General features: G+C 45.8%; 2 pseudogenes; one reads left to right on the top strand and one right to left on the bottom strand.

Moving 5' to 3' along the window:
* Positions 1–52,746: 52,746 nt before the first annotated feature.
* LOC134930017 (5S ribosomal RNA) lies at positions 52,747–52,865 on the bottom strand (annotated as a pseudogene).
* A 6,728-nt stretch (positions 52,866–59,593) lies between these two features.
* LOC134930015 (5S ribosomal RNA) lies at positions 59,594–59,712 on the top strand (annotated as a pseudogene).
* Positions 59,713–72,089: the final 12,377 nt, after the last annotated feature.

Here is a 72,089-nt window from a genome sequence, read left to right as displayed (position 1 = left end):
GACTTACTCCTAGCTTGAGATCACTTCAGACTGTTTAGTAGAGATGTGCACTTGAAATTTTTCGGGTTTTGTGTTTTGGTTTTGGGTTCGGTTCCGCGGACGTATTTTGGGTTCGACCGCGTTTTGGCAAAACCTCACCGAATTTTTTTTGTCGGATTCGGGTGTGTTTTGGATTCGGGTGTTTTTTTCAAAAAACACTAAAAAACAGCTTAAATCATAGAATTTGGGGGTCATTTTGATCCCAAAGTATTATTAACCTCAAAAACCATAATTTCCACTCATTTTCAGTCTATTCTGAATACCTCACACCTCACAATATTATTTTTAGTCCTAAAATTTGCACCGAGGTCGCTGGATGACTAAGCTAAGCGACCCTAGTGGCCGACACAAACACCTGGCCCATCTAGGAGTGGCACTGCAGTGTCACGCAGGATGGCCCTTCCAAAAAACCCTCCCCAAACAGCACATGATGCAAAGAAAAAAAGAGGCGCAATGAGGTAGCTGTGTGAGTAAGATAAGCGACCCTAGTGGCCGACACAAACACCTGGCCCATCTAGGAGTGGCACTGCAGTGTCACGCAGGATGGCCCTTCCAAAAAACCCTCCCCAAACAGCACATGACGCAAAGAAAAAAAGAGGCGCAATGAGGTAGCTGTGTGAGTAAGATAAGCGACCCTAGTGGCCGACACAAACACCTGGCCCATCTAGGAGTGGCACTGCAGTGTCACGCAGGATGTCCCTTCCAAAAAACCCTCCCCAAACAGCACATGACGCAAAGAAAAAAAGAGGCGCAATGAGGTAGCTGTGTGAGTAAGATAAGCGACCCTAGTGGCCGACACAAACACCGGGCCCATCTAGGAGTGGCACTGCAGTGTCACGCAGGATGTCCCTTCCAAAAAACCCTCCCCAAACAGCACATGACGCAAAGAAAAAAAGAGGCGCAATGAGGTAGCTGTGTGAGTAAGATAAGCGACCCTAGTGGCCGACACAAACACCGGGCCCATCTAGGAGTGGCACTGCAGTGTCACGCAGGATGTCCCTTCCAAAAAACCCTCCCCAAACAGCACATGACGCAAAGAAAAAAAGAGGCGCAATGAGGTAGCTGTGTGAGTAAGATAAACGACCCTAGTGGCCGACACAAACACTGGGCCCATCTAGGAGTGGCACTGCAGTGTCACGCAGGATGTCCCTTACAAAAAACCCTCCCCAAACAGCACATGACGCAAAGAAAAAAAGAGGCGTAATGAGGTAGCTGTGTGAGTAAGATAAGCGACCCTAGTGGCCGACACAAACACCGGGCCCATCTAGGAGTGGCACTGCAGTGTCACGCAGGATGTCCCTTCCAAAAAACCCTCCCCAAACAGCACATGACGCAAAGAAAAAAAGAGGCGCAATGAGGTAGCTGTGTGAGTAAGATAAGCGACCCTAGTGGCCGACACAAACACCGGGCCCATGTAGGAGTGGCACTGCAGTGTCACGCAGGATGGCCCTTCCAAAAAATACTCCCCAAACAGCACATGACGCAAAGAAAAAAAGAGGCGCAATGAGGTAGCTGTGTGAGTAAGATAAGCGACCCTAGTGGCCGACACAAACACCTGGCCCATCTAGGAGTGGCACTGCAGTGTCACGCAGGATGTCCCTTCCAAAAAACCCTCCCCAAACAGCACATGACGCAAAGAAAAAAAGAGGCGCAATGAGGTAGCTGTGTGAGTAAGATAAGCGACCCTTGTGGCCGACACAAACACCGGGCCCATCTAGGAGTGGCACTGCAGTGTCACGCAGGATGTCCCTTCCAAAAAACCCTCCCCAAACAGCACATGACGCAAAGAAAAAAAGAGGCGCAATGAGGTAGCTGTGTGAGTAAGATAAGCGACCCTAGTGGCCGACACAAACACCGGGCCCATCTAGGAGTGGCACTGCAGTGTCACGCAGGATGGCCCTTCCAAAAAACCCTCCCCAAACAGCACATGACGCAAAGAAAAAAAGAGGCGCAATGAGGTAGCTGTGTGAGTAAGATAAGCGACCCTAGTGGCCGACACAAACACCGGGCCCATCTAGGAGTGGCACTGCAGTGTCACGCAGGATGGCCCTTCCAAAAAAACCTCCCCAAACAGCACATGACGCAAAGAAAAAAAGAGGCGCAATGAGGTAGCTGTGTGAGTAAGATAAGCGACCCTAGTGGCCGACACAAACACCGGGCCCATCTAGGAGTGGCACTGCAGTGTCACGCAGGATGGCCCTTCCAAAAAATACTCCCCAAACAGCACATGACGCAAAGAAAAATTAAAGAAAAAAGAGGTGCAAGATGGAATTGTCCTTGGGCCCTCCCACCCACCCTTATGTTGTATAAACAGGACATGCACACTTTAACCAACCCATCATTTCAGTGACAGGGTCTGCCACACGACTGTGACTGAAATGACGGGTTGGTTTGGACCCCCACCAAAAAAGAAGCAATTAATCTCTCCTTGCACAAACTGGCTCTACAGAGGCAAGATGTCCACCTCATCATCATCCTCCGATATATCACCGTGTACATCCCCCTCCTCACAGATTATCAATTCGTCCCCACTGGAATCCACCATCTCAGCTCCCTGTGTACTTTGTGGAGGCAATTGCTGCTGGTCAATGTCTCCACGGAGGAATTGATTATAATTCATTTTAATGAACATCATCTTCTCCACATTTTCTGGATGTAACCTCGTACGCCGATTGCTGACAAGGTGAGCGGCGGCACTAAACACTCTTTCGGAGTACACACTTGTGGGAGGGCAACTTAGGTAGAATAAAGCCAGTTTGTGCAAGGGCCTCCAAATTGCCTCTTTTTCCTGCCAGTATAAGTACGGACTGTCTGACGTGCCTACTTGGATGCGGTCACTCATATAATCCTCCACCATTCTTTCAATGGTGAGAGAATCATATGCAGTGACAGTAGACGACATGTCCGTAATCGTTGTCAGGTCCTTCAGTCCGGACCAGATGTCAGCATCAGCAGTCGCTCCAGACTGCCCTGCATCACCGCCAGCGGGTGGGCTCGGAATTCTGAGCCTTTTCCTCGCACCCCCAGTTGCGGGAGAATGTGAAGGAGGAGATGTTGACAGGTCGCGTTCCGCTTGACTTGACAATTTTCTCACCAGCAGGTCTTTGAACCCCAGCAGACTTGTGTCTGCCGGAAAGAGAGATCCAAGGTAGGCTTTAAATCTAGGATCGAGCATGGTGGCCAAAATGTAGTGCTCTGATTTCAACAGATTGACCACCCGTGAATCCTTGTTAAGCGAATTAAGGGCTCCATCCACAAGTCCCACATGCCTAGCGGAATCGCTCCGTGTTAGCTCCTCCTTCAATGTCTCCAGCTTCTTCTGCAAAAGCCTGATGAGGGGAATGACCTGACTCAGGCTGGCAGTGTCTGAACTGACTTCACGTGTGGCAAGTTCAAAGGGCATCAGAACCTTGCACAATGTTGAAATCATTCTCCACTGCGCTTGAGACAGGTGCATTCCACCTCCTATATCGTGCTGAATTGTATAGGCTTGAATGGCCTTTTGCTGCTCCTCCAACCTCTGAAGCATATAGAGGGTTGAATTCCACCTCATTACCACTTCTTGCTTCAGATGATGGCAGGGCAGGTTCAGTTGTTTTTGGTGGTGCTCCAGTCTTCTGTACGTGGTGCCTGTACGCCGAAAGTGTCCCGCAATTCTTCTGGCCACCGACAGCATCTCTTGCACACCCCTGTCGTTTTTTAAAAAATTCTGCACCACCAAATTCAAGGTATGTGCAAAACATGGGACGTGCTGGAATTTGCCCAGATTTAATGCGCACACAATATTGCTGGCGTTGTCCGATGCCACAAATCCACAGGAGAGTCCAATTGGGGTAAGCCATTCCGCGATGATCTTCCTCAGTTGCCGTAAGAGGTTTACAGCTGTGTGCGTATTCTGGAAAGCGGTGATACAAAGCGTAGCCTGCCTAGGAAAGAGTTGGCGTTTGCGAGATGCTGCTACTGGTGCCGCCGCTGCTGTTCTTGCGGCGGGAGTCCATACATCTACCCAGTGGGCTGTCACAGTCATATAGTCCTGACCCTGCCCTGCTCCACTTGTCCACATGTCCGTGGTTAAGTGGACATTGGGTACAACTGCATTTTTTAGGACACTGGTGAGTCTTTTTCTGACGTCCGTGTACATTCTCGGTATCGCCTGCCTAGAGAAGTGGAACCTAGATGGTATTTGGTAACGGGGGCACACTACCTCAAGAAATTGTCTAGTTCCCTGTGAACTAACGGCGGATACCGGACGCACGTCTAACACCAACATAGTTGTCAAGGCCTCAGTTATCCGCTTTGCAGCAGGATGACTGCTGTGATATTTCATCTTCCTCGCAAAGGACTGTTGGACAGTCAATTGCTTACTGGAAGTAGTACAAGTGGGCTTACGACTTCCCCTCTGGGATGACGATCGACTCCCAGCAGCAACAACAGCAGCGCCAGCAGCAGTAGGCATTACACTCAAGGATGCATCGGAGGAATCCCAGGCAGGAGAGGACTCGTCAGAATTGCCAGTGACATGGCCTGCAGGACTATTGGCATTCCTGGGTAAGGAGGAAATTGACACTGAGGGAGTTGGTGGGGTGGTTTGCGTGAGCTTGGTTACAAGAGGAAGGGATTTACTGGTCAGTGGACTGCTTCCGCTGTCACCCAAAGTTTTTTAACTTGTCACTGACTTATTATGAATGCGCTGCAGGTGACGTATAAGGGAGGATGTTCCGAGGTGGTTAACGTCCTTACCCCTACTTATTACAGCTTGACAAAGGCAACACACGGCTTGACACCTGTTGTACGCATTTCTGTTGAAATACTTCCACACCGAAGAGCTGATTTTTTTGGTATTTTCACCAGGCATGTCAATGGCCATATTCCTCCCACGGACAACAGGTGTCTCCCCGGGTGCCTGACTTAAACAAACCACCTCACCATCAGAATCCTCCTGGTCAATTTCCTCCCCAGCGCCAGCAACACCCATATCCTCCTCATCCTGGTGTACTTCAACACTGACATCTTCAATCTGACTATCAGGAACTGGACTGCGGGTGCTCCTTCCAGCACTTGCAGGGGGCGTGCAAATGGTGGAAGGCGCATGCTCTTCACGTCCAGTGTTGGGAAGGTCAGGCATCGCAACCGACACAATTGGAGTCGGACTCTCCTTGTGGATTTGGGATTTCGAAGAACGCACAGTTCTTTGCGGTGCTACTGCTTTTGCCATCTTGAGTCATTTTTCTAGCGAGAGGCTGAGTGCTTCCATCCTCATGTGAAGCTGAACCACTAGCCATGAACATAGGCCAGGGCCTCAGCCGTTCCTTGCCACTCCGTGTGGTAAATGGCATATTGGCAAGTTTACGCTTCTCCTCCGACAATTTTATTTTAGGTTTTGGAGTCCTTTTTTTACTGATATTTGGTGTTTTGGATTTTACATGCTCTGTACTATGACATTGGGCATCGGCCTTGGCAGACGACGTTGCTGGCATTTCATCGTCTCGGCCATGACTAGTGGCAGCAGCTTCAGCACGAGGTGGAAGTGGATCTTGATCTTTCCCTAATTTTGGAACCTCAACATTTTTGTTCTCCATATTTTAATAGGCACAACTAAAAGGCACCTCAGGTAAACAATGGAGATGGATGGATACTAGTATACTTATGGATGGACTGCCGAGTGCCGACACAGAGGTAGCTACAGCCGTGGACTACCGTACTGTGTCTGCTGCTAATATAGACTGGATGATAATGAGATGAAATCAATATATATGTATATATAATATCACTAGTACTGCAGCCGGACAGGTATATATATTTATTATGTAATGACTGATGACGGACCTGCTGGACACTGTCAGCTCAGCAGCACCACAGACTGCTACAGTAAGCTACTATAGTAGTATGTATAAAGAAGAAAGAAAAAAAAACCACGGGTAGGTGGTATACAATTATGGATGGACTGCCGAGTGCCGACACAGAGGTAGCTACAGCCGTGGACTACCGTACTGTGTCTGCTGATAATATAGACTGGATGATAATGAGATGAAATCAATATATATGTATATATAATATCACTAGTACTGCAGCCGGACAGGTATATATATTTATTATGTAATGACTGATGACGGACCTGCTGGACACTGTCAGCTCAGCAGCACCGCAGACTGCTACAGTAAGCTACTATAGTAGTATGTATAAAGAAGAAAGAAAAAAAAAAACCACGGGTAGGTGGTATACAATTATGGATGGACTGCCGAGTGCCGACACAGAGGTAGCTACAGCCGTGGACTACCGTACTGTGTCTGCTGATAATATAGACTGGATGATAATGAGATGAAATCAATATATATGTATATATAATATCACTAGTACTGCAGCCGGACAGGTATATATATTTATTATGTAATGACTGATGACGGACCTGCTGGACACTGTCAGCTCAGCAGCACCGCAGACTGCTACAGTAAGCTACTATAGTAGTATGTATAAAGAAGAAAGAAAAAAAAAACCACGGGTAGGTGGTATACAATTATGGATGGACTGCCGAGTGCCGACACAGAGGTAGCTACAGCCGTGGACTACCGTACTGTGTCTGCTGCTAATATAGACTGGATGATAATGAGATGAAATCAATATATATGTATATATAATATCACTAGTACTGCAGCCGGACAGGTATATATATTTATTATGTAATGACTGATGACGGACCTGCTGGACACTGTCAGCTCAGCAGCACCGCAGACTGCTACAGTAAGCTACTATAGTAGTATGTATAAAGAAGAAAGAAAAAAAAAAAACACGGGTAGGTGGTATACAATTATGGATGGACTGCCGAGTGCCGACACAGAGGTAGCTACAGCCGTGGACTACCGTACAGTGTCTGCTGATAATATAGACTGGATGATAATGAGATGAAATCAATATATATGTATATATAATATCACTAGTACTGCAGCCGGACAGGTATATATATTTATTATGTAATGACTGATGACGGACCTGCTGGACACTGTCAGCTCAGCAGCACCGCAGACTGCTACAGTAAGCTACTATAGTAGTATGTATAAAGAAGAAAGAAAAAAAAAACCACGGGTAGGTGGTATACAATTATGGATGGACTGCCGAGTGCCGACACAGAGGTAGCTACAGCCGTGGACTACCGTACTGTGTCTGCTGATAATATAGACTGGATGATAATGAGATGAAATCAATATATATGTATATATAATATCACTAGTACTGCAGCCGGACAGGTATATATATTTATTATGTAATGACTGATGACGGACCTGCTGGACACTGTCAGCTCAGCAGCACCACAGACTGCTACAGTAAGCTACTATAGTAGTATGTATAAAGAAGAAAGAAAAAAAAACCACGGGTAGGTGGTATACAATTATGGATGGACTGCCGAGTGCCGACACAGAGGTAGCTACAGCCGTGGACTACCGTACTGTGTCTGCTGATAATATAGACTGGATGATAATGAGATGAAATCAATATATATGTATATATAATATCACTAGTACTGCAGCCGGACAGGTATATATATTTATTATGTAATGACTGATGACGGACCTGCTGGACACTGTCAGCTCAGCAGCACCGCAGACTGCTACAGTAAGCTACTATAGTAGTATGTATAAAGAAGAAAGAAAAAGAAAAAAACACGGGTAGGTGCTAGGTGGTATACAATATTATATATATATTATATACAATTATATATATATATATATATATTAAACTCATAAACTGGTGGTGATTATTAAACTGGTGGTCAGGTCACTGGTCACACTATCAGCAACTTGCAAGTAGTACTCCTGAGTCCTAAGCAGACAATCACAATATATATTATACTGGTGGTCAGTGTGGTCACAAACAATGGCAGTGTGGCTGGCACTCTGGCAGCAAAAGTGTGCACTGTACGTTATATGTACTCCTGAGTCCTGAGTCCTGCTCTCAGACTCTAACTGCTCCCCACTGTCAGTGTCTCCCCCACAAGTCAGATAATACAGTCACACTATCTCTCTCTATCACTTCAGCAAGTACTAGTAGTAGTAGTACTCCTCCTAATGCTCCCCAAAATTACTACTGTGTCTCTCTCTGTCTCACTCTCTTCTCGAATCTCTATAAACGGAGAGGACGCCAGCCACGTCCTCTCCCTATGAATCTCAATGCACGTGTGAAAATGGCGGCGACGCACGGCTCCTTATATAGAATCCGAGTCTCGCGATAGAATCCGAGCCTCGCGAGAATCCGACAGCGTGATGATGACGTTCGGGCGCGCTCGGGTTAACCGAGCAAGGCGGGAAGATCCGAGTCGCTCGGACCCGTGTAAAAAAAACTGAAGTTCGGGCGGGTTCGGATTCCGAGGAACCGAACCCGCTCATCTCTACTGTTTAGTTCCTGTTTTGACGTCACAAACACGCCCTGCGTTCGTCCAGCCACTCCCCCGTTTCCCCAGCCACTCCTGCGTTTTTATCTGGCACACCTGCGTTTTTCAGCACACTCCCCGAAAACGGTCAGTTACCTCCCAGAAACACCCACTTCCTGTCAATCACTCAACGATCAGCAGTGCGACTGAAAAGCATCGCTAGACCTTGTGTAAAACTGCATCAGCTTTTGTGAAAGTACGTTGCGCGTGCGCAGTGCGCACCATACGCATGCGCAGAAGTGACGATTTTTTGCCTGATCGCTGCGCTGCGAACAACGGCAGCTAGCGATCAACTCGGAATGACCCCCTTAAACTCTCACTGAATACCTGACCAAAAACTCTCTTATAAATAGTCCAGATTTTTTATTATAGTTTTGACAGAAGCATGCACAGATCAGTGAGGTCTATGCATGCTTCAGTGTAAAGGCTAACAAAAGGTTAAATAGTAGAAAAAAACAAACAAACAAACATGGAATTTTGAAATAATGGGGGTCACTCCGAGTTGATCGTAGCTGTGCTAAATTTAGCACAGCTACGATCATTCACACTGACATGCAAGGGGACGCCCAGCACAGGGCTAGTCCGCCCCGCATGTCAGTGCCCCCCCCCCCCCCCTGCAGAAGTCAAGAGTAGCTCCCGACCAGCGCAGCTTTAGCGTGCTGGCCAGGAGATACTTCACGCTCCCCGCAGCAGCTGCGTGTGATGTCACGCAGCCGCCGGGGCCCTTTCCCCCAACGGTCCGGCCACGCCTGCGTTGGCCAGACCGCGCCCCCTAAACGGCAGCTTAAAGCCGCCGTCCAGCCCCCTCCCGCCCAGCAATCGCCTCTGCCTCAGAGGCGATCGCTAGGCAACGACGGCTGACATGCGTCGGCGCACTGCGGCGCCGGCGCATGCGCAGTTCCGACCCGATCGCTGTGCTGCGAGAAACTGCAGCGAGCGATCTGGTCGGAAGGACCCCCTATATTGTCTTTTACAGGTGGAGCTACAGGTCCTAGCAATCGTCCACCACATGCTGGTATTTGGAGAACCACAAGTATTAGTATGCAGGGCTTTGAGGGCTGGTACTTGTTGTCTCCCCCTATAAAAAAAAGACAGGACAAACACCATAGATAGTGCAAGTTTATTAAACACTCTTGCACATTCACATACATCCTTACTCATACTTACCTACCTACATCCCCTATAGCCATTTGGTCCTTTTCTCCAGTAGTATCCACTGAGTCCTGTAAAAAGGAATACTAACCTATTCCAGTGTAGATTGGTCATCCTCATTCCAAAGCAGGCATGCAAAGGGTTAAAAAAAATAAAAATCCTGAACAACTAGACTGACAATGTGTATCTTTGTCCATATACACGGCTGAGCAGCACCCGGGTGACTCCTGGGTTAATTTGCTATGCATATACGGGATACGTTTATGTGACCGGCGGTCAAAATACCGACGCCGGGATCCCGGCATCTGACAATCCTGCCGGTTGGCATGCCGACCGTCAGGGACTATTCCCATAGAACCAGTGGTGGGATTCAAATAAATGAACAACCGGTTCTATGTCCTAATGACCATTTTAAGTATACCGAAAGGTAGTTTAATAATTCATGCACTTAATACTCAAATAACACCCATTATGCGTTATGCCACACACTGTAATGCCAATTACATATTATGATACACACAGTTATGGTCCTGCCACCATTTTATGCCCACACACAATAATGCCACTTACATTGCCTGGGGTCTCCTGTGTGTTGCCAGGGGTTTCATGCACGTTGCTAGGGGTCTCCTGTGCGTTGCCAGGGGTTTCATGCATGTTGCTAGGGGTCTCCTGTGCGTTGCCAGGGGTTTCATGCGCGTTGCTAGGGGTCTCCTGTGCGTTGTCAGGGGTTTCGTGCGTGTTGCCAGGTATCTCCTGGCCGCTGCCCCAGTAAAGTTAAGAAGGGTGGGTGTGGATTTCAGTGGTTACTGCTAGCCCCCGCAGCCCCCGCAGTAGATTGAGACGCGCTGGGGGCTGCGGAAGCGCTTCTGTACCATAGCAGTCACAGCAGTGTAACAAAAACACCCTCTTAAAATGCCCGCTGCCGAGGAGACAGGCGCTAGAGGTCAAATGTGACCTCTAGCATCTGTCTCCTCCTTGGCGGCGGCCATTTTTGGGTTGTTTTTTTTACATTGCTATGGTACAGAAGCACTTCCGCAGCCCCCAGCGCGTCTCAATCTACTGCGGGGGCAGCGGCGGCTAGCGCTACTGGGGCAGCGGCGGGTTCCATGGGTGCTCCTCGCGGTCCATGGGTGCTCGGGCCCGGGAGCACCCACGCAATTAGCAACCGGTTCTAAGAACCATACCTAACTTTAGGTATCGGTTCTGAAGAACCGGTGCGAACCGGCTGAATCCCACCACTGCATAGAACCACAGAGTGGGATTAGAACCTGTGGTGAGCGCATCAAGCCACCGAGCCTGCATGGGGCTTCATTACACTCGACCCCCCCCCGCCACTGGCCATCTAACTGCCGGGATACAAAACGCGTATATACCCAGAATAGTGAGTAGTACAGTATATACACCTGCTCATGCTGCAGAGTGCTGTATTGTGTGCAGGATGCCAGAGTGCAAATGGCGGAGAGTGATGAGAATGGTTATCTGCATGAGATTATCTGTTTGCTCCGCTGATGCTGATTGGCGATGTCATGCTGAATGAGGCAGATATTATGCTTTTGTTTATTTAAGCAAAACATTTTTTAACAGTATTTTATATTAAGGCGATGCTTCTTTGTGGTGATACTCACTAGTATTTATTTACTACCAGCCCATTTATTTTTTTGGGTCAAATGTTTAATTCTTAGAACTAGTTCCAGAAACAGGAAGAAGCAAATAAACTAATTTCAGAAAATTAGTGAAATAAGGATCTGCACACTTACCCAGAATGAGAAAGCAGTAGTGGCTCTTGCCACGGGCAAGCAGGCTTTTTGCCCAGGGCGCCGCTACTCCGAGGGCGTCGCCACCGCCGTGGCAAGAGCCGCTACTCCTGACCCCCTCTCCCCGGCTGCAGCAGGCGCCGTGGGCTGTGTAGGCACCCACTGCAGCCGGCGTCGCTGACTGACGCTAGAGGTCATAATTGACACCTAGGGGTATATTTACTAAGGTCCCGATTTTGACCGATTTGGTGTTTTTTCTTCAAAGTGTCATCTCGGGAATTTACTAAGCACAAATCTCGGCAGTGATCAGGGCATTCGTATTTTTATTACGGCTGTGTAGATAAAATGCGAATGAATACACCATCGGTCAAACGCGGCTGTTTAGGTATAGAACTCGGTCATTTACTAAGCATTCGTATTTGAAATCTCTTCCGTGAAAATGCATGTGCGGCCGTGAAAAAATACTAATCGTACAAAAAGCCTAAAAAAAAGTAGACCTGCTTTTGAGAAGTGTGTTTACATGTGTTGCCAATTCTACATTACTCACACCTGACTTTTTGGGCCTTTAAAAGGGGCCCAAACACATTTTTCTCCTCTCTCACTCTGAAATGGCTGCTACTGTGTGTAGTACTGCTTTCTTGTTTGCTGGGGGATACCTGACAGTGCTCCATGAGGCTACAATAAGCCAAGTCCAGGAAAATGAACATGGTCATCAGGTTGTACAGGTTCCGCGTAGGCTGGACATGCCTGGTTTTTTTAGTGGTCGTTTAAACTTTAACAAATTGTCTGATGACCAGGTTATACAGATGGTCCGACTAAATGTAAATAACCTTTTCCGTCTGTATGACCTTGTCAAACTGAACCTAGACCCTGAGCCAGCACGCTCTCGCTCTGGCTCAGGCCTGCACAAACTCCTGGCTGTGTTGCACTTTATGGCTACTGGCAGCTTCCAGTCTGCGACTGGCGATGTCATTATTATCTCACAGGCCACCTTTTCTAAATATTTAATTCAGGTGATTTAAAATATACATACACGTCTATGTCTAAGTTGTTTTTCTGTAATGTAATATAACACAGTATTGTATTGATTACAGGTCATGACACTCACCTTAAATTTAGGAATGTCCACTCAGGTTTTGGAAGTCTTGGATGGCCACATAGATGCCTCTCTCTGCTTCCCTACCCAGGAGTCGCAGTGGCATGCAGTCAGGGTAGCTTTCTGTGAGCTTGCGGCCATGCCCAATGTGCTGGGTGCCATAGATTACACACACGTTGAGCTGAGGCCACCTAGGGGCAGGCAATATATTTATACCAATACACGTCTGGGCCTAGACACTAATGTACAGGTGGTTTCTGTAGCTAATTAAACAAGACACATATTCCGTGTGAGCAATTTATTACCTACAACAAAGGCATTTTTGCCACAACAAATCAACATAATATAATTTTGGAAAAAATATTAGCTGCAGGCCAGATTCATTTTTTTTTTGTGTGTGCTGGGTGCCGAGGATTGTGCTGGCTCGTTGCTCCTGGTTCTACTGGAGCGTCTAACTGGAGATTGAACTGGGGTCTGGTTTGGTGTAGTTGTCCCTGAGCTAGAGCTGACTTGGTGTGATGCCAAAACATTAAGGCTTTGGCTGAGTATATTGAGGCTGGCAGTGAGTTGCGTATTAGCTGCAGTGTGGCTTGCTATTATTCGGGACATGTTGTCATTGATAATTTGGTTGTGTTGGATGATCTGAATTAGGGATTGTTGTTGTCGCTGTTGTTCATCCATGATGCGTACGAGATTTGCTTGCATTTGGCAGTTGTCTGCCCTCATCTGTTCCATTGAATTGGCTATTCTTCCCACTTGAACGATAAGTCTGCCTGAGTTTCGAGCCAGTCTAGGCAGATGATGGGGCAGACTTGCCAGGTATTGGCTGTGGGTGTTAAGGCACGCATAGTTTTGTGCCTGTTGTTTGGCCCAACCGCTCCAAAACTCAGGGCTCATTGGTGTCTGGGATGGTGTTGTGCTCAGTTGGGGGCTGTGGGATGTTTGGGGTGGTTGGGGTATGTCCTGCGGCGTGGTTGTCTGGGTATCATCTATGGGTTGCAGGTAAAGAGTGTATGTATCCTGCTGGTCACTTTCATGCTGGGCATCCTCGGGCATGATGGCTGGTTCTGTATGGGGTTGAAGACAGCCAGTATTTAGTAACTTTTTAGCATTGGTCTTACTATAGCTTTACGTCAACATGCATTACTTCTTAATATTCATGTTTGAATTGATAAATAGATTGTGGCATAAACTTAACTATGTTGTTCACCTTTTTGTATAAATATGTTGCTTCTAACCTTCACTACTCAGTTGTAAAAAGTTTGTTGGAATTGTTGGACTCTGAGCCATAATTAATGTGCGACCACGAAGAACTCGAACAAATACAAATTACTACATTTACATATTGGGTATGAAGCTTCCTTTGGAACAACACACACAATACAATAAATGTGTTTACCAATACACTCATATATTGTTCAAGGCAGTCAGTGGTCTGCCCAAAACGTTGTAAAAAATTTTGCTAGAAAATGTAAACATTAACAATGGGTGAAAAAGTCTTAAGGTGGCCTAAGTTTAGACCTGGTGATGTTGGCCCTGCAAAAATATTGGATGAGACTTAACATTTATGTTGGTGTTTTTCCAAAATATTCAAAATATACATATTTGTTGCTATGGCCAACATGACATCTGACAAATAACCATCTAAAAAAAACCTTACCACCATGTGCTTGCTGTTGGTGATTATTACAAGGATGACTGTTCACTTGTTTTTTATTTTTGCTGTGCACAAACAGTGGGGCAGATGTATTAACCTGGAGAAGGCATAAGGAAGTGATAAACCAGTGATATGTGCAAGGTGATAAAGGCACAAGGCAAACAGCTCCAATATGTAAATTAACAGTTATGATGTTTTTGTGCTGCTGCCTTTATCACCTTGCACATCTCACTGGTTTTTCACTTCCTTATGCCTTCTCCAGGTTAATACATCTACCCCACTGTTTTTATCCTTCCTTACAGGAAATTGTTATGTTTACTCACCAGACAACTGAGGGGATTGTGGATCCTCACTTTGTGGGCTGGCCAAAATAGCTAGTGGTGGCAGGGCCGACACTGCGGAGATGCGCCATTGGGGTGGTGATGCTGGTGCTGGGGATTCAGCCTGAAGACGGCGTCTTTTGCTTGGCCTCCTAGCCGCAGTAACCGATCCCTGTGATGGGCGCCTTAGTGGAGGGGTGTTTGCAGAAGAAGAACCTATGTGATAAGATAAACATTAACATTTTGTATTTCTATGTGTTTGCAGAATATGTGTTTACAGTAAAATCTTACCTGCATTGCCACCATCTGCATCTCTTGGCAGTGTGGGATGTGGCCTGGCTGTGCTGCTTCTCTTGCGTACTGTAGAAATATGAAGATTGTCCTTATGAACATACTTTGTTTAAGAATATGTTTATTCAAATTCATTATTGTGATGTAAACATATGTGGAACCTGATAAGAAGTAAACTAAACGATGCTTATGCATTTCTGCGTGACTTAATTGGGTGTGTATACTTTAAATAATAAACAATTTTACCAAACAATACATACACAAAGGGACATAATGCACAATATTATAATACTTAAAACTAGTGATGAGCGGGTTCGGTTTCCGAGAAACCGAACCCCCCCGAACTTCACCTTGTATACACGGGTCCGAGGCAGGTTTGAAACTTCCCGCCTTGCTCGGCTAACCCGAGCGCGCCCGAACGTCATCATCCCGCTGTCGGATTCTCGCGAGATTCGGATTCTATATAAGCAGCCGCGCGTCGCCGCCATTTTCACTCGTGCATTGGAGATGATAGGGAGAGGAGGTGGCTGGCGTCCTCTCCGTTTATTGTAGAAGACAGTTGATTCTTGTTTGTTTTTTATTGCTTAATTGTGGGGAGGATTGGGGAGCAGCTGTTAGGAGTACAGTGCAGAGTTTTGCTGATAAGTGACCACCAGTTTTTTTATCCGTTCTCTGCCTGAAAAAAACGCTCCATACAATATCTGTGCTCAGTGTGCTGCATGATATATCTGTGCTGAGTGCTCACACTGCTTAATTGTGGGGACTGGGGAGCAGCTATAGCAGGAGTACAGTGCAGAGTTTTGCTGACAGTGATCACCAGTATACGTTGTCTGCCTGAAAAACACTCCATATCTGTGCTCACAGTGTGCTGCTTTATTGTGGGGACTGGGGACCACCAGTATAATTAATATTATATAGGAGTAGTACAGTGCAGAGTGCACTGCTGTACCTACCTCTGTGTCATCACTCGTCATCCATTAAGTATACTATCCATCTACATTGTATACCTGTGGTGCATTTTAGACTAGTTTAGCAGTTTGCTGACAGTGTCCACCAGTATACTATATATAGCAGTACGGTAGGCCACTGCTGTACCTACCTCTGTGTCGTCACTCGTCATCCATTAAGTATACTATCCATCTACATTGTATACCTGTGGTGCATTTTCTTAGACTAGTTTAGCAGTTTGCTGACAGTGTCCACCAGTATACTATATATAGCAGTACGGTAGGCCACTGCTGTACCTACCTCTGTGTCGTCACTCGTCATCCATTAAGTATACTATCCATCTACATTGTATACCTGTGGTGCATTTTTTTAGACTAGTTTAGCAGTTTGCTGACAGTGTCCACCAGTATACTATATATAGCAGTACGGTAGGCCACTGCTGTACCTACCTCTGTGTCGTCACTCGTCATCCATTAAGTATACTATCCATCTACATTGTATACCTGTGGTGCATTTTTTTAGACTAGTTTAGCAGTTTGCTGACAGTGTCCACCAGTATACTATATATAGCAGTACGGTAGGCCACTGCTGTACCTACCTCTGTGTCGTCACTCGTCATCCATTAAGTATACTATCCATCTACATTGTATACCTGTGGTGCATTTTTTTAGACTAGTTTAGCAGTTTGCTGACAGTGTCCACCAGTATACTATATGATAATGTCTAATATTTATCCTATATTAATCACACTAAAAGGTTAAGAGACTCAGTACGCTATTGGAGTAAGTGGTACCGTAAGGGTACGTACTCAGCGTAGTGGACGCTTAGCCGTGGACGAGACGCACGAGCGGCACGTTCGCTCACGGCTTAATGCGTAAAGGCAAGCACGCTATAGGCTGCCGATTACTGTAATGATACGCTATCAGCGTAGCGGACGCTCGAGACCACGAGGAGATCACGAGCGGCGCTGACGCTCACAGAGTTAAACCTTTGTATCAGTATCATAAACAATGTACTTATATTGTAAACCTTTGTGCAGTGATAAGGTGTAAATGCAACACAGTGTAACCTTGTTAGTTTAAAAGCTGTATGAGCGACTCTTACGCTCTGAGAACCCTTTAGCAATATAATAAACACTCAAATACCGGTCTAAGGGTCTAACACCTTTTAAGGGAATGAATGAACGTTCAATTGCAAAAGAATACACAATACAAGTTATACACTACCAAACTAACATAAAAATACCTAACCGAGTTACTACACATTAAAATTCAACAAAGACACAATTACATTTAAGTGGGAAGGAGAGAGAGAATGGCTTACAACAAAATAGGAGATAAATATGGTTGCAGAGAACTTACGCACAAGGGGAACAATCGCAAGCGCCTTTCTGGATATCCAGCTCCCGATTATCAGTGATGAGAACCGTTGAAAAGAGTAGAGAGCTGGCCCAGGTCGGCTTGTCATTATATACACTTACACACAGTACAGTACAATGGTCCCTACATTCTTATTGTTCATTGGACACAGGAATCCGTCTCCGCATTATATCAAAAGGTCATAGGTTGGTTCATACAGGTGGACTGTGACTATTTCAAACTGCTCAGGTGGGAGGGAAACTGGGTTTCCCGCCGCATGGGTAATAAAGTGCAAATATAGTAAATGTCCATAAACTTCTTATGTCCATAACTATACGCACGAGCGAGTAATCCGCTTCAAACCAACACCGGAATATTGCTAATTATATTCTCTTCCGATGGATACTAAACACCACTGTGTAACCCCTGTCTGACCCTTCGTATCAAACAAAGAGGAATCTCTCTGTCCCCGAACATGCTACATTAACTAAACTTTCAGATTCTATCAAAGGGACCATAATCTACAAAATACATTATATGACTAAATTATTTTACAATTGAGTCGCCCGCTAGACGCACACAAACTCTACCGTAAATGCGCATACCGCGCGCCCGCGAGTGCACGCGACCGCGAGTATACGCACGCACGAGAGAGCTCATGCTCGTGCAGCGGGCACACGCATGAGGTGCATATATGGCAATGTGCAGCGTGATATTTTTCTGACTTTGACAGTCCACCCTTTGGCAGTCGCCAATAAATGCCACTTCCTAAAACAGTTCAAAAAGAGAAAAATATATGTCATGTATAATACATTTCTATGATTGGGTAGGGGAGAAGAGAAGAAGGTGGGAAAACGGTATGACCTAGTGAGATAGTAGAAGCATGTGTGTATGAATCCATGTTTGGGGGGTCATGTATCATCGTGCCGTACGTGTTTTAAATCAAGCTTCGAGGTATTGCGAAGTATACATTTGAATTCCTTCTTATCCCGTGGTACGGGTCTGTGGATGGGCTGTCAAACTTTACCAAGCTCTTTTCGGCTTTTGGTTGCAACAAAATGGGGGAGCACATTTTAGTTGATGATACATGAATGGGGGGATATGTGAGTGCTGATATCTGTGCCTATATTCCCTATCGACTATGTGTGTTATTACCTGAAGGTTGTAGAAATGAAGATAAAGAGCAATTATGGTAAATGCAGTCATAAACTATGTGAGTTTAATATACATTTGCCGATTGAGGTCTTGTCTTGTGTCTTATCTTGTCTTGTCTCGATGTGACTGTAGTCTCCCGATGCTTTTGCTATAAACGGTGTGCAAAAAGCTTTTTTTTCAATGTCCATAGACTTACAAAAAATGTTGGGCTACCGTAAAGTTAAAGTTACTAGGGATATGGGGGGTCTATGGCATAGTCCATCAGTTGTCTGTGTAAAAGGTTGTCAAATTCTTCTTCCAAGCGGATGTCTTTGTACCTTGGAGAAAAACAAAGGAGAAACGGGTGAAAGAAACAGACCGTGGAATCACATTTTCATCACAACATTGTCTCAATGGTTGGGTCGTAAATCAAACCAGTCGTTGTTATTACAGTATCTTCACTTCTTAAACTCATCACTCGGGCGCTACGTTTACACTTTGTTAAAACCCGAACGCATCTAAATATCAGGCCGACCAATATGATGACACCCAGAATACACAAAAGAAATTTCCCTACATCCATGATAATTCCTTGAGCCCATTCTCCTAAACCAGAGAACCAATTTCGCGGGTTCAACCATGACACCCAACCGGTCAGCTCATTACCCACAGCGGCAAGGGTGAGATTGTGTTTCCTTCGGAACTCCCATTTTAATTGCAAAATGTCATCCATCTTTTGGTCTATGACCTCGGCCGGGTCCTCGGTGCTGTTTGTAATATACGTGCAGCACTTTATTCCATACTGAGTCGCTAGGGTAACACAATACCCGCCTGTCACAGCTGTGAGATAATTGAGAATCATCCTATGCTGAACCAGTTCTGTTTTATAAGCTTGGAGCTCCCTTCCGGTATACCTGAATGTGTCATCATACATTTCAGTGATATTGTCTAATAAATTTGCAAGCACAGATATATATTTATAATTTATCACTCCTCTGGCGGTACGAGTGATATCTAACGCGATTAGGAATTGAATCCCGGTGGATTCATGGATCAGGTCAGAGGCCGGATGCTCTGTTCTTTCTATCAGGTGCCGTTTAACGATGTGCTCGTAATGAGTGTGAGTATAAGGATCTTGGGCACTGCGGTGAATATCCTTCATTTTAGTGTGGGATACGGTCATTACCTCAGGCAGTACTTTTCCAATATAACATAACCCTTCTGAGTTTGGGGCAAGCCACTTTTACGCCTTCCTCCCGCATATGAAGTATGCATCATCGGGGAGAACATATGGGACGGAATAGGACATTACCATATTACAAATTTTCCATATGAAATCTCCTAACCCTAATTCTCCCATCTGTTTAGTACACGTATCTGTTTGTACGATATGTGCACAGTATCCTGGTGATACTTCTCCAACTCTCATGATCCTACTTCCTAGGGTATACCTATATCGGAAATATTTTCCACTACCGGCTATGTGGTGTATAAGTTCTGTATCTGTAGGCATTCTATCGGCTCTGTATGAAAAGGTCATGGTTTGGTTGTTCCATGACACTTCCCAATTTCCCAGCTTTCGGGGATTGGAAATGTTAAAACATACTAGGGATCTATCCACATGATATTGGTGGAGCTTCAAACTAGGAGGACTGGAGATATTAAACCTCCTGTCCACCGGCCTCCCACCACTTAGCTCAAGTACCTCCCCTATAGTTAGAGGGAATGGTACTAACCCTGATTTGCTATGGCCTTGAGGTACTTGAGAGCATACCCAACAATCTGTCTGATTTAACACTTTACCCACAAAGGAGTGATAGTCACTCAATGGATGCCGGTCCATGTGGATATTAAAACTGGATTGGCATTTCTTGATACACCCATCCTCAACTACACTGTCACAGAGTCTACAGATACAGTTCTCTTCAGCTAACAATCCTTCACAATTCCTTCTATTGTCAATGCTACCAGATCGTTTTCTGATACTCGCCTTTACTCGGTGATTATGTTGTTCTTGGAAATCTACGCCTCCATCTCTGTCATCAGAACCCATTCCAGAACCTCTCTCGACCTCCATGGTACTCTCGCCGGAACAGACTGCTCTGGTCAGCATCATGGTCAACAGGAAAATCCGGATCACAGTCTCTTGGGGCAAGTCCATCTTATAGGAGGAAATGGAGAAGAATGAGAAGGGGGAAAGAAATAATTGAGGGAGATGGGATGGGAAGTGGAGAAAAACAATAAAAGGGAACAGGGAATCGACAACTGCCTCCGATCTTATTATTCTCAATGCTCAGGTGCCATCTCAGTCCTCCTGAAACAGACACTCCAGTGATACAACTTCCTCTACCGTCTGTTCTTTATCACGGGACCTCTCTGGATCAGCAACCTTCTTACAATGGGACGAATGAACCCAAGTCTCTCTCTCGGCAACCTTCAATGCTGTCGTGCTAATCAATAAGACTTGGTATGGTCCTTCCCATCTGTCAATAAGGCAACCTGAGCGTAGAAAATTCCGTATCATTACATAATCCCCAGGTTCAATGTCATGACAATTACTATCTGGCAGATCAGGAATCACCAACTTCAAATTGTCATTCTGATTCCTTAGCTGTTTACTCATCTTAACCAAATACTTTACAGTCACTTCATTATTACACTTCAAATCATCCTGAGGGTTAATCATAACATGCGGTTGTCGACCAAACAGAATTTCAAAAGGGGACAGATTAAGAGGGGACCTAGGAGTGGTTCTGATGCTGTATAATACAAGGGGCAAAGCTTCTGGCCATGTCAATCTTGTTTCCGCCATAACTTTGCTCAATTTATTTTTAATAGTGCTGTTCACTCTTTCTACTTTCGCACTCGCCTGGGGGCGGTACGGAGTGTGCAGCTTACTATCAATTCCCATCAACTTACACATTCCTTGAAAGACATCACCTGTAAAATGGGTACCCCTATCGCTTTCAATTATCCTAGGGATACCGTATCTACACACAAATTCCTGTACAATTTTATTAGCAGTAAACATTGCGGTATTTGTGGCCGCAGGAAATGCTTCGACCCAATTTGAAAACACATCTATACAAACTAGTACATACTTTAAATTTCGACAAGGGGGTAATTGTATGAAATCAATTTGTATTACCTGAAAAGGGCCGCCTGTAGGTGGGATATGAGATGGTTCTGTTGGTATTGCCTTTCCGATATTCTTCCTCAAGCAGGTGAGGCATGTCATTGCCCTTTTTCCCGCATGGGAAGAAAATCCTGGGGCGCACCAATATGCTCTTACCAACTTGCACATCCCTTCCTTGCCTAGATGAGTCAGCCCATGTGCTGCTTCCGCTAAACTTGGAAGGTATGCTCTGGGTGCCACTGGTTTACCCTGTCCATCTGTCCAGAGTCCTGAGGACTCCTGGCCATATCCTTTTGCCCTCCAAACTGCCTTTTCCTGTGTGGAACACAAATTTTGCATTTCACACAATTTCTGTGTGTTGACGGTATTAAATACCATCAGTTGTGTGGTGTCTGTCTGTCTGGGGGTACCAGCTACTAACTTAGCAGCTTCGTCTGCTCGGCTGTTACCAAGTGATACCGGGTCTTGGCTATATGTATGTGCTTTACACTTGATAACAGCCACTCTGTCAGGTTCCTGTATCGCTGTTAGAAGCCTTTTGATGTGAGCTGCATGCGCTACCGGTGTACCAGCTGCCGTCATGAAATTTCTGAGGCGCCATAGGGCCACGAAATCATGGACTACCCCAAAGGCGTATCTAGAGTCGGTATAGATATTGGCTGTTTTGCCCTTAGCCAATTCACATGCTCTGGTTAGGGCAACCAGTTCAGCAACCTGGGCTGAGTGAGGTGGGCATAGCGGTTCTGCTTCTATGGTGCCTTGGTCATCTACGACTGCGTATCCAGTACACAAGTCTCCCGAGTCCGTCTGTCTGTGACAACTACCGTCAGTGTAGAAAGTAACATCTACATCTTCCAGTGGGTTGTCACTGATGTCAGGCCTTGCCGTGAAATTTTGGGTCAAATATTCCATACAATCATGTGAGTCAGTGTCTGTACCAAATCCTCCTTCACCATCACTCTCATCCCCCACCCTTTGTGCCTGTCCAGGCACACCTGGGAGATACGTTGCTGGATTTAGTGCACTGCATCTCTTTATGGTGATGTTTACAGGGGCCATTAGTGCTAATTCCCACCTTGTAAACCGTGCGGATGAGACATGTCTGGTTTGGGCAGAATTTAGTAAGGCTGACACTGCATGAGGTGTATGGATTGTGAGGTTGTGTCCTAGCACTACATCTTCGCTTTTCGTTACTAGCAATGCTATCGCAGCGACACTTCGCAAGCATGTGGGGAGGGATCGCGCTACCGTATCTAGCTGAGCGCTGTAGTATGCTACCGGCCTGCTGGCATCTCCGTGCTTTTGGGTTAGGACGCCTGCCGCGCAACCAGCACTTTCTGTTCCGTACAGCTCAAAGGGTTTCCCATAGTCTGGCATACCTAATGCTGGTGCCTGCGTTAGGCACTGTTTAAGTCTCTCAAATGCCATCTCGGATTCGTCTGTATGCGAAATCCGATCAGGTTTGTTTGATGAGACCATCTCCTGCAAAGGTAATGCTAGAATGGAAAAACCTGGGATCCAGTTACGGCAATACCCACACATTCCTAGAAACGTTCTGATCTGTTGCTGGGTTTGTGGCAGAGTCATGTCTCGAATTGCTTGAATTCTATCAGCGGTCAGGTGTCTCAGTCCTTGTGTCAGACAGTGTCCCAGATATTTTACTTTAGTCTGGAATAATTGCAACTTGTCTTTGGAAACCTTGTGTCCTGTGTCTGAAAGATGAAACAGGAGCTGTTTCGTATCTTTCAGGGACGCTTCCAGTGAATCTGAACATAGTAGTAAATCATCCACATATTGGATCAATACTGATCCACTCTCTGGTTGGAAAGACTGTAAACAATCATGCAAAGCCTGTGAAAATATACTTGTACTGTCTATGAAACCTTGTGGTAATCGAGTCCATGTGTATTGGACTCCTCTGTATGTGAATGCAAACAAATATTGGCTGTCAGGGTGCAGAGGTACCGAGAAGAAGGCAGAGCAGAGGTCAATAACAGTGAAAAATTTCGCAGTGGGAGGGATTTGCATAAGGATGACAGTTGGATTTGGCACTACGGGGAACTGACTCTCAACTATTTTGTTAATCCCCCTTAGATCCTGCACTAGCCTGTAACCCCTCCCCCCACTCTTTTTCACAGGGAAGATGGGACTATTGGCAGTGCTGGATGTTCTTACGAGAATGCCCTGTTGTAGCAAGCGCTCTATTACGGGGTACACTCCTAATTCCACCTCTGGTTTCAGAGGGTATTGTGGAGCTATCCTACCATCTTTTACTTGCACAACGACTGGAGCTACGTTTGCCATTAATCCAGTGTCTTGTCCATCTTTAGTCCAAAGTGACTCTGGTATTTGGGATGTCATTTCTTCTACCTGGGATGAACTCCTATTTATCATAACGGTATGTGACATTAATTTTGACGGGGAGTCTAACATGTCTCGTACTTCCTGAGCGTGATTCTCAGGTATGTCTAAGAATACACCTTCAGGAGTACAATAAATGACGCACCCCATTTTACACAATAAATCTCTTCCCAGGAGATTAGTCGGTGCCGATGCAGCCAGCAAAAAGGAATGCTTGGTATGCAAGGGCCCTATTGTAATCTCTGCTGGTTTGCTAACAGGGTAGTGCTGTACTACTCCCGTTACTCCCATGGCTGGAATTGTCTTACCAGTGGTTCTCATGCCCACTGTCGAATTTATCACTGATTTGGCCGCCCCCGTATCTACAAGGAAATTTAATGATTTACCAGCTACATCAATTGTGATCTCGGGTTCACTTCCAAGACTTGCAATCAATTTCACTGGCTGCAGATTACAGGTGTGGCCACACCCCTATTGGGTATGGTGACCTCCCTGAATCGCGCTGGCAGCAATTACTTGTGGTGGGGGTAGATGGGAACTATCAGAGATTTGCCAGTCTCTTCTTGGGGGATACCTTTTTGTTTCCCCTGCATGTGGTTCATAGCTCCGCCCTTTCGGTCCTTGATCCCAATGTCTCGTATCAGGTCGTTGTCTAGGGGATTGATATGAATTTTGTATTTGTCTTGCTTTACAATCACGTGACATGTGTCCCTCTCTGTGACAACTATAACATTTTATACCTCTTGACTTACCCACAGGGGTCACAGTTCTGGGCTGAGGTGGCCGGGTAGTGAGGGCCTGTATGCTTACAGCCATTAACTTATCACTCTGTGACTCCCTGTGTCTGATGATATTCCGATCATGCCCTGCAGCAGCCTCTCCCAATGCATCCACCGACATACCTCTCCAATCAGGCCTAGTGGTTTGTATTCTATTCCTTAAAACCTCCTTTAGACCGTCCATTAATACTGAAACAGCTACTTCCCTGTGGTGTACATTAGTTTTAATGTCATCTATACCAGTGTACCTAGCCATATCCTGCAGAGCCCGGTGAAAATACTCTGGTGTGGATTCACCTTCTTTTTGTTTTATCGTAAAGATTTTATTCCACTTTACAACTGCAGGAAAATATACCCCTAACTGTAAGTTGATTCTCTTTACATTATCCTGATTATACTCGTCTGTTAGTGGTACTTCCTCATCTAACTTGCAATCAGCGATAAACTTTAACGGATCAACACTGGGGGGTAAACATGCCCTCAAAACTGTCCTCCAATCTTTGTTATTTGGCTCTGCAGAATTTCCTAGCTCCCTAATATACTTTTGACATGCAACTAGGTCTTTCCTAGGATCAGGGAATTCAGACATCATTGATCTTAATTCTGCTCGGGAAAAGGGACAGTGCATGGCGATGTTCCTGACAGGAGTTGCTCCTGAAGCTTCAGTTTTCCCATTTGGCACTGCTATTACCCTAACGGGATTAAGTCCAATAACATCATTCTGAGTAGATTCTACAACATGTGGTGAAATGGTTTCAGCATAGTGTATGGTGCCGTACTTACCAGTCGATACGACCTCACCTGTCCCTCCGCTAGGGGCCTTTGCTACTAATCTTACGGGTTGGGTCATGCCCACTGCTGTTTCTGATATGGTGGCTGCTAGGGAGAGTGCTGGTATTGTTGTGGGCTCATCCTCTTGGTCACAATCCTGGGGAAAGTTCAAAACAGGGTACAACTTGCACGGATTAGTGTTAGCATTAATTACTTTGGTTACATTATCTTTAACTTCTATACATTTAACATGACCCTGAGTGCCATTCTCTGCAACCAATTTCTCTCCAGGTATGTATGGTGGTGGGGGTGCAGTGGCTATCAGTTTCCTGATAGGGTTAGATCCAGTGGCTTGCGCCAACCCCCTTTGTATTTCACCTTCCTGTTGCCACAATGTTAAATAATCATAATGTCTAATACGCCTTTTTGAAGATTTAATCAGGCAAACTCTTCTCCTTAAATTCTGTAATACTTCTGGGTTAAAACTACCTACCCGGGGAAACTTTTCCCCGTCATGCACAGTCATCCTTTCCCATTCATTGCACAACATTTCTGTGTGATGACCATATTTCTCACACATGATATACCTTGCCGACCCGATTGGTCGGTTTACCAAATCAACCTGAACCTGGGTTGATCGCCCCTTACCTGAACAACTGGCCCCCATCTCTGCAGGTGCTGCTTTCACTACCTCTGACTTCAAATCAGGGTCTTCGGCAACCCTTACAAAAACCAAGATGCTCGGGGTAAGGCTGCGGTGGGGGTTTTGCAACGAGGTCCGCCCACTTAACTCCGCCCACGCTGGCCAATACGGCGACCAAAGTTCCCAGAGGTTCCGTACCCAACCTAGGGCACCTAAGTACGTCTACTTGCTCGGGCGTGTGGGAGTGTCTTACCCTCCCCAGCAAGTATCAGTCGCTGGAATGTCCCTGAGTGATCAGGCTACTTCCCTTAAAATAAAAAAATTACACAAATCACGTTAACAATGTGCAAGTAGCGTTCTTCTGAATTCAAGACACGCTAATGCACACAATCACATGCGGTACAATCGTATCTGCACACAAGCAACTAATCTTTTGTGCGGAACGATCAGTGGAATCGAAAATTTCGGCTGCGAATTCCTTCAGCAATGAGCTTCTTTGGCCTATATGGGTCTCGCACCAACCCTCTTCGGTTGTGCTTCTCTACTTCTAGTCTGCTGTACCTGAACCTCCTGGTCCTTGACCTCCTGGTCTGTTATGTACAGCAGACTCTACTGCTCATAAATATGTCGAGATTAACAAGGGACGCCTCCCAAGCCACCCCACGCTATCACTATCGCTGGTGTACCTTTTTCTACTGGCCTATGGTTCCCACTTCCGTAATAAAAGAGAAATCTTATATATACACACTCTTACATTCGAACACTCTTATTTCTGTACAGAATTCCTTTCATTCAGTAATAGTCTAACCCAGAAGAATTACAACAGAGAAAGTCTTTTTCTTTTAACTTTAAACTTTTGGATTTGAGATAGATTTGTGTTATTTTCGCGTTACTTCCTTATCGCCTATTAAAACAATACTATCGTGCGGTTTGTATTATGTGGGCATATCCGTACGCTCCGTTGCGTGATATACGCTCCGTGCGTCGACCCTTGCGTTGCGTACGCCCTGCCCTTGTAAGGACACGTGTACGCAGACCAAGTACGTCCACAGTAACACACTACACGTTTATCAATGTGAATGATCTTTAACAGTAATCCTTCACTGAACACCACTCAAATCTCCCTTGTATTCTAGGCAAGATTGTGTGCGTGCCTTTTACAATTATTCTCTTAAATATTACTTTTTATCTTTTAACTATTAATAACAACAAATGTCTCAGCACGTTATCACTAGTGTGTGGCAATCAGGAGAATGAGGTACGGACAAATAATGCTAAACACGAAATACAGGTGTGTGTGCTTATGCGTACGTTCGCAAAACAGAAACTAAACAGGTTTTAAAAGACAATAACGTACTGTTCCTACCTTCCGGTTCCGGATTCCTTCAGCACTCCTTACTAAGCGAAGCAGACGCTTATCTGGTCAGCACTACGAGGAATATTACCTCCCGCCTTTTGCTGACCGATAATGTCTGCTGAAATTACCTAGTGCAGATATGTGAAGAGCGGGCGAGTTCCCAATTGATAATGTCTAATATTTATCCTATATTAATCACACTAAAAGGTTAAGAGACTCAGTACGCTATTGGAGTAAGTGGTACCGTAAGGGTACGTACTCAGCGTAGCGGACGCTTAGCCATGGACGAGACGCACGAGCGGCACGTTCGCTCACGGCTTAATGCGTAAAGGCAAGCACGCTATAGGCTGCCGATTACCGTAATGATACGCTATCAGCGTAGCGGACGCTCAAGACCACGAGGAGATCACGAGCGGCGCTGACGCTCACAGAGTTAAACCTTTGTATCAGTATCATAAACAATGTACTTATATTGTAAACCTTTGTGCAGTGATAAGGTGTAAATGCAACACAGTGTAACCTTGTTAGTTTAAAAGCTGTATGAGCGACTCTTACGCTCTGAGAACCCTTTAGCAATATAATAAACACTCAAATACCGGTCTAAGGGTCTAACACCTTTTAAGGGAATGAATGAACGTCCAATTGCAAAAGAATACACAATACAAGTTATACACTACCAAACTAACATAAAAATACCTAACCGAGTTACTACACATTAAAATACAACAAAGACACAATTACATTTAAGTGGGAAGGAGAGAGAGAATGGCTTACAACAAAATAGGAGATAAATATGGTTGCAGAGAACTTACGCACAAGGGGAACAATCGCAAGCGCCTTTCTGGATATCCAGCTCCCGATTATCAGTGATGAGAACCGTTGAAAAGAGTAGAGAGCAGGCCCAGGTCGGCTTGTCATTATATACACTTACGCACAGTACAGTACAATGGTCCCTACATTCTTATTGTTCATTGGACACAGGAATCCGTCTCCGCATTATATCAAAAGGTCATAGGTTGGTTCATACAGGTGGGCTGTGACTATTTCAAACTGCTCAGGTGGGAGGGAAACTGGGTTTCCCGCCGCATGGGTAATAAAGTGCAAATATAGTAAATGTCCATAAACTTCTTATGTCCATAACTATACGCACGAGCGAGTAATCCACTTCAAACCAACACCGGAATATTGCTAATTATATTCTCTTCCGATGGATACTAAACACCACTGTGTCACCCCTGTCTGACCCTTCGTATCAAACAAAGAGGAATCTCTCTGTCCCCGAACATGCTACATTAACTAAACTTTCAGATTCTATCAAAGGGACCATAATCTACAAAATACATTATATGACTAAATTATTTTACGATTGAGTCGCCCGCTAGACGCACACAAACTCTACCGTAAATGCGCATACCGCGTGCCCGCGAGTGCACGCGACCGCGAGTATACGCACGCACGGGAGAGCTCATGCTCGTGCAGTGGGCACACGCATGAGGTGCATATATGGCAATGTGCAGCGTGATATTTTTCTGACTTTGACATATATATAGCAGTACGGTAGGCCACTGCTGTACCTACCTCTGTGTCGTCACTCGTCATCCATTAAGTATACTATCCATCTACATTGTATACCTGTGGTGCATTTTTTTAGACTAGTTTAGCAGTTTGCTGACAGTGTCCACCAGTATACTATATATAGCAGTACGGTAGGCCACTGCTGTACCTACCTCTGTGTCGTCACTCGTCATCCATTAAGTATACTATCCATCTACATTGTATACCTGTGGTGCATTTTTTAGACTAGTTTAGCAGTTTGCTGACAGTGTCCACCAGTATACTATATATAGCAGTACGGTAGGCCACTGCTGTACCTACCTCTGTGTCGTCACTCATCATCCATTAAGTATACTACCCATCTACATTGTATACCTGTGGTGCATTTTTTTAGACTAGTTTAGCAGTTTGCTGACAGTGTCCACCAGTATACTATATATAGCAGTACGGTAGGCCACTGCTGTACCTACCTCTGTGTCGTCACTCGTCATCCATTAAGTATACTATCCATCTACATTGTATACCTGTGGTGCATTTTTTTAGACTAGTTTAGCAGTTTGCTGACAGTGTCCACCAGTATACTATATATAGCAGTACGGTAGGCCACTGCTGTACCTACCTCTGTGTCGTCACTCGTCATCCATTAAGTATACTATCCATCTACATTGTATACCTGTGGTGCATTTTTTTAGACTAGTTTAGCAGTTTGCGGACAAGGTCCACCAGTATACTATATATAGCAGTACGGTAGGCCACTGCTGTACCTACCTCTGTGTCGTCACTCGTCATCCATTAAGTATACTATCCATCTACATTGTATACCTGTGGTGCATTTTTTTAGACTAGTTTAGCAGTTTGCTGACAGTGTCCACCAGTATACTATATATAGCAGTACGGTAGGCCACTGCTGTACCTACCTCTGTGTCGTCACTCGTCATCCATTAAGTATACTATCCATCTACATTGTATACCTGTGGTGCATTTTTTTAGACTAGTTTAGCAGTTTGCTGACAGTGTCCACCAGTATACTATATATAGCAGTACGGTAGGCCACTGCTGTACCTACCTCTGTGTCGTCACTCGTCATCCATTAAGTATACTATCCATCTACATTGTATACCTGTGGTGCATTTTTTTAGACTAGTTTAGCAGTTTGCTGACAGTGTCCACCAGTATACTATATATAGCAGTACGGTAGGCCACTGCTGTACCTACCTCTGTGTCATCACTCGTCATCCATTAAGTATACTATCCATCTACATTGTATACCTGTGGTGCATTTTTTTAGACTAGTTTAGCAGTTTGCTGACAGTGTCCACCAGTATACTATATATAGCAGTACGGTAGGCCACTGCTGTACCTACCTCTGTGTCGTCACTCGTCATCCATTAAGTATACTATCCATCTACATTGTATACCTGTGGTGCATTTTTTTAGACTAGTTTAGCAGTTTGCTGACAGTGTCCACCAGTATACTATATATAGCAGTACGGTAGGCCACTGCTGTACCTACCTCTGTGTCGTCACTCGTCATCCGTTAAGAATACTATCCATCTACATTGTATACCTGTGGTGCATTTTAGTTGTGCGCAGTATATATAGTAGTAGGCCATTGCTATTGATACTGGCATATAATTCCACACATTAAAATATGGAGAACAAAAATGTGGAGGTTAAAAAAAATAGGGAAAGATCAAGATCCACTTCCACCTCGTGCTGAAGCTGCTGCCACTAGTCATGGCCGAGACGATGAAATGCTATCAACGTCGTCTGCCAAGGCCGATGCCCAATGTCATAGTAGAGAGCATGTAAAATCCAAAACACAAAAGTTCAGTAAAATGACCCAAAAATCAAAATTAAAAGCGTCTGAGGAGAAGCATAAACTTGCCAATATGCCATTTACGACACGGAGTGGCAAGGAACGGCTGAGGCCCTGGCCTATGTTCATGGCTAGTGGTTCAGCTTCAAATGAGGATGGAAGCACTCATCCTCTCGCTAGAAAAAAGAAAAGACTTAAGCTGGCAAAAGCACAGCAAAGAACTGTGCGTTCTTCGAAATCACAAATCCCCAAGGAGAGTCCAATTGTGTCGGTTGCGATGCCTGACCTTCCCAACACTGGACGGGAAGAGCTTGCGCCTTCCACCATTTGCACGCCCCCTGCAAGTGCTGGAAGGAGCACCCGCAGTCCAGTTCCTGATAGTCAAATTGAAGATGTCAGTGTTGAAGTACACCAGGATGAGGATATGGGTGTTGCTGGCGCTGGGGAGGAAATTGACAAGGAGGATTCTGATGGTGAGGTGGTTTGTTTAAGTCAGGCACCCGGGGAGACACCTGTTGTCCGTGGGAGGAATATGGCCATTGACATGCCTGGTCAAAATACAAAAAAAATCAGCTCTTCGGTGTGGAATTATTTCAACACAAATGCGGACAACAGGTGTCAAGCCATGTGTTGCCTTTGTCAAGCTGTAATAAGTAGGGTTAAGGACGTTAACCACCTCGGAACATCCTCCCTTATACGTCACCTGCAGCGCATTCATCATAAGTCAGTGACAAGTTCAAAAACTTTGGGTGACAGCGGAAGCAGTCCACTGACCACTAAATCCCTTCCTCTTGTAACCAAGCTCCTGCAAACCACACCACCAACTCCCTCAGTGTCAATTTCCTCCTTACCCAGGAAAGCCAATAGTCCTGCAGGCCATGTCACTGTCAAGTCTGACGAGTCCTCTCCTGCCTGGGATACCTCTGATGCATCCTTGAGTGTAACGCCTACTGCTGCTGGCGCTGCTGTTGTTGCTGCTGGGAGTCGATCGTCATCCCAGAGGGGAAGTCGGAAGACCACTTGTACTACTTCCAGTAAGCAATTGACTGTCCAACAGTCCTTTGCGAGGAAGATGAAATATCACAGCAGTCATCCTGCTGCAAAGCGGATAACTGAGGCCTTGGCAGCCTGGGCGGTGAGAAACGTGGTTCCGGTATCCATCGTTAATTCAGAGCCAACTATAGACTTGATTGAGGTACTGTGTCCCCGGTACCAAATACCATCTAGGTTCCATTTCTCTAGGCAGGCGATACCGAAAATGTACACAGACCTCAGAAAAAGACTCACCAGTGTCCTAAAAAATGCAGTTGTACCCAATGTCCACTTAACCACGGACATGTGGACAAGTGGAGCAGGGCAGACTCAGGACTATATGACTGTGACAGCCCACTGGGTAGATGTATTGCCTCCCACAGCAAGAACAGCAGCGGCGGCACCAGTAGCAGCATCTCACAAATGCCAACTCGTTCCTAGGCAGGCTACGCTTTGTATCACCGCTTTCCAGAATAGGCACACAGCTGAAAACCTCTTACGGCAACAGAGGAAGATCATCGCAGAATGGCTTACCCCAATTGGACTCTCCTGGGGATTTGTGACATCGGATAACGCCAGCAATATTGTGCGTGCATTACATCTGGGCAAATTCCATCACGTCCCATGTTTTGCACATACCTTGAATTTGGTGGTGCAGAATTATTTAAAAAACGACAGGGGCATGCAAGAGATGCTGTCGGTGGCCCGAAGAATTGCGGGCCACTTTCTGCATTCATGCACCGCGTACAGAAGACTGGAGCACCACAAAACATTCCTGAACCTGCCCTGCCATCATCTGAAGCAAGAGGTGGTAACGAGGTGGAATTCAACCCTCTATATGCTTCAGAGGATGGAGGAGCAGCAAAAGGCCATTCAAGCCTATATATCTGGCCACGATATAGGCAAAGGAGGTGGAATGCACCTGACTCAAGCGCAGTGGAGAATGATTTCAACGTTGTGCAAGGTTCTGCAACCTTTTGAACTTGCCACACGTGAAGTCAGTTCAGACACTGCCAGCCTGAGTCAGGTCATTCCCCTCATTAGGCTTTTGCAGAAGAAGCTGGAGACATTGAAGGAGGAGCTAAAACGGAGCGATTCCGCTAGGCATGTGGGACTTGTGGATGGAGCCCTTAATTCGCTTAACCAGGATTCACGGGTGGTCAATCTGTTGAAATCAGAGCACTACATTTTGGCCACCGTGCTCGATTCTAGATTTAAAACCTACGTTGTATCTCTCTTTCAGGCAGACACAAGTCTGCAGAGGTTCAAAGACCTGCTGGTGAGAAAATTGTCAAGTCAAGCGGAACGTGACTCGTCACCATCTCCTCCTTCACATTCTCCCGCAACTGGGGGTGTGAGGAAAAGGCTAAGAATTCTGAGCCCACCCGCTGGCGGTGATGCAGGGCAGTCTGGAGCGAGTGCTGAAATCTGGTCCGGACTGAAGGACCTGGCAACGATTACTGACATGTCGTCTACTGTCACTGCATATGATTCTCTCACCATTGAAAGAATGGTGGAGGATTATATGAGTGACCGCATCCAAGTAGGCACGTCAGACGGTCCATACGTATACTGGCAGGAAAAAGAGGCAATTTGGAGGCCCTTGCAGAAACTGGCTTTATTCTACCTAAGTTGCCCTCCCTCCAGTGTGTACTCCGAAAGAGTGTTTAGTGCAGCCGCTCACCTTGTCAGCAATCGGCGTACGAGGTTACTTCCAGAAAATGTGGAGAAGATGATGTTCATTAAAATGAATTATAATCAATTCCTCCGTGGAGACATTCACCAGCAGCAATTGCCTCCAGAAAGTACACGGGGACCTGAGATGGTGGATTCCAGTGGGGACGAATTAATAATCTGTGAGGAGGGGGATGTACACAGTGAAAGGGGTGAGGAATCGGAGGATGATGATGAGGTGGACATCTTGCCTCTGTAGAGCCAGTTTGTGCAAGGAGAGATTGATTGCTTCTTTTTTGGTGGGGGCCCAAACCAACCAGTCATTTCAGTCACAGTCGTGTGGCAGACCCTGTCACTGAAATGATGGGTTCGTTAAAGTGTGCATGTCCTGTTTATACAACATAAGGGTGGGTGGGAGGGCCCAAGGACAATTCCATCTTGCACCTCTTTTTTCTTTCATTTTTCTTTGCATCATGTGCTGTTTGGGGACAATTTTTTTGAAGGGCCATCCTGCCTGACACTGCAGTGCCACTCCTAGATGGACCAGGTGTTTGTGTCGGCACTGCAGTTTCACGCAGGATGGCCCTTCCAAAAAACACCCCCCAAACAGCACATGACGCAAAGAAGAAAAAAAGAGGCGCAATGAGGTAGCTGTGTGAGTAAGCTAAGCGACCCTAGTGGCCGACACAAACACCTGGCCCATCTAGGAGTGGCACTGCAGTGTCACGCAGGATGGCCCTTCCAAAACCCCCCCCCCCCCCCCCCAAACAGCACATGACGCAAAGAAAAACAGAGGCGCAATGAGGTAGCTGTGTGACTAAGATAAGCGACCCAAGTGGCCGACACAAACACCTGGCCCATCTAGGAGTGGCACTGCAGTGTCACGCAGGATGGCCCTTCCAAAAACTACTCCCCAAACAGCACATGACGCAAAGAAAAATTAAAGAAAAAAGAGGTGCAAGATGGAATTGTCCTTGGGCCCTCCCACCCACCCTTATGTTGTATAAACAGGACATGCACACTTTAACCAACCCATCATTTCAGTGACAGGGTCTGCCACACGACTGTGACTGAAATGACTGGTTGGTTTGGACCCCCACCAAAAAAGAAGCAATTAATCTCTCCTTGCACAAACTGGCTCTACAGAGGCAAGATGTCCACCTCACCATCATCCTCCGATATATCACCGTGTACACCCTCCTCCTCACAGATTATCAATTCGTCCCCACTGGAATCCACCATCTCAGCTCCCTGTGTACTTTGTGGAGGCAATTGCTGCTGGTGAATGTCTCCACGGAGGAATTGATTATAATTCATTTTAATGAACATCATCTTCTCCACATTTTCTGGATGTAACCTCGTACGCCGATTGCTGACAAGGTGAGCGGCGGCACTAAACACTCTTTCGGAGTACACACTTGTGGGAGGGCAACTTAGGTAGAATAAAGCCAGTTTGTGCAAGGGCCTCCAAATTGCCTCTTTTTCCTGCCAGTATAAGTACGGACTGTCTGACGTGCCTACTTGGATGAGGAGGGATGAATGGGGAGAGAATCATATGCAGTGACAGTAGACGACATGTCCGTAATCGTTGTCAGGTCCTTCAGTCCGGACCAGATGTCAGCATCAGCAGTCGCTCCAGACTGCCCTGCATCACCGCCAGCGGGTGGGCTCGGAATTCTGAGCCTTTTCCTCGCACCCCCAGTTGCGGGAGAATGTGAAGAAGGAGATGTTGACAGGTCGCGTTCCGCTTGACTTGACAATTTTCTCACCAGCAGTTCTTTGAACCCCAGCAGACTTGTGTCTGCCGGAAAGAGAGATCCAAGGTAGGTTTAAAATCTAGGATCGAGCACGGTGGCCAAAATGTAGTGCTCTGATTTCAACAGATTGACCACCCGTGAATCCTTGTTAAGCGAATTAAGGGCTCCATCCACAAGTCCCACATGCCTAGCGGAATCGCTCTGTGTTAGCTCCTCCTTCAATGTCTCCAGCTTCTTCTGCAAAAGCCTGATGAGGGGAATGACCTGACTCAGGCTGGCAGTGTCTGAACTGACTTCACGTGTGGCAAGTTCAAAAGGTTGCAGAACCTTGCACAACGTTGAAATCATTCTCCACTGCGCTTGAGACAGGTGCATTCCACCTCCTATATCATGCTCAGTTGTATAGGCTTGAATGGCCTTTTGCTGCTCCTCCAACCTCTGAAGCATATAGAGGGTTGAATTCCACCTCGTTACCACTTCTTGCTTCAGATGATGGCAGGGCAGGTTCAGGCGTTTTTGGTGGTGCTCCAGTCTTCTGTACGTGGTGCCTGTACGCCGAAAGTGTGCCGCAATTCTTCTGGCCACCGACAGCATCTCTTGCACGCCCCTCTCGTTTTTTAAATAATTCTGCACCACCAAATTCAAGGTATGTGCAAAACATGGGACGTGCTGGAATTTGCCCAGATTTAATGCACACACAATATTGCTGGCATTGTCCGATGCCACAAATCCACAGGAGAGTCCAATTGGGGTAAGCCATTCTGCGATGATCTTCCTCAGTTGCCATAAGAGGTTTTCAGCTGTGTGCGTATTCTGGAAAGCGGTGATACAAAGCGTAGCCTGCCTAGGAAAGAGTTGGCGTTTGTGAGATGCTGCTACTGGTGCCGCCGCAGCTGTTCTTGCGGCGGGAGTCAATACATCTACCCAGTGGGCTGTCACAGTCATATAGTCCTGAGTCTGCCCTGCTCCACTTGTCCACATGTCCGTGGTTAAGTGGACATTGGGTACAACTGCATTTTTTAGGACACTGGTGAGTCTTTTTCTGAGGTCTGTGTACATTTTTGGTATCACCTGCCTAGAGAAATGGAACCTAGATGGTATTTGGTACCGGGGACACAGTACCTCCAACAAGTCTCTAGTTGGCTCTGCAGTAATGATGGATACCGGAACCACGTTTCTCACCGCCCAGGATGCCAAGGCCTCAGTTATCCGATTTGCAGCAGGATGACTGCTGTGATATTTCATCTTCCTCGCAAAGGACTGTTGGACAGTCAATTGCTTGGTGGAAGTAGTAAAAGTGGTCTTACGACTTCCCCTCTGGGATGACCATCGACTCCCAGCAGCTACAACAGCAGCGCCAGCAGCAGTAGGCATTACACGCAAGGATGCATCGGAGGAATCCCAGGCAGGAGAGGACTCGTCAGAATTGCTAGTGACATGGCCTGCAGGACTATTGGCATTCCTGGGGAAGGAGGAAATTGACACTGAGGGAGTTGGTGGGGTGGTTTGCGTGAGCTTGGTTACAAGAGGAAGGGATTTACTGGTCAGTGGACTGCTTCCGCTGTCGCCCAAAGTTTTTGAACTTGTCACTGACTTATGATGAATGCGCTGCAGGTGACGTATAAGGGAGGATGTTCCGAGGTGGTTAACGTCCTTACCCCTACTTATTACAGCTTGACAAAGGCAACACACAGCTTGACAAATGTTGTCCGCATTTCTGTTGAAATACTTCCACACTGAAGAGCTGATTTTTTTGGTATTTTCACCAGGCATGTCAATGGCCATATTCCTCCCACGGACAACAGGTATCTCCCCGGGTGCCTGACTTAAACAAACCACCTTACCATCAGAATCCTCCTGGTCAATTTCCTCCCCAGCGCCAGCAACACCCATATCCTCCTCATCCTGGTGTACTTCAACACTGACATCTTCAATCTGACTATCAGGAACTGGACTGCGGGTGCTCCTTCCAGCACTTGCAGGGGGCGTGCAAATGGTGGAAGGCGTATGCTCTTCACGTCCAGTGTTGGGAAGGTCAGGCATCGCATCCGACACAATTGGACTCTCCTTGTGGATTTGTGATTTCGAAGAACGCACAGTTCTTTGCTGTGCTTTTGCCAGCTTAAGTCTTTTCATTTTTCTAGCGAGAGGCTGAGTGCTTCCATCCTCATGTGAAGCTGAACCACTAGCCATGAACATAGGCCAGGGCCTCAGCCGTTCCTTGCCACTCCGTGTGGTAAATGGCATATTGGCAAGATTACGCTTCTCCTCCGACGATTTTATTTTAGATTTTTGAGTCCTTTTTTTACTGATATTTGGTGTTTTGGATTTTACATGCTCTGTACTATGACATTGGGCATCGGCCTTGGCAGACCACGTTGATGGCATTTCATCGTCTCGGCCATGACTAGTGGCAGCAGCTTCAGCACGAGGTGGAAGTGGATCTTGATCTTTCCCTATTTTTGGAACCTCAACATTTTTGTTCTCCATATTTTAATAGGCACAACTAAAAGGCACCTCAGGTAAACAATGGAGATGGATGGATACTAGTATACTTATGGATGACGAGCGACTGCCGACACAGAGGTAGCTACAGCCGTGGACTACCATACTGCGTCTGCTAGTATAGACTGGATGATAATGATATAAAAAATATATATATATCACTACTGCAGGACAGGTATATATTGTATAATGACGGACCTGCTGGACACTGTCAGCACTGCAGACTCCTAAACTACTAGTATGAAGAAGATAGAAAAAAAAAAAACCACCACAGGTAGGTATACAATTATGGACAAGCGACTGCCAGTGCCGACACAGAGGTAGCTACAGCCGTGGACTACCGTACTGCGTCTGCTAGTATAGACTGGATGATAATGATATAAAAAATATATATATATCACTACTGCAGGACAGGTATATATTGTATAATGACGGACCTGCTGGACACTGTCAGCACTGCAGACTCCTAAACTACTAGTATGAAGAAGATAGAAAAAAAAAAAAAACCACCACAGGTAGGTATACAATTATGGACGAGCGACTGTCAGTGCCGACACAGAGGTAGCTACAGCCGTGGACTACCGTACTGCGTCTGCTAGTATAGACTGGATGATAATAATATAAAAAATATATATATATCACTACTGCAGGACAGGTATATATTGTATAATGACGGACCTGCTGGACACTGTCAGCACTGCAGACTCCTAAACTACTAGTATGAAGAAGATAGAAAAAAAAACCCCACCACAGGTAGGTATACAATTATGGACGAGCGACTGCCGACACAGAGGTAGCTACAGCCGTGGACTACCGTACTGCGTCTGCTAGTATAGACTGGATGATAATGATATAAAAAATATATATATATCACTACTGCAGGACAGGTATATATTGTATAATGACGGACCTGCTGGACACTGTCAGCACTGCAGACTCCTAAACTACTAGTATGAAGAAGATAGAAAAAAAAAAACCACCACAGGTAGGTATACAATTATGGACGAGCGACTGCCGACACAGAGGTAGCTACAGCCGTGGACTACCGTACTGCGTCTGCTAGTATAGACTGGATGATAATGATGTAAAAAATATATATATATCACTACTGCAGGACAGGTATATATTGTATAATGACAGACCTGCTGGACACTGTCAGCACTGCAGACTCCTAAACTACTAGTATGAAGAAGATAGAAAAAAGAAAAAACCACCACAGGTAGGTATACAATTATGGACGAGCGACTGCCAGTGCCGACACAGAGGTAGCTACAGCCGTGGACTACCGTACTGCGTCTGCTAGTATAGACTGGATGATAATGATATAATATATATATATATATCACTACTGCAGGACAGGTATATATTATATAATGACGGACCTGCTGGACACTGTCAGCACTGCAGACTCCTAAACTACTAGTATGAAGAAGATAGAAAAAAAAAAACCACCACAGGTAGGTATACAATTTTGGATGAGCGACTGCCGACACAGAGGTAGCTACAGCCGTGGACTACCGTACTGCGTCTGCTAGTATAGACTGGATGATAATGATATAAAAAATATATATATATCACTACTGCAGGACAGGTATATATTATATAATGACGGACCTGCTGGACACTGTCAGCACTGCAGACTCCTAAACTACTAGTATGAAGAAGATAGAAAAAAAAAACCCACCACAGGTAGGTATACAATTATGGATGAGCGACTGCCGACACAGAGGTAGCTACAGCCGTGGACTACCGTACTGCGTCTGCTAGTATAGACTGGATGATAATGATATAAAAAATATATATATATCACTACTGCAGGACAGGACAGGTATATATTATATAATGACGGACCTGCTGGACACTGTCAGCACTGCAGACTCCTAAACTACTAGTATGAAGAAGATAGAAATATAATGAATGACGGACCTGCTGGACACTGTCAGCAGAATGCGTTTATAGAATAAAAAAAAAAAACACCACACGAGTGTTTAACTTTTTCAGGCAGACAATATACTGGTGGTCACTGCTGGTCAGTCACACTGGCACTCTGGCAGCAAAAGTGTGCACTGTTAAATATGTACTCCTGCTATAACTGCTCCCCAGTCTCCCCCACAATTAAGCTGTGTGAGCAGTGAGCACTACTCAGCACAGTCAGATATACATAGATGATATTATCATGCAGCACACTGAGGCTGAGCACAGATATGGTATGTGACTGTGTATCGTTTTTTTTCAGGCAGAGAACGGATTATATTAAATAATAAATAAAACTGGTGGTCAGTGGTCACTAGTATAACTATCAGCAAAACTCTGCACTCTCTGAGTACTCCTAATGCTCCAGTAAATCAAGTGTCTCACTCTCTATCTAAACGGAGAGGACGCCAGCCACGTCCTCTCCCTATCAATCTCAATGCACGTGTGAAAATGGCGGCGACGCGCGGCTCCTTATATAGAATCCGAGTCTCGCGATAGAATACGAGCCTCGCGAGAATCCGACAGCGGGATGATGACGTTCGGGCGCGCTCGGGTTAGCCGAGCAAGGCGGGAAGATCCGAGTCTGCCTCGGACCCGTGTAAAAAGCGTGAAGTTCGGGGGGGTTCGGTTTCCGAGAAACCGAACCCGCTCATCACTAGTGTCAACGCGGCGCTGCTATGGGAGAGACGTCATGACGAGGAGGAGGAACCGGATGCGGCCAGAGACAGCAGCAGCAATGACAGCGGTCCGGAAGCAGGGGCTGGTAAGTATTTTTTTGTTTGTTTTTCTTGTTTGCAAGCGGCACTACTACAGGGGGCACATACTGGGGGCACTACTACAGAGGGCACTGCTACAGGGGAAACAGCTACTGAGGGCAAATCAACTGGGGGCACAGCTACTGTGGGCACTACTACAGGGGGCACTGCTACAGGGGGTACTGCTACTGGGGGCAAATCTAAAGGGGGCACAACTACTAGGGGCACAACTACAGGGGTCACATACTGGGGGCACTGCTACAGGGGGAACAGCTACTGGGGGCAAATCAACTGGGGGCACTGCTACTGGGGGCACTACTACAGGGGGCAAAGCTACTGGTGGCACAGCTACGGGGGGCAAATCTACAGGGGCTCAACTACAGGGGCACAACTACAGGGGGCACTGCTACAGGGGGAACAGTTACTGGGGGCAAATCAACTGGGGGCACTGCTACTGGGGGCACTGCTACAGGGTGAACATTACTGGGGGCAAATCAAATGGGGGCACAGCTACTGGGGGCATTACTACAGGGGGCACAGCTACTGGTGGCACAGCTACTGGGGGCAAATCTACAGGGGGCACAACTACTAGGGGCACAACTACAGGGGGCACATACTGGGGGCCAGGGCCGGACTGGCCATCTGGCACTTCTGGCAAATGCCCTCTTGTGTCACTGAGACACGCTGCCGCTCAGTCCGGCGGCAGCGTGTCTCAGCTGTCAGGAACTCAGAGCGCGCCAGCGCGGCTATGTCTGGCGGCGTGTAGCGGACTTCAAACCAGCCGCCGGTTCATGAGCCAATCAGAGCTCGCAGACCGGCAGCCAATCAGGAGCCGCCACTGCCGGTCCGCGAGCTCTGATTGGCTCACGAACCTGCTGCTGGTTTGAAGTCCGCTACACGCCGCCAGACATAGCCGCGCTGGCGCGCTCTGAGCTCCTGACACCTCACATTACAGCCGGAGGAGCAGTAGCAGCAGCAGCAGCAGCGGTAAGCAGCTGCAGCACTGCTGTGGGGGCAATTGGCTGGCACTGTGGGGGCATTTGTATACCTGGCACTGTGGGGGCAATTGTCTGGCACTGTGGGGGCAATTGTTTACCTGGCACTGTGGGGGCATTTGTATACCTGGCACTGTGGGGGTAATTGGCTGGCACTGTGGGGGCAATTGTTTAGCTGGCACTGTGGGGGCATTTGTATACCTGGCACTGTGGGGGCATTTGTATACCTGTCAGGTATACAATTGCCCCCACAGTGCCAGATCCACAATTGCCCCCACAGTGTCAGGTATTACCTGACACTGTGGGGGCAATTGTGGATCTGGCACTGTGGGGGCATTTGTGGATCTGGCACTGTGGGGGCATTTGTGGATCTAGCACTGTGGGGGCATTTGTGGATCTGGCACTATGGGGGCATTTGTATACCTGGCACTGTGGGGCATTTGTGGATCTGGCACTGTGGGGGCATTTGTGGATCTGGCACTGTGGGGGCACTTGCATACCTGGCACTGTGGGGCATTTGTGGATCTGGAACTGTGGGGGCATTTGTATACCTGGCACTGTGGGGGCATTTGTATACCTGGCACCGTGGGGGCAATTGTGGATCTGGCACTGCACTATTGGGGGCATATGTCTGTGTATCACGTTCCATTTTAATTGGCCACACCCATATTTTTGCCGCGCGCGCACACAGTACCTCTATGGGACACTACCTGTCAGGTATACAATTGCCCCCACAGTGCCAGATCCACAATTATGGATCTGGCACTGTGGGGGCATTTGTGGATCTGGCACTGTGGGGGCATTTGTGGATCTAGCACTGTGGGGGCATTTGTGGATCTGGCACTATGGGGGCATTTGTATACCTGGCACTGTGGGGCATTTGTGGATCTGGCACTGTGGGGCATTTGTGGATCTGGCACTGTGGGGGCATTTGTATACCTGGCACTGTGGGGTATTTGTGGATCTGGCACTGTGGGGGCATTTGTATACCTGGCACTGTGGGGACATTTGTATACCTGGCACCGTGGGGGCAATTGTGGATCTGGCACTGCACTATTGGGGCATATGTCTGTGTATCACGTCCCATTTTAATTGGCAACACCCATATTTTTGCCGCGCACGCACACAGTACCTCTATGGGACACTCTCTGTCTGATTGGTCGCCGATTAGCCCCGCCGGGAGTGCACACAGACGCTCTCATTCTAGTGAATGGGGCGCGTGCATGTCCACGACCCTTTTCTGGAGCGTGCGCGCGCTTAGTTACAACCTTAATTTTTCCATACCCCCACTTCAACATTTCCACTTCAACCAATGGTTGTGTGTATTTTAATACAGAATGATGTACACTTGTATGTTGTTATAATATTAATTATATTTGTAAGAGCATAGACTAAGAAGTAGGAGGAATCAGGAATAGTAAGGGGAGGAGTCAGATGCTGACACCGAGGTGGGCCTGTGTGCTTCAAAAATGCCAGGGCCTATTTTTGGTCCCAGTCCGGCCCTGCTGGGGGCACTACTACTGGGGGCACTACTACAGGGGGCACAGCTACTGGGGGCAAATCTACTGGAGGCACAGCTGCTGGGGACACAACTACTGTGGGCAAATCTACTGGGGGCACAGCTGCAGGGAGCACAGCAGCTGGGAGGTACAGCTACTGGGGGCACATCTACTGAGGGCACAGCTACAGGGGGCACAAGTATAGGGGGATAACTGTGGCCATGCCCCTTCCCTATGAAGAAGCCACGCCCCTATTCTTGACCACGCGCCTTCGGCGCGCACCAACTCTCTTTCACCGTGGGAGGGGGCACCACAAGGTCTAGAACCGGCCCTGTGAGGAAGCTATTATAAACCTTGAATAAAACTGTGAGTGTAGGTGACATCAGCAGCATCTTTTTCCAACATTCATTTTTATTGAATTACTCACATATTAATGGGATACAGAAGACAAACAGGGAGGGGGAAGGGAAGAAATGAAGCCCGCAGGTAAGGGTGCACCAAAAATCATGTAGAATTGAAATCAAGACCAAAATAATAACTTTAGATAATAACATCAGAAATAGACAGAGTCCCCAAGGGGGATACGTGTCTATAAGACATTTGTGTATACCACAGAATACCATTCCTTAAGGCCCCATACACTACAACGATATGTCTGAGGCTGAAGTCGGAGGCGATTTCCCTTGAACTCTCCCAGGAGCTTCCCGGGAGTGGTTCCATACGATTTGGTACATGTGTGGCTTTTTTTGCATGCGATCTATCGCATGTGATATGTCACGCGGCGACATAGCGCATGCGATTTATCGCAATGCATTCACATGTACTGATGGGCTGGATTAGGGTGCTAGGAGGGCTGGCCCAAATAGGCATATAAATAGCAGCAGCCATTTTAGCCATGTGCACACTGCTGCTCTGTGATTAGTGAGGCTGGTTTATACCTTCCGAGCGTTCCACATTGCTACTGTGCTTTGCTTTGTTTGTGCTTTCTGAATAAAGTGCTCTTTATCCTGTTCTGTGATGGATTCCTACAGGTATCAACTTCTGTTAGCCTATGGTTATCTGAAGCTGCAACGTGACAGGAATCTGAAACGGAAGAGGCTGAGGTCTGTTTGGAGCAAGGAGTGGCTGATGAAAATGGGGACTCTCTCTCTCACATGTCACTACTGACCGAGATTAGGGATAATGGTGGTCATTCCGAACCGTTCGCACGCAGCGGTTTATCGCTGCGGTGCGAACGAGTATGGAATGCGCATGCATGGCGGCCGCAGTGCGCGTGCGTGACGTGGCCCAGCAACAGGGGTCGTCAGGTTACGTCGCGGCTTGCAAAAGAAGCGGTCGCAGTGCGAACCGCAAAGAAGATTGACAGGAAGAAGGAGTTCCAGGGTGGATCCGGACCATTTGGAGCCGTTTTTGGGGAGTGGTGAGTAAAACGCAGGCGTGTCCAGGAGAATGGAGGGCGGATGTCTGACGTCAAAGCCGACTCCAGCATCGCAGGGATCGTCGCACAGGGTAAGTAGGTATAGGCTTAGTCTTCTTTTGCTTGAATTTTTTTTTAGCTTCTTTTTCCTGGCTACAGGGCGGTCATTGGAGGACCTGAAGTTCAGAACCCTCATCTACCCCCAGGCTTTGGGTCGGATCATCCCTGACACCTTGCAAGGCCATTGTGAAGGTGCTGCAGGACCAGTATTTATAGGTAAATAAAATACACACCACACCTGTTTAGTTACTTTTAAATTGTTTATAGAAAAAAAGTTGTTTTTGTTTTGTTTTTCTTGTAAACAACTGTGCAAAAACTATGCAATGATTTGCCAATATGGCACTTATAAATAAATGACATCACAATGTGTGTGTGTGTGTGTGTGTGTGTGTGTGTGTGTGTGTGTGTGTGTGTGTGTGTGTGTGTGTGTGTGTAATAAAATAATTAAAATGATTAAATAACAGTTTATTTAAATTTGAATTCCCAATAAATATGGTGCAGTACTTTCACTCCTAAGATGGAGGGCTATATGGTGTTTTGGTCACAGATTTGATTGGGAGAATACCCACATGCTGTAAAGTGCAGAATGAATGGGCCCGGCCCCACTATTATGCACCTACAGCATGCGTGTATCCTCCCCCAAAAACACCGGATAGCCTATACCGCACCATATTTATTGGGAATTATAAGATGCCTACAAATTGCCATACAAACTGGGGCATGTCCTCCTCTGTCACCAGCATAGCAGAGTATATGGCTGAGGAGCAGGTGAGTGGGGGAGTAGGCTGTGGTTGGGTGGGCGGAATAGGATGGGATTGGGTGGGCGGAGCAGTGAGAGGAAGGTGGTCGAACAGTACGACATTGTCGTTGAGTTTTGCTTTTTGGGCCTTGTTTATCATCTTCAAATTTAAACGCTCAATCTGCTTGGCTTGCCCAGGTTGCAGGTTGCGCATGGCAGAGGCCAAGAATTCCCCAAATCTTGTGTAGTGGTCAGGGGGCCGGGCAAGTCTTGACTTGATTTCCTCAAAGATGAGGTCTTCGCCCTCCTGGCCGGTGTTTTTTTTGGGGGGGGGGTTCTCTTCCGGGGGCGCGGCAGAGGAGCTGGTGCTGCAGAGGTATCAGGGGTAGCTGGTGCTTCAGGGGTCATATCTTGGGTCAGGGATTCCTCTGTATCCAGGAGACTGAGGTCTGGGGTGGCGGGAATCTCTGCACTTCCACTCTGTAGAAGATTTAAAAAAAAAAAATACACTGTATAAATACATGTTTTCATTTTGTATTTCTTTTTTTTTTAAAGCTCCCTGCAAGTACATCTGAATGGCCGTGGCAGAGGAGTTTGCCACCACCTGGCAATTCCTTAACTGTGGGGGAGCGATAGATGGCAAACACATCCGCATCAACCCTCCTGCAAACAGCGGATCCCTTTATTATAATTACAAAGGATATTTCAGCATCGTGCTGATGGCAGTGGTGAATGCCAACTATGAATTCATCTTCATTGACGTTGGCAAAAACGGATGTGCATCAGACAGTGGGTCGCTGAAGAATACCACTTTCTACGAGCAGCTCACCACAAAGACCCTGAACTTGCCATCTAGGGAGCAAACCAAGCACAGCCTCAATTTTGTTTTCATGGCTAATAAGGCATTCGCACTCCACAAGAACATTATGAAGCCGTACCCCCAAAGGCACCTGACAAGGGAGAAGCGCATCTACAATTATAGGCTATCCCGGGCACGACAAATTGTAGAGAACACTTTTGGCATCCTGCCGGATATTCCTAATGGCTATCAATTTGCAGGTGGAGAAGATAGATTGGGTGGTGACTGCGTGCTGTGTACTGCATAACTATTTGCGCAGCAAAACCACCCAGCATAGGACACTGCCCAGAGCAGGGCCAGGAGACCCAGAGCCAGAACACCCAGAGGAGACTTCACCATTTCCCTCTGTGGAACCACCTCCACTCCATTCTATGGCGAGTCTACGGGAATAACAGGTCAAGGACGAGTACCTGGCCTATCTTAACGGGGGTGGGTGCAGTCGATTGGCAGGAGGACTCACATTTAAGTGTACTGTGTTGGACTGATGATGGAACTTGCAAAAACTTGAAAATTTATTCAAAAAAATATACTTACAGATACAGACAATAGTTCATCCTCTTCAGGCTCTGGCGTGGCAGTCCGAGGGAGGGAAGTGAAACCTGTCCGGGTAGTCTCCTGGTCCAGACAAACTCCAGCATGGAGTATTACCAGAACGAGGTCTTGTAAACCTGGGAGGAACCTGCTCCAGATCTTTTGGACTGTTCCATTTTTTTTGTGTTCTTTGAGGAACACCGTACGCAGGATCTGGATCTTTTTCTTTACCCAGTTCTTGTCAGCACCGGACATAAAGGACCTGCCGTACTCCACTAGCTCCTCCAAGGCCGCATTCCGCCGCACTTTGGGGGTAATTCCAAGTTGATCGCAGCAAGAATTTTGTTAGCAGTTGGGCAAAACCATGTGCAGTGCAGGGGAGGCAGATATAACATGTGCAGAAAGAGTTAGATTTGGGTGGGTTATTTTGTTTCTGTGCAGGGTAAATACTGGCTGCTTTATTTTTACACTGCAAATTAGATTGCAGATTGAACACACCACACCCAAATCTAACTCTCTCTGCACATGTTAAATCTGCCCCCCCCCCCCCACCCCCCTGCAGTGCACATGGTTTTGCCCAACTGCTAAAAAAAATTCCTGCTGCGATCAACTTGGAATTACCCCCTTTAGCCGAATACCCCTTGGCTTTGATCTTCCACAGACATTCATGGCCACGGTACAGGTCTAGTAGGCCGGTGATGAAGTCTATATCTAAATCCAGAGACATAGCTATAATGAAAAAAAAAGTGGTGCACAAACTGTTATATATTTTGTATTTAAAAATGGTTTTACTTAAGGTATATGGTTAAATGGTTATATGATTAAATGGTTAAATGGTTATATGGTTATATGGTTATATGGTTAAATGGTTATATGGTTAAATTTGGTTAAGATATGGTTTTAAAATTAAGGTTTTTTTTCATTTTCAAAATGGTTTTACTTAAGTTTAAAAATATACTTTCAAAATGTTTTGATATATGGTTCAATTTGGATAATATATGGTTTTAAAATAAAGTTATTTTTTGAAAATAGTTTCCTCATTACGCAAACATCAATGGTGCAGCGTTGGGGTACAGTGGCGGTAAAAACACATGGCCATTAGGGGGTTAAAATAACTTTGGGGCCAGAGAAACACAAGGTGCTGCATTGGGGTACAGTGGCAGTGAAAACACATGGCCATTAGGGGGTTAAAATAACTTTGGGGCCAGAGAAACACAAGGTGCTGCATTGGGGTACAGTGGCAGTGAAAACACATGGCCATTAGGGGGTTAAAATAACTTTGGGGCCAGAGAAACACAAGGTGCTGCATTGGGGTACAGTGGCAGTGAAAACACATGGCCATTAGGGGTTTTTAAAATGGCTTTGGGACCCACAGAAATGAATAAAATGTGAAAAAATGGAATACATTGGTGGTCAGTGTGATTACATTGGTGGTCAGTGTGATTACATTGGTGGTCAGTGTGATTACATTGGTGGACAGTGTGCTAGGTGGACAGTGATATTGGTGGTCAGTGTGGATAAAATACAAACTTGGGGCAATGGAAATCCAATCAAATCGGATATATCTGTAGCTCTCCTCCTGCTGCGTCGCTGCTGCTGCTGATGGGAGTGTCCTGAGAATGCCAGTCAAACTTCCTACGATATATTGCAGGCGATATATCGCAGGCACAAAAAAAACACACCTTTTTCCATACGATTCCATGCAATTACAATATATCACGAGTGCAGCACTAGCGACCTAGGGGATCCGTCACGAAACTCATGGGAATGCGCATCGTATCGGATGGAAAACACATACGATGTGACACTTTTCGTAAGATATATCAGTCCGAAAGGTCGAAATCGCAGGAAATCGGCCATTATCATTATCAAATTACCTGGGCCCAGGTCTGATGGAGGTCACACGCCCCCCTCCCTTTACCCTGGGAGCAGCAGCTGCTGCTTTTCTGCTCAGACCAGGACCCAGGGCTGCAGTGTGGCCAGGTAAGTGCTTAAAAAAATAAATCTATTTCTTTCTAAGGGTGCATGACCACGCCTCCTGTGATTAGGCAATGCCTCTGAAAAGTACCTGGGCCTAGCCAGGCTCTCTACTGCCCTGGCTGGGAAGCATACCATGCTGCAGTGAGTGGTTGCTTCTCATGTGCTAGACATGTCCCCAAAGAGGTGTGGACATGTCACATGCCCCCCCCCCCCCCGCATGCTGTGGTCACAACCCCCCCAGGGGGTGCACAGGGGCCCAGGAAATTGTTGTACCGGGGCCCAGGATTTCTTTTGGCAAGCCTGGCCATGCTCACGGCCATCCGGATGATATTGCATGTGGCGCTGTGCAAGGTAATGAAGGACGGAGCGAGGAATCGTTCCGTCCTTCATTACATCGTTCTGATGTGTACTGCGATAGCGATATGTCAGCCACCACAGCATCTGGGTACACATCACTCCAGTGTGTACCCAGCATAAGGTATCAGAATTAAACACAATAGGTCTCCAACGGCCATCAGCCAGCCGTTTATCAGCCCAATATTCACTCCACCCAAACCATTTAATCAACAGAGAACTAGCCGATAAGGCATAGGGCAACGGCTGGCTCAAACTCATCATGGACTTGTACCTTTGACTCATTAAATTCTAAACTAAGCACAACAGCTATATACCAATGTTATGCAATCAGTGCTTTAATCGCTATTAGTATATGTCCCATAATGTGCATATCACCAGAAGCCAGAACCTTTTTTCGTAAAAAAAACCAGCACTTTATACGTACAACCAGGCCCGCCATCAAGGGAGTGCTGCGGGCACAGCTGTCCCGGGCTTGGCCTCTCTAACAGAGAGGGAAGGGCCCGGCCGCTCATGCCTGCCGCCACCGCCCGTCCCTGTCCGCCCTATTAAAAATAACCCTATCAAGATGGCCACCACCTCAGAGGAGACAGTTATTAAAGATACTAGAGGAGGCTTTAGTATCGTTAATAACTGTCTCCTCTGAGGCGGTGGCAATTTTGGGAGGGACGTATTTAATAGTTTTATTTTACTTGATTTTGTGGAACCGCAGAGCAGTCTGCTGCAGCTGTGTCGGCAGGGAGGGGTTAGGGAATCCCCTGACAACGAGCAGAACTCCTGACAGCGAGCAGAACCCATGACAATGAGCAGGTACTGCATTTAATGGTGACAAGGGCATTTATGTGGGGGCTTAATATGCTGTCAGGGCATTACTGTGTGGGGCATAATATGGCATACTTGCCTACCCTCCTGGAATGGCCGGGAGGCTCCCGAAAATCGGTGGCCCTCCCGGCCCCCCAGAAGGGTGGGCAAGCCTCCCGTTTTCCTTGTCAGGCCAGGCGGCACTCAGAGACTTTCACACATCGGATAAACCATACCTCCCAACTGTCCCGATTTTTGCGGGACAGTCCCGTTTTTTGGGGACTGTCCCGCTGTCCCACCCGCGGGCCGCAGTGTCCCGCGGTGGGGGGGGGCAGTTGGGAGTCTCTGTCTCTCGCTGCCCTGCTTAACAGAGCAGCGGTGAATAGACGCTGTGCGCATGCGCACAGCATCTATTCAGTGCAGACACAGGGAGAGGGGGCATGCCAGCGGCTCACAGAGCACTGGGCATGCCCCCTCAGTGACTAAAACGGGGGCGTGGCTCGCGATTGTGGGTCCTCCGCATAGCCACGCCCCTTTTCTTAGGTTATAGCCACGCCCCTTTTCGGGAGTGCGCGCGGCAAAGCTGCGCGTGTGTCCCTCTTACCGACAGGACAAAGTTGGGAGGTATGGATAAACAGTGAACAAGCCCCGCAGGGCTGCTTTAATGTGACGTTTCGGGGCAAAGATCCCCTTCCTCAGACCAACCTGAGAAGACTGAGGAAGGGGATCTTTGCCCCGAAACGTCACATTAAAGCAGCCCTGCGGGGCTTGTTCACTGTTTATCTGATGTGTGAAAGTCTCTGAGTGCCGCCCAATCCATGGAGCATATATATATATATATATATATATATTTATTTATTTGGGGGGAACTACCTATTTTGTCAGTCCCGGGCCCCTCAATTTCTGGTGGCAGCGCTGTGTACAACAAAGGGAGTTGTTTCTGATATATGACATGGCTTTTTTTTGTTTCATTTATACATAATAGAGAACACATTTGTTTTAATAAAATAAGTGGTTTAATACAGGGACAGGCTGCCTGTGGCACTTCAGCTGCTGTTGAACTACACATACCAGCATGCACTGCCACATTTTTGCTGTTAGTGCATGCTAAAACTGTGGCAGGGCATGCTGGAATGTGTAGTTCCACAGTAGCTGGAGAGACACAGGTTGCCTAACCTTGGTTTAAAACATGTATGAAAGTGGAAGTGAATAAACTACGGTACTATTGCTGCCCAGTATGCAAGACCAATCCAAATCACTGCCCATAAAAAGCCCTGTATTGCTGCATGCGCCAGTTTTAGGTACCTGTGACACCTGGGGGTAAATTTACTAAGATGGGAGTTCTATTTAAGATGGGATGTTGCCCATAGCAACCAATCAGATTCCAGGTATTATCTTCTGGAAGGTGCTAGATAAATGAGAACCAGAATCTGTTTGGTTGCTATGGGTAACATCCCATCTTAAATAGAACTCCCATCTTAGTAAATTTACCCCCTGGTGACCAACATACTCTTAACATGCCCAGCAATTCGGACAAAAGTCCTGAGTTCAGGGAAGTTCCAACTAAATTGGCACAGTTGGGAGTTATGCAGCTACGACAATGCTCAGTGGGATCAGTATGAATTGCCAGAGGTTAGAATCCAAACAGCGGCATCTCGTCAATCAGAATCCAAACAGCCCCCCAGTAAGCCCCCTAACCCTCCTCTGCCCCCTACTAACCCTCCCTTGTGGGTGCCCACTGGCATTTCTATAATGGGTGCAGTGTGTGCGGTGCACACGGGCCCCTGAGTCCAGAGGGGGCCCCCACCGCACACACTGCACCCATTTTTAAATACTCACCCCTCCGAAGTATCCGCAGCGCTATTAGAACTCCGTGAAAATGGCTCAGCGGCCATCTTCACGGAGTTCTGCGCATGCACAGTAGAGAAATCTTAGGGAAAATGGCCACCGCGCCATTTTCCCGGAGATCTGCGCATGCGCAGTAGAGTCTGAGCCCTCTAGTGTTCAGACTCTACAGCGCTCCGGGCAGAGAGGAGGGGGCCTGAACAGAGGAGGCTGAACACGGGCCTCCTCCTCTCTTAAAACGCCCCTGTGAGTGCCTAACCCTAACCCTCCCTGGTGGTGCCTAACCCAAATCCTCCCCGCTTTGCGCCTAACCCTCCCTTCCCTGCTGCCTAAACCTAACCCTCTCCAATTGAGGCCTAACCCTAACCTCTCCTTCTATGTCCCTAACCCTTCCTCCCCGGTACCTAACCCTAACCTTCCCGGCCCTGCTCCCTAACCCTAACCCCCCTTCTTCTGCCTAAACCCAACACACACACACACACACACACACACACACCCCTCCACGGCAGGACGCCAGCGCGTCCAGCTGTCTGTATGATCAGGATGCCAGCTGTTGGTAATGTGACGCCGGCATCTCGTGTGGCGTTGGTATATTGATGCCGGCATTGCCTCCTACTTCAGTTTCCCGGCGTCGGTATATCGACCGCCAGGATCCCGTCTGTCGGGAAGCTAACTGCTGCTCCGCTCAGTGACTTCAGAACAATTGTGACATCTATATTATATTATAGTGTGCACTTCACTAATCCAAACATATTGCATATGTCACTTACTGAGGGCTCAAACTAAAATCTGCATTTGTACAATGTTTATGTTGCTCTGTCATATCCACATGTGTACACGTGTATGGTACTATAGAACCGTGTATGTTTCAGTCCATGTTAGACTGAGTGCACACAACTAGATGCACCAATACTGTATATCGCCCATCAGCTGTGTTGCACACCCGACACGATATGTCTGTGAAAGACTTCAGTCAAGGCCATATTGTTTGCCTACACCTGCCAACTGTTTTGTTCATATGTTTGTAATAAAGAGAAGAGAGAAAAAGAAAAAGAAACCCTTGTTGGGAGCACTCACTCTTGGAAACAATGGAGAGTTAGATAATACTTGATAAATTAGGTATTTAAAACGTAACTTTTAATTATTTATAGGTAAAATACGGAGTACACCCTGTTTTGTTGTTTAAAATGTAATTAAATAAACGTGAATCATTGGTTTCGAATTACCGCTGTGAATATATAGGTGAAAACATGTATATATATAAGGCCAAAAAATTGCAAAAAAAGGTTCGGCATGAAATATGGCAAAATCAAGGAATGTGCCCACCAGGTATTGTTTTTTAGGTTAGTGCAATAATCTGAGTATTGCCGTCAAGTAAAACCTACAACACCAGGTATTCCTTAGTGGTCAACCACCTAAGTACTGACCAGGCCCAACACCGTATTGCTTCCAAGATCGGACGAGATTGGGCATGCGCGGTGTGGTGTGGTAGTAGATTTCAGTTTGAGCAGCTGGTATGCAGCTATCAACTACAACACAGACCTGGTTCTTGAAATGGGCAGATAGCCTCTTAGAGAAGAGACATGTGTTTGACCATCATTGCACCGAATTGTATTCCAAATATATAGGTATACTAAGGTTTAAATCATATGATCAGTCGGTTTTGCCAAACTGAGCCGCCTGCATGTTGCTTTTGATTGTGTGTGCTATGCAACATAAATCCCCAATGGATTTTTCACACGTAGTAGGGCATAAGAAAACCCTTGTTGTACTGATGACACGCCAACAAAAAAACATTAAATAATGAAAGTAATGTAATGTCATTAAGGCTGAAAATTATTCAAAAATATCTTTATCAGCTGTACAGACAGACTGGCAGATAAATAAATAGGGAATGTATTACAAAAGACACAAACCCTCCTGCCCACACTTAGGCTAAACGGAACCTTAGAGCCTGAAACGCCGCATGCTGTCTGTGTGGCAATCTTGTTGCCAAAATGAACCACTAAACATGTATCCACTGAATCTCCACAATAAATTAATCAAAAATATGGCATGCCGAATATAATTTGTGCTTCATTGGCAATTGTATATACAATCATTCATGTGCTCATATTTAAGATATCTGTGGGGGAAAAAAAGGAAGAATTATGCTGCTGAATATGCAGGAATAAATGAGTGGCAACATATATGTTCCAATTGCTGCAGCTATAGTGGATGACAGTTTGTAGCTATTTTGTAATGTGTCTGCCCAAAATTGACACAGAAAAAAGTACAAATAAAGATAAGCTGTGTATTGATAGCACTTATGAAACAGATTGTTCCATATGTTGTAGATGTACCTTATATAACTGGCATAATTTGCCGAAAAAAATTTTTTTGGACCAGTACTTAGGTGGTTGACCACTAAGGAATACCTGGTGTTGTAGGTTTTACTTGACGGCAATACTCAGATTATTGCACTAACCTAAAAAACAATACCTGGTGGGCACATTCCTTGATTTTGCCATATTTCATGCCGAACCTTTTTTTGCAATTTTTTGGCCTTATATATATACATGTTTTCACCTATATATTCACAGCGGTAATTCGAAACCAATGATTCACGTTTATTTAATTACATTTTAAACAACAAAACAGGGTGTACTCCGTATTTTACCTATAAATAATTAAAAGTTACGTTTTAAATACCTAATTTATCAAGTATTATCTAACTCTCCATTGTTTCCAAGAGTGAGTGCTCCCAACAAGGGTTTCTTTTTCTTTTTCTCTCTTCTCTTTATTACCAATGTAATAGACCCATGGGAGCACCATCGACAATCACCCTCCTTTTTTCTACCCACAACTTTGACAGTTTAATGGTAGATGGTGATTAATTCCGAAAGTTTTTTCGGTTGGTCGGTTTTCTTGGAAACTTACATTAATTATCTACTCATGCAACATCATTTACTCTTGTGCGGCATCCTTAACCCAATTTTCCTTTTGCATATTGTATACAACTAGAAATAGTTTTCTTAGGAATACCAGCACGGAACATTTGATAACGAACAATTTTCCAGTAACTACAGCCTTTCAGTACACCAACGGGCATAGTCCCATACATCATTAACATGAGCTTCAATTTAAAGCAGGAATTGTCCTACAAACATAGGAATAGAGAAAACTTAGATGAAATTTTTCCAAGCAACGTAGTAGATACAGAACCACATACCAATTGGGAATCTGATTTTGTACAACTCAAACAATTACTGCACAAACAAATAAGAACCAGTTGGGACCTCACTACATTAGAGAACTACCTTAAGAACAAAATTGCACCACGCGGCCTTAGGCCAAGAGTTTTTCCCACTTTCAGCCTGGCCAGTGAAAATCTTAAAACTGATTGGGACAACTGTCTCCTCAAATGCTCCATGGAACTCATGGGCATTTTGATTAAACACAACCATCTCATACTCGAGGGCTGTGAACGTGACCTGGACGATTTAAGTAAGAAATTGGAGCCCTGGGAGAAAGATACACAATTTCAACGCTGTTTCGAGAAAAACAAACAAGACCTTCTAACATACGAACAAACCATCATCGACAGAAAAAGAAATAAATTTGCTAGAGATAAAAAGGACTTTGCATCGGGCAAAATATTCAAGTGGAATAAGCCTTCCTGGCAATCGCGACCCCCTAGAAACCCTGAACACTACTCTTCATCAGATATAGAGACATCTGGAACTGAAGATATTCCGGAATATATCCCCAACGCATCAGTAACCACAAACTTCAGAGGTGAGAGTAACAGTTCCTCCCAATATCATCAACAGCATTTTTTAGGGGATCCCCCAGGGGAAGGGGATCAAGGCACCCAGCAAACGAAAGACAAGGAGGGGGCGCAAGAGGAGGAAGAGGCCGTCAACAACAGTGGGATCAACTACCACCGAGAAGACAACCAGTACGGAATTCACGCAGAAGGTAACTTCAGTCTTCCCAATATCAACGGATACTTCTTCACAACTCAAGATTATCAACCTCTCAGCACACATTTTAGATCACGATCAAATCCAAGTCCTGAGCAAAGGTCTCTCCTATTCACCAACCGAAAAGTTCAACAGATTCAAATGGGAAAAAGACTTAAAACTTTTTTGCAGGAAGTTACTTCTTACTAAATTTCATAATAAAATAGCTACTTCCAAAACTGACGGTACACAATCTTATCAGACAGAAACAGGTGACAACATGAATACATCAGATCTTTCTGGACTTGAACTGGAAGCATTGGAAGCTCTACAATCTTTGGATACAGAATCAACACCAACCACAGACTCCCAGTGGGAAGTCAGTACGAGGGTCATTTGTAAGAAAAGGTCTACGTTTTTCCCAACAGAGCAGACGAGCCCAGAAGTACAGATATTCACCAAATTAGTGTCTCAAGAACTTGACCATATACATCTCCGGAAGACCAGAAGTCTGTACAATTCCAATCTATCCAGGAAGGAACTTAATGCTCTCAAAGAGATTGAATCATGGCAAGATGTCATTATAAAGCCATCTGATAAAGGGGGAAACGTGGTGGTATGGCCCCGCGAACAGTATATACAGGAAGCCTATCGACAGTTGGAAGACCAAACTTGTTATCAAAGAGTATTACTGAACCCTATGGAAAATTACAAGACACTATTCAACCGGATTCTCACCGATGCTCATGCGGAAGGGACCATAACATCTTCAGAATATCAGTATCTCCAGACAACACATCCCAGCATCCCTACTTTCTACATGCTCCCCAAGATACATAAGAATATGAGGCAACCACCAGGAAGACCAATCGTATCTGGGATAGGATCTTTAACCGAAAAAGCCAGCATCTTTGTCGATCTACATCTACGACACCACGTTCTGGGTCTCCCTTCCTTTGTCCAAGACACCACAGATGTTCTTCGCAAGATTCATGATGTTAAACTGGAAACAAACCAATACTTAGTCTCTTTGGACGTTGAGGCACTGTATACTTCAATTGATCATGACAGAGGACTTGAAGCCGTTAATTATTTTATGAACATGGAAGGCATGGAAAAATTCCATGTGTTCCTTGCCGACCTACTCCAGTTCATACTCAGTCACAATCTCTTCACCTTCAATAACAGATTTTTTTTACAGACCAGGGGCACCGCTATGGGGGCAGCTTGTGCCCCCACGTATGCGAATATCTTTTTAGGATGGTGGGAACGCGAATTTGTGTTCACGGACAGCAATGATGTTTTCACATCCAATATCATCATGTGGGTAAGGTACATCGATGATATTCTGATGATATGGGAAGGTGATGTACAGATGCTTCTCCTGTTTATAGAACATCTTAACAACAACAACCTCAATATTCAACTTACCCACCAAATCAGTCAGGATGAACTCCCATTTTTAGATGTACTGATCTATAAAGATGTAAACAAAATGCTCTCAACAAAACTATATAGAAAGGAGACATCCTCAAACACTCTGCTACACCAAACTAGCTCCCACTTTCCCCCAACAATTACAAACATACCCAAGGGGGAATATCTCCGTTTAAGAAGGAACTGCTCCAATGATCAAGACTTCGAGGATCAAAGCAAAGAACTCTCGAAGAGATTACGAGAAAGGGGATACAGTAACACCTCAATCAAGAAAGCCAGTAGAAACATCCAGAATATCCAGAGAGAACATCTTATCTTTGAAAAGAAACAAAAACCACAACAAGACAAGAATATCAGGTTTGTAGGGGGTTTCTGCCAAGAGTGGCGTCAGGTAAAACAAGCCATTCAAAAACACTGGGGAATTCTCCATTTGGATCCCACTTTATCTCAAAAACTTGGACCACAAGTATCCATGAGCTGGAGGAGATCGAGAAACTTGAAAGATAGACTGGTGTCCAGCCATTTCCAAACAACACGAGGCAAACTACAACCCACGATCGGCACACATCCATGTGGTCATTGTAAAGCCTGTCAATATATTCTTAAGACTGACAACATTCAGGACAGCTATGGCAAAGACATTAAAATCAGACATTTCATTAACTGCTCAACAGAAGGAGTGATTTATTGCATAGTATGCACATGTGGACAAAGATACGTTGGCATGACGACCAGAGCATTCAAGCAAAGAATTCTGGAACACGTTGGATCTATTCGCAATGCGACAAAAGATCTACAAAAAATGAAGCAAATCACCTCTGTAGCACGACATTTTGTCTCTAAACATGCAGGCCGGTGGAATGAACTTAAGATCTGTGGACTTGAGCAAGTTAAACTGGGTATACGAGGAGGAGATTTGACCAATACCCTTTTACGGAAGGAATGTGAGTGGACTTTTAGACTAAACTCACTACATCCCCAAGGACTCAATGAAACCATTAATTATGGCGCCTTTCTTTCAACTTGACCATATTACCATTAAACCATATTACCATTAAATAATAACTAATAACTAGCCGAGTAGGGACCACACTATCACACATCACTATCTCTTTCTCTCATAGCCTATTTTTATTTATCCTTCAGCCCCCCCCCCCCCCTTTTTTTTTTCCCCCGCCCCCCCCCCTCTTTTTTTCATAAAATTCATTAATTCTTATACACTCACTTTTTCCTCAAACTCCTAGTTTTCAATTATATTTATTCATATATATTCATATCTTTTACCATTATTAGTTATTATTACTTATTCATATATATATTTATTTAATTATTTAATTATCTATATTTTTTCATTTATCTATCTTATCCACACCTTAATACTCTTCTTTTTCCCGGCACATATGTGCTTAATTACACAACAATTTTTCCTCATTCTATTATGTTCACCAAACAAATTTCAAATATACTATATTCAGAATTTCCCATCGCATATGTTGCAGGCCATCTATTCACTATTCACATTGATACATGCAGGACATTCCTTGAGCTTTCACTGCAGCTCTTTTCAAACAGCCAGACCCAGAGGTAATCATTGCTACAATTATTAAACTCTGTAGCCAATTACCAATTATCTCAGCAGACTTAAAAACCGGGTCTGCACCTTCAGTGTTCACACTACCCGTGAACAAGCTCGTTGTGAAACGTACGTAGGGGAGGTGGACGTGGTCACGGTGAGCGCGCTCACGTGACCAGCAGACCGGCAGGAGAGGAGACTGGGCAAGCCGCAGATCTTCACAGCTCGTTAACTCGAGCTGAACGCGGCACTGACAGCGGCACACAGCAGTACAGGAGACAGACGACAGACGGCTCTAAGTATCACTTATAGTTATATCCTGCACTTTCACGTCTCCCGCTCTCCTGCCACGCACTTATGTAATTTAAACAACAGGTGCACTGGTCCAAAAAAAATTTTTTCGGCAAATTATGCCAGTTATATAAGGTACATCTACAACATATGGAACAATCTGTTTCATAAGTGCTATCAATACACAGCTTATCTTTATTTGTACTTTTTTCTGTGTCAATTTTGGGCAGACACATTACAAAATAGCTACAAACTGTCATCCACTATAGCTGCAGCAATTGGAACATATATGTTGCCACTCATTTATTCCTGCATATTCAGCAGCATAATTCTTCCTTTTTTTTCCCCACAGATATCTTAAATATGAGCACATGAATGATTGTATATACAATTGCCAATGAAGCACAAATTATATTCGGCATGCCATATTTTTGATTAATTTATTGTGGAGATTCAGTGGATACATGTTTAGTGGTTCATTTTGGCAACAAGATTGCCACACAGACAGCATGCGGCGTTTCAGGCTCTAAGGTTCCGTTTAGCCTAAGTGTGGGCAGGAGGGTTTGTGTCTTTTGTAATACATTCCCTATTTATTTATCTGCCAGTCTGTCTGTACAGCTGATAAAGATATTTTTGAATAATTTTCAGCCTTAATGACATTACATTACTTTCATTATTTAATGTTTTTTTGTTGGCGTGTCATCAGTACAACAAGGGTTTTCTTATGCCCTACTACGTGTGAAAAATCCATTGGGGATTTATGTTGCATAGCACACACAATCAAAAGCAACATGCAGGCGGCTCAGTTTGGCAAAACCGACTGATCATATGATTTAAACCTTAGTATACCTATATATTTGGAATACAATTCGGTGCAATGATGGTCAAACACATGTCTCTTCTCTAAGAGGCTATCTGCCCATTTCAAGAACCAGGTCTGTGTTGTAGTTGATAGCTGCATACCAGCTGCTCAAACCGAAATCTACTACCACACCACACCGCGCATGCCCAATCTCGTCCGATCTTGGAAGCAATACGGTGTTGGGCCTGGTCAGTACTTAGGTGGTTGACCACTAAGGAATACCTGGTGTTGTAGGTTTTACTTGACGGCAATACTCAGATTATTGCACTAACCTAAAAAACAATACCTGGTGGGCACATTCCTTGATTTTGCCATATTTCATGCCGAACCTTTTTTTGCAATTTTTTGGCCTTATATATATACATGTTTTCACCTATATATTCACAGCGGTAATTCGAAACCAATGATTCACGTTTATTTAATTACATTTTAAACAACAAAACAGGGTGTACTCCGTATTTTACCTATAAATAATTAAAAGTTACGTTTTAAATACCTAATTTATCAAGTATTATCTAACTCTCCATTGTTTCCAAGAGTGAGTGCTCCCAACAAGGGTTTCTTTTTCTTTTTCTCTCTTCTCTTTATTACCAATGTAATAGACCCATGGGAGCACCATCGACAATCACCCTCCTTTTTTCTACCCACAACTTTGACAGTTTAATGGTAGATGGTGATTAATTCCGAAAGTTTTTTCGGTTGGTCGGTTTTCTTGGAAACTTACATTAATTATCTACTCATGCAACATCATTTACTCTTGTGCGGCATCCTTAACCCAATTTTCCTTTTGCATATTGTTCATATGTTTGTAAATCCAGTCATCAGAACACAGAGACATGTGAGTTCACTGCTGTGCTGTTTATTCCATCACCAACTCCAGGCACACTGCACACTGGACCACCCACTTCCCAGCATCCCCCTGGTCCCAGGGACCATCACTGAAGATTCAAGCTTACACATGTTAGTAAGGGAGTGTCTACAAATATTAAGCATTCTAATACAATAACATCACATCCTCTTTTTTTAAAGATAAGCCCTGTACGCTTCAATGCAACAATTAACAACGTCATATTAAGAACATCATCTAACACGTTTCAATGAATCTCTCAGGTCTGCGTATTTCCCTTTTGGGTCTTTCATACACAGTCTGCGTTTCATCAACCATATTGGACCTTTCTAGAATCGTGGTTTGTTCACCATTATCAGGATCATCATACATGTCAGATCATGTCATGTTGTCTTCATTATGGTTTGGTTGAGATCTTAAATCCACCCGATTTCTTCTTACTTCCGTTCCACGCTCTGTACGTATAGTGTAAGATCTTGGTGCTACTTGTGCTTGCACAATACCTTTCTGCACCCAAATACCTTTCTCGTGATCTCTGAGACGGACTTGGTCACACGATTTTAGATCAGATAAGCTTTTTGCTCGCCTGTCATGGAATAGTTTCTGTTTCGCCTGTTGACGTTCCTTACTCAGTCTGACCAACGCTGAGTTATGTGTATTAAGCAGTTCATCATGTATCGGGAGATTTGCTCTAATCCTCCTTCTCATAAGCATTTGTGCAGGAGAAAGTCCATTCTGTAAAGGTGTACTGCGGTAGATTAAAAGACTTTTGTAGAAATCTTCTTTACCTTCTTGAGCTTTTTTCATGAGACTCTTTACAGTTTTTACTGAACTTTCCACCAACCCATTTGAGCGTGGATAGTGGGGACTTGACGTAGTATGGACAAATTCCCACTCATCAGCAAATTGTCTAAATTCAGCACTGGAAAACTGAGGACCATTGTCAGTGAACACTTCCATAGGAACACCATGTCTTGCAAAGATTGACTTCATGCAATTGATTACGGCTTTACTAGTAGTTGTACGTAGTGTCTTCACCTCAGGGTAGTTAGAGTAATAATCAGTCACGATAATGTACGTTTTCCCATTACAATCACACAAATCTGCGCCAACTTTCTGGTACGGTCTCTCTGGCACTGCGTGAGGACTCAGTGGCTCGACTTGATGTTTCGGTCTATACATAAGACATAATTCACATGTAGCTGTATTCTGTGCTATGTCTTGGTTCATTCTTGGTCAATACATAACTTCACGCGCTCTCCGCTTACATTTTTCTTTCCTAAGTGGCCTTCATGTATCTTGCACAGCATAGTTTTTCTTAGTCGTGCAGGTATGACAAACCTATTGCCTTTGTAAATAATACCATCGACAACTGTAAGGTCACTGCGGTACATCCAATAATCATGGATAGACAGCGGGCACGCATGTTTTTCTGCTGGCCAACCTTTCAGAATGATATCTTTCAACACTTTCATTGTGTCATCTGTCTCAGTTTCTTTCCTAATCTGTTCTTGTCTTGCAAGAGACACTGGTAGAGAAGCTACGATCAAATTAACATAGGCTTCTATCTCTTCATCCATCAGACTTTTGGAACCTTCACTTTTGTCCACAACACGAGAAAGTGTATCAGCAATGTACATGTATTTGCCGGGACAGTACAGCAAGTGTACATCATATTTCTGTAGTCTGATAAGCATTCGTCGAATTCTCATGGGACAGTCATGCAATGATTTAGTCATGATAGCTACCAATGGCTTGTGGTCAGTTTCCACTGTAAATGTTTGACCATACACAAACTGATGAAATCGCTCACATGCATATGTGATCGCTAGAAGTTCTTTTTCTATCTGAGCATACCTTGTTTCAGCACTTGTCAGTGCTCTTGATGCATAGATTACTGGTTGCTATGTATCCTCATGTTCTTGTAAGAGCACTGAGCCTAGGCCAAATTGCGAAGCATCTGCTGAAATTCTTATTCTTTTCGCAGAATCAAAGAATTTTAGCACTGGTTGCTCTGTAATGATCTGTTTTAAGTTTTGCCAACTTTCTTCTTGTTCATGTGACCACATCCACTCGTTATCTTTGTCCAACAACCATTTAAGAGAGGCTGTTCATTCAGAGAGTTGAGAAATAAACTTTCCTAAGTAAGTAATCATTCCTAGGAATCTTCTGACGTCGTCTTTGTTGTTAGGACATTCCATGTTCACTATGGATAATATTTTCCTTGGGTCTGATTTTACACCTTGATCCGAGACCACGTTGCCCATAAAGGTAAGTGTATTCACGCCAAATTCACATTTGTCCTTGTTTAGCTTTAGATTCACTTTCTTGACAAGTTCCATTACTTGTCTCAATCTAGAATCATGTTCTTCCGTTGTAGATACCTAGACAATACTGTCATCTATCATTGTTTCAACACCTGGAATATGTTCAAAAATCATGTGTATCTTTTTGTGATATACTTCTGGAGCAGACAAAATTCCATATGGTAGTCTAAGGAATCTGTATCGACCTTCTGGTGTATTAAATGTACAAAGCTTTGAGCTGGCCTCATCTAGCTTCATTTGCCAGAATCCTGAAGATGCGTCCAATTTACTGAACCATTTTGATCCCGCAAATTGCGACATGATTTCATCTCTGGTTGGTAGTTTGAAATGTTCTCGTGTAATAGCTTTGTTTAAATCTCTGGGATGTAGACATATTCTGAGTTGTCCATTTTTCTTTTCAACAATTACTAATGAGCTTACCCATTCAGTAGGCTCATCAACTTTCTGTATCACACCCAAGGCTTCCATGCAATTTAACTCTTGTTTCAGTTTTTCTCTCAGCGCAAATGGCACTTTTCTACAGGGGTGTATCACTGAAGAAACTTGCGTGTCTATATTTATTTTATGCTCTCCAGGCAAACAACCTAGACCTTCAAACAAGTCTCTGTATTCTGTAAACATCGATTTGCAGTCATCTTCTACTTGTGATGTCACCATAAAAACTTTCTTTAGCAAGCTTAGTTTCTCACAGGAACTTAATCCTAGAATCGGTTGCACATTTTTATCCACAATCAGTAGAGATGTTTTAAACTCTTGTCCCTTATATTTCAGTGTCACTAAGCATGTACCTTTCACAGGAATTTCCTCCCCAGTGTACCCTGTAACTTTCACTTTGGCTGGATGAATTTTAGGTTTTACTCCAAAAGTCTTATAGTCTTGAAATGATATTAAATTCACCTGCGCGCCAGTATCAAGCTTAAAGGGAATGACAATCTCGTTCACAGTTAAAGGGACAATCCATTCTTTCTTATCTGCACTGCAAAGTTCAATGCAATTCACAAAGAATTCATCTGTTTTTTTAACAGCATGCACTTTGGTTGTTTTACTTTTAATTTTACAGCATTTGACAAAGTGATTAAGTCTACCACATTTCATGCAGGTTTTACCATAAGCAGGGCACATTTTAGGATTGTGAGCATTTCCACATCTACTACACATTCCCTTATTAGACTGTGGCTTAGACTGCTTCATTCTTGAGAATGGAGGTCTGCTTTGCTCTGTTTTCTGCACTACATATACAGCAGCATCAGCATCCTTGTGTAACTTTTTGGCTTGAAATCTAGTTATTTCTGCAGATCTACACATAGTCACTGCCTTTTCTAGTGTTAGGTCTTGCTCTCTCAGCAGTCTCTCTCTGAGTCCATTATCAGGTATTCCACAGACAATACGATCTCTAATCAGTGAATCCGTTAAATCACCAAACTCACAGGTTTTACTGAGTGATTGCAGCTCTGTAACATACTGATCAAATCCATCTACAAACTTCTGATCACATGTGAAAAACTTATATCTTTCATATGTCACATTTTTCCTTGGCACAAAGTAATCTTCAAACTTTTGCATTATAGAAGATAGCACCATATTCTGCCCCTCATCAAACTGAAAACTATTATAAATGTCCAGCACATCCTCTCCTATCACATGGAGGAAAATGGATGCCTTAGTTTTGTCAGCCTCTGAATCAGCTCCACATGCAGCAAGATATATTTTAAACCTTTGCTTAAATCTTTTCCAGTTTTCAGACAAGTTACCAGACATCAGCATGCTGGTTGGAGGAGCTAGTCTATCCATGGTTACTCACTGTTTGAAGAGAGGAGCACACGGCAGGCCCTGCAGACACTGAGCACCACAGCCTTACAGACTTCTGCAAGATTCTTTCACACTCTGAGAGCACTAGCAGTCCAAGTTAAACTTCTTCTGACACCATGTTTTGTTCATATGTTTGTAAATCCAGTCATCAGGACACAGAGACATGTGAGTTCACTGCTGTGCTGTTTATTCCATCACCAACTCCAGGCACACTGCACACTGGACCACCCACTTCCTAGCATCCCCCTGGTCCCAGGGACCATCACTGAAGATTCAGGCTTACACATGTTAGTAAGGGAGTGTCTACAAATATTAAGCATTCTAATACACTAACATCACACCAACCTGCTAGCCATATATCAGCCGTTCGAACTCAAATGGGCAATATGTCACCTAGGGGGTCATTCCGAGTTGATCGCACGTAGCAACTTTTTGCTGCTCATGCGATCAGCTAGACGCCGCCTATGGGGAAGTGTATTTTAGCATGGCTGCGATCGCTTGTGCAGCCCTGCTATGCTAAAAAAGTTTTGTGCAGAACAAGACTAGCCCTGCAGTTACTTACCCTGTGCGATGGATCCAGTGATGAAGGTGCTGGAATTGACGTCATACATCCGCCCTCCAAACGCCTGGACATGCCTGCGTTCAGATCTCCACGCTCGGAAAACGGTGAGTATCCGCCCTGGCAATCTTCTTGCGATCGCGCTAGCGATCACTTTCTTCTCTCTTCTGGTCGTTGCCCGGTGACGGCTATCACTGGGCAACGACGTGATTGCGCATTGCGGGCGCTGCGCATGCGCAGGCAGCAAAGAACCGCTGCGTGCGTACAGGTCGGAATGACCCCCTTAGTGTGTACTAGAGATGAGCGGGTTCGGGTTTTACTCGGTTTTACTCGGTTCTCAGAACGGCATATTAATGGCTATCCAAAACAAGAGATATCCGTGAGCCAATAAGATGCCGTTTTGAGAACTGAGTAAATCCGAGTAAAACCGAACCTGCTCATCTCTAGTGTGTACACAGTATAACATTAAGCTTTTGTTATACCGCATGCTTGTAAATAAACAAAAGGTTGTAAACAACAGACTAATGGGCCTTACACACTTGCTGATGTTTCCGATTTGGACGATGGACGATTTCAAGGATTACCGACCATCTTCCAAATTAGCTTGCTATGCAGAATGAGGGAAACCCAACGATGAATGACTGCCGGGACGCGCATTGTTCATTGTTGGTGCATACACACTGATCGATATGAACGATTTATAGTTCATTACTGAACGAGATCGTTCATATCAGCTGCACACATCGGCAAGTGTGTATGGCCCATAAGGAGCATATTTAATAAACAGCAGGTTTGTAAAGCTACTGATTCATAGCGGCGTCAACCACGCCATTAAAAATGACCATGCTAAGTTTGCATTTATGGATATTGCTCTTTTAAATCCAGTGGTGAAAGCCAACAACAATCAGAGACTTTGAAAGCCCAGTGTCTAGTAAATATACCCCTAAGAGGGTAAGATGTTTCTAAGTACAGAACTGTAGTTGAACCTGGTTGGTCCAATTTACAATGGCCCTCATTCTGAGTTGATCGCTCGCTAGCTGCTTTTAGCAGCAGTGCAAACGCTAAGCCGCCGCCCTCTGGGAGTGTATCTTAGCTTAGCAGAAGTGAGAACGAAAGGATCGCAGCGCTGCTACAAAAAAAGATTGTGCAGTTTCTGAGTAGCTCGAGACCTACTCCTAGCTTGCGATCACTTCAGACTATTTAGTTCCTGTTTTGATGTCACAAACACGCCCTGCGTTCGCCCAGCCACGCCTACATTTTCCCAGCCACTCCTGCGTTTTTATCTGGCACGCCTTCGTTTTTTCACACACTCCCCGAAAACTGCATTGGCTTTTGTGAAAGTACAACGCGCGTGTGCAGTGCGCCCCATACACATGGACAGAATTGCCATTTTGTGGCCTGATCGCTGCGCTGCGAACGAAAGCAGCTAGCGATCAGCCCGTAATGAGGGCCAATATCAGCTATCCTCGTATTTCAAATCCCTATTTCCCTATAGATTGCAAGCTTGCGAGCAGGGCCCTCCTTACCTCTTTATCGCCCAGTCTTACTTTATTACTGTTTTCTTCCTAATTGTAAAGTGCAACGGAATATGCACAGGCACTATATAACTAACTATGTGATTCATCACGCCCTATGGGCGCTCTTCACACCGTCGTAAGGGGCTACGCCCCCTTAACCCTTGCACATCCTTGTGGCGTGCAATATTTTTATTATATGGAGTATTACCTCCAATCATAATTGTGTGAGTGGTTAAATATTGCACGGACAAAGGGCGTGCAATGGTTAAGGGGTGAGAAGCCCCTTGCATGGCATGAACAGCGCACGCAGGGCCTGGTGAATCACCTAGTAGGTGCTTTGGTTGGGGGAGTGGATGTTGTGGGGAAGATGCGGATGGGATCCGGGGGTGCCGTGGGAGGGGCTGTTGCGGTGGTGCTTCAGGTGGGGGTCCGGAGCCACGGCAGGTGGGGGAAGAGCAGTTGCGGGGGTGCCCCGGGTGGGCGAGGGGCGAATGCGGTGGTGCGGCGGGAAGGGCGGGTGCGGGGTTGCTGTGGGTGGGGAGGTGGTCCGGAGCTACCGCGGGTGCTGGAGGGGGTGTGTGGGGGTGCCGCGGATGGAGGCTGGAGGTACTGTGAGGGAGGGAGGGGCGGGTAATCTCCTGCTTTTCCTCCTGTCAGCAGTTAAGCTGCTGTCCTCCCTTTGGCAGTGGCTCTTACAGAGACTCGCACAGCAGCCAGTCATTATTGTTAGCGTTGGTGTCCCAACGAGCCGCATTACAGGGAAGAAGATGTACTCAATAAAGTACAGCTCCCAGCAGCCCTAAGGGCCGGAATGCTTCAGCGCTAAGGGCTGCTGGGAGCTGTAGTTTAGGGGGCTTTACGTGTGTAAGTATCACTGGTACAGGGGGCATTACGTGTCTAATCGGCACTGATACAGGGGGCGTTATGTGTCTAAGCGGCACAGATACAGGGGCATTACGTATCTAAGCGGCACTGGTACAGAGGGCGTTTCGTGTCTAAGCGGCACTGGTACAGAGGGCGTTACGTGTGTAAGCGTCACTGGTACAGAGGGCTTTACGTGTCTAAGCGGCACTGGTACAGGGGGCGTTACGTGTGTAAGCGGCACTGGTACAGAGGGCATTACGTGTGTAAGCGGCACTACTACAGGGAGTGTTACGTGTGTAAGCGTCACTGCTACAGGGGGCGTTACGTGTGTAAGCGTCACTGGTACAGGGGGGTGTTACTTGTGTAAGCGTCACTGGTACAGGGGGTGTTACGTGTGTAAGCATCACTGGTACAGGGGGCGTTACATGTGTAAGCGGCACTACTACAGGGGGCGTTACGTGTGTAAGCATCACTGGTACAGGGGGCGTTATGTGTGTAAGCATCACTGGTATAGGGGGCCGTTACGAGTCTAAGCATCACTGGTACAGGGGCATTACGTGTGTAAGCGGCACTGCGACAGGGGGCGTTATGTGTGTAAGCGTCACTGCTACAGGGGGCGTTACGTGTGTAAGCGTCACTGCTACAGGGGGCATTACGTGTGTAAGCGTCACTGGTACAGGGGGCGTTAAGTGTGTAAGCGTCACTGGTACAGGAGGGGCGTTACATGTGTAAGCGTCACTGGTACAGGGGGCGTTACGTGTGTAAGCGTCACTGGTATAGGGGGCGTTATGTGTGTAAGCGTCACTGGTACAGGGGTCGTTACTTGTGTAAGCGTCTCTGGTACAGGGAACGTTACATGTGTAAGTGTCTCTACTACAGGAGGTATTATGTGCGCTGTGCCTTTGTAAAGTATGCGAGGTTGCCAATTTATAGTTTTCAGGGGGGCGCCGAACATCCTAGCACTGGCCCTGACTGCACACCCACTTCACTGCGCAGCACTGTCACCTTTTACATTGATTCAGCGTCCAGACATTACCCTCCGCGATATCACCCACTCTATCTATTACATTAGCCATCTCGGGGGCTTCCAGGCTGGCAGCCCAGGTGCTGTGTTGCGGAGTCAGGGCCTCTGGGGATCTGGGTGCGGCTGTGGCGCGGAGGCAGTTCTGTGACATCACGCTGTCAAAGTCGAAAAATATCATTATACATATTCCTTGTACTAACCCCCCATGCATGTGCGCGCTGCTCGTGCACCCAGTCCCCCGTGCGTGCACACATCCGCAAATTGCGTAAGAGACGCTCCGGCGACTCGTGCGCATGATATGTGTATTTACGGCTGAGTTTGTGAGCGTGTAGCGTGCTATCAGAATATAGCATAATTAACCTAAATAGTGCATTTTGTAGATATTGTTCCCCTAGACCATGACAGCGAGTAATGTTAGTTTAAACAGTTCCTGGACAGAGAGATTCCTCTTTGCATGATAGGAAGGGTCAGATAAAGGTTGGTAGGTGATGTCTAGTATCCAGCTGTAGGGTATTTTAAGGGTAACATTCCGGTGTTAGTTAGGAAAGGATCGCTCGCTCCTGCGTATAGTTATGTACAGAAGTAGATTATGAACATTAACTGTATTTGCTGTAAATTACACATGCGGCTGGAATCCAGAGGATACCTCCCACCAGAGCAGTTGGGGAAGGACATCGCCTACCTATTCAAATCCACCTATGACCTTTGCTGTAATGTAGAGACATATCCCTGTGTCCAATGAACAATGAGATTACAGTGACCATTGTATTGTGTATGCATGTTGTGTATAAAAAAACCACTGTTGCCTGGCCGGTCAGTAAGACTCTGAAGGCTTTCTCCCTGATAACTGAGAACTGGATCCAGGTTGCGCTTGCGAATGATTCCCCACGTATGTATATTCTCTGTAGCCATTATTCTCTGTTATTCTGTTTAGATTTCCTTGTTAGCCTGTAGAGCAGCGGTGGCCAACCTGTGGCTCTTGAGCCGCATGTGGCTCTTTCTTTATTCAAATGTGGCTCCCAACACTCTAAATCATGTGACCACAACAGATACCGAAACCGCTGCACTCCAGCCAGACACGCAGCAGCACTACAGGGACTGAAAACTGAAGGAGTCAGATACTAGAGATGAGACACTCACAAGCAAACAGAGGACACATTAGGGACTGCTGCAATGGCACGAGTTGATGGGGGGGGGGGGGCTGTAGTGATACATGAGGGTGGGCTAGAGTGACACATGGCAGAGCTGGCTGGAGAGACACAGGAGGGTCCTGGCTGGAGTGACACGGGAGGGTGCTGGAAGTAGTGACACATGGGGGATATGGATGGAGAGACACAGGAGGGTCCTGGCTGGAGTGACATAGGAGGGTGCTGGAAGTAGTGACACATGGGGGAGCTGGCAGGAGTGACATAGGAGGGTGCTGGCAGGAGTGACACATGGGGGAGCTGGCTGGAGTGACAGGAGGGTGCTGGAAGTAGTGACACATGGGGGAGCTGGCAGGAGTGACATAGGAGGGTGCTGGAAGGAGTGACACATGGGGGAGCTGGCAGGAGTGACATAGGAGGGTGCTGGCAGGAGTGACACATGGGGGAGCTGGCTGGAGTGACAGGAGGGTGCTGGAAGTAGTGACACATGGGGGAGCTGGCAGGAGTGACATAGGAGGGTGCTGGAAGTAGTGACACATGGGGGAGCTGGCAGGAGTGACATAGGAGGGTGCTGGCAGGAGTGACACATGGGGGAGCTGGCTGGAGTGACAGGAGGGTGCTGGAAGTAGTGACACATGGGGGAGCTGGCTGGAGTGACAGGAGGGTGCTGGAAGTAGTGACACATGGGGGAGCTGGCAGGAGTGACATAGGAGGGTGCTGGAAGTAGTGACACATGGGGGAGCTGGCAGGAGTGACATAGGAGGGTGCTGGCAGGAGTGACACATGGGGGAGCTGGCTGGAGTGACAGGAGGGTGCTGGAAGTAGTGACACATGGGGGAGCTGGCAGGAGTGACATAGGAGGGTGCTGGAAGTAGTGACACATGGGGGAGCTGGCTGGAGTGACAGGAGGGTGCTGGAAGTAGTGACACATGGGGGAGCTGGCTGGAGTGACAGGAGGGTGCTGGAAGTAGTGACACATGGGGGAGCTGGCTGGAGTGACAGGAGGGTGCTGGAAGTAGTGACACATGGGGGAGCTGGCTGGAGTGACAGGAGGGTGCTGGAAGTAGTGACACATGGGGGAGCTGGCTGGAGTGACAGCAGGGTGTTGGCTGGAGTGACACATGGGGGAGCTGGCTGGAGTGACAGGAGGGTGTTGACTGGAGTGACACATGGGGGAGCTGAACTGTATTGTGTGAATCTGTCTTTTTCAATTATTTTTTGTGAAAGTGGCTATTTCAATGGATCTGGCTCTAAAAAAATGTATTTTATGTCGTTCTGGCTTTTTTGAATGTATTTTATACCAGGGGTGTGGTCTAGCAGGCACAAGGCCACATTTCATATTTGCATGCGCGCCATCGGCTCGATGTCGGCTCTTTGACGTACCTAACAAGGTTTTTTGTCTCTTTGTCACTGACTGGTTGGCCACCCCTGCTGTAGAGTATAACTTGTATCTGTTTACCCCTTTTTCTCTGAATAATCCACTGTGGTGTTAGAGTCCAGTGGTTTACCACAAACAGTGTTGTGTTTTCATTTTCCTGCCTGGGCTTTTAAAGTAGATTAATTTGTTTAACCTGTTTTAGATTAACCTGCATTGTTAATGTGTATGCACTGCAGATACTTTGTATTGCCAGTGCTATTTAAGGTTTAAAGTATAAGCATATCATTACATTGGCCCTCATTCCGAGTTGGTCGCTCGCAAGGCGATTTTAGCAGAGTTGCTCACGCTAAGCCGCCGCCTACTGGGAGTGAATCTTAGCATCTTAAAATTGCGAACGATGTATTCGCAATATTGCGATTACACACCTCGTAGCAGTTTCAGAGTAGCTCCAGACTTACTCGCCATCTGCGATCAGTTCAGTGCTTGTCGTTCCTGGTTTGACGTCACAAACACACCCAGCGTTCGCCCAGACACTCCCCCGTTTCTCCGGCCACTCCTGCGTTTTTTCCGGAAACGGTAGCGTTTTTTCCCACACGCCCATAAAACGGCCTGTTTCCGCCCAGTAACACCCATTTCCTGTCAATCACATTACGATCGCCAGACCGATGAAAAAGCCGTGAGTAAAATTCCTAAGTACATAGCAAATTTACTTGGCGCAGTCGCAGTGCGAACATTGCGCATGCGCATTAAGCGGAAAATCGCTGCGATGCGAAGATTTTTACCGAGCGATCAACTCGGAATGAGGGCCATTGTTTCATTAATAAGGTTTACAGTATTTCAATCCATGTACGTACGTGCCGCGTGTGCGTCGCGCCCACGGCACAGCGTCTGATACGCTAAGTGCGTATCCATACGGTACTCAGTACGCAAATAGCGTACTTAGTCCGTAGTGTGTGTAATAAGTCTAGCGGCCATATCGGCTCCACTGTAATAGTGTATAGCTTTATGTTTTAAGGTAATATTTGACATTATCAATTGGGGGCTACGTCCTGGTTTTCCTCATACCCACAGCCTAGCAGGTAAAGCAGACTCTATCTATCAGCAAAAGGGCGGACAGGTATCCTACGTAAGTTTTTTTTTTTTT

Source organism: Pseudophryne corroboree, chromosome 5 (genome assembly GCF_028390025.1).
Source record: "Pseudophryne corroboree isolate aPseCor3 chromosome 5, aPseCor3.hap2, whole genome shotgun sequence".
NCBI classification, from domain to species: Eukaryota; Metazoa; Chordata; class Amphibia; order Anura; family Myobatrachidae; genus Pseudophryne; species Pseudophryne corroboree.
Note: the sequence above shows the minus strand (reverse complement) of the source record. Positions and strands in the feature narration are given on the sequence as shown.